Source organism: Brachypodium distachyon, chromosome 1 (genome assembly GCF_000005505.3).
Source record: "Brachypodium distachyon strain Bd21 chromosome 1, Brachypodium_distachyon_v3.0, whole genome shotgun sequence".
Lineage (NCBI taxonomy): Eukaryota > Viridiplantae > Streptophyta > Magnoliopsida > Poales > Poaceae > Brachypodium > Brachypodium distachyon.
In genome coordinates this window covers 21504861-21573502 of record NC_016131.3, presented here as the reverse complement: position 1 = coordinate 21573502, position 68642 = coordinate 21504861, and the positions used below count along the sequence as shown (strand labels likewise).

Sequence of the window (68642 nt, the reverse complement as noted above, 5' to 3'; positions counted from 1 at the left end):
CGGCTATCCAATTCACTGGCGATACATCATACATCTCATGAAGTCGATGTCGCGGCTACTATTTCCCTTGAGACGAATTTCGCTCAGAATTTTAATTTTTGAGTGGTGAGAACTCTCGGTTCATATGGACCATATGTGCAGAACAATTTTCCCTTTCCCTTTGAGACGAATTTCACTGGAGCCGAGGGACAGGGGAGTGTGGACGACACACACCACATGGCCCGGATTCTTGTGTTCTTCGATCCCTTTTCGACGTTGTTGTGTGGAGCTCACGAGTCAAGAGCATTTTCATATCGCGGTCACTGCTTTCTATTTTCTTCAGAAACCTTCACGGTGGATCATCTACTCAACTTTTTTTCCTCGCAATGGATTGATTTTGTAAAAATATAGACATGATATAAGTTCGTCGGTTCTCCCTTTTTAAGTTGATGGCTCTCCTTTTCGGTTATATTTGATGTTTCGAAGAGAGCATTGGGTGCAGGGATGAACGTCAACAGTGGTTCAAAAGAAGGTACTTCCACTTTTTCGCAAAGTTGACATATTTGATTTCGTTAAGACAAAGTTTTGATCTTTTGACCAACAATTACTTTATTCATATGTGTTTTCAAGACATGAATTTTCTATAAATAGATTCGTATTTAAAAGTTCCAGCTAATAATTGTGATTTCCTATCCTATAGTAAATTGCATAATACATATTAATAAAATTATTCTTGGTCAAAGTCTTGTCTTAATGAAACCAAATACGCCAAATCTTTGTGAAAATGAGTATATATTCTCTATTCCTTTTCTTTTCTTTCCTTCCTTACTCTACATTCAAACTTCAATGGCTTTCAAATTGAGCATCCAAACAAGGATCAAGTTTCTGTGTTGGATTTCTCTCAACGAGATCTCAGATCAAGATACTACACTAATATGTTTTACACTATCCGACCCATATTACTTGTCTCAAATTTGCCCAAATATGGATGTATATATTAATATATGTATAAAAGGGTCTACGTACATGTAATATTTTGACAAATAATTCCGGCCGGAGGGAGTAACATTTTTTTGTCCTGCCTGAACTGCTATTGTTGCCTTGCTTTATTACACATAAAAGCCATGCCTAAGCTAAGACACCTCCTCCTATATGGAGTAACACGAAGCAGGATGGTACGTGAAACACAAAGCACAACACTGTAACTCGTGAGCCAAAACAATTTTGATATGTTAGACATGACAAAAAAGTAGCGTCATCTTTTTTAACGATGTCTATAATATGAAATTTAGTTTTGAAGCTCTTGTTGCGAAAAAGTCAAGGTTGAAACTGATTCAAAAGATATTTTGTCTAGATAGATTTAATCCGTTTTGTTATTGTCTTATTTTTAGCTAGAGATAAGTCGATGTTGGATATTATTTGTGCTTTAAGATTCGAAAGGGATGATGAAAAACAAGAATAACATGAGGTCTAATACTCATACTACGTACAAAGGTTTTGATCTGACAATTTAAACAGAGGGCTAAGTACGCAATCGGCCTGAACATCGAAATTTCACTTTCGGCAACTGCCTCTCAGCTCTTTTTTTTAAGAGTATAAGGGCTCAGCCCCCGTTTTCATTAATCAAAACAAATAGTTCGCAGTTGTACTCTGTAGCTAGAGGTCCAAAACATAAAAACATAACAAGAACTTTAAACTTTTGCCGGGGCATTACAGAAACCAGCATAATAGAACGAACAAGCAGCTTGGCAGCAACATCTTCAGATAGCGCAGACATCCTGGATCCCACACCATACTTTGTAGGTTAGGCCGCGCTTCTCAAGTTGTTGTCGCCTTCCACACAGAATGTACCCGAGATACTTCAGAGGTGATGAGCGATAGCTTGGATGCTTCATCCCTCAGCTTATCCCGATCCCCCTCCTTTTGTAAATCAGCCCAGAAGTTCATCCAGTAGCAAACAGAAAACAGCAGGTTAGTAGGCGACTTAAGAACTATAACAGAGAAACAAGAAGCATTCCTACTCTTCCAAATGGTCCAGCACAAGGCGGCAACACCCACAGCAATTAGCCTGCATTGCCGTCCTCTGAACTGCAGTATCCAAATTGAAAGTAAATTTTCAACCGAGCTGGGACCATTGTTAATCCCGAAGGAACAACACATTATACTCCAACATACCTTAGTTGTAGCACATTCAAAAAGAAGATGATCTATACTCTCCTGGGCTCCACAAAACTCACAGTTTGTAGATCTATACTCTCCTGGGCTCCACAAAACTCACAGTTTGTAGGTCCTGTCCACCCCCTTTTATGCAAATTATCTCGGGTGAGAATGCTATTTTTACAAATTAACCACAAGAAAACCTACTTTTAGAGGCACCTTTATTTGCCAAAGTTGTACATAAGGAACCTCTACCTATCTATCCTTAAGTAAATTATACAAAGATTTAACTGAAAATTGACCGCTTTTGGTCAATTTCCAAACACATCTATCCTGTTCATCATTTAGCTGCACTTCAAAACACAACATTCTCAGTTGTGTCCACATTTCTAGATTTTCTTCTCTAAAAGATCTTCTAAAGCTAATACAATGCCAATCAGAGTTCAGCACCTCAGCCACTGAGATGAACTTCTTATTCACTAAGCCATATAATCTAGGAAATTGGAGGCACAAGGGGCGGTCACCAATCGAGTGATCCTCCCAGAAATAGGTTCTAACTCCATTACCAACCTTTTTCTTACAACAATTAATAAAGATATTTTTAACCTGCATTAAACCTTGCAAAAAATGAGACTGTCCACTTTGCAACTCACAAGTAGTTAACAAGTGTTTCAGTAACTCCCAAACCCCCTTATCCCTAGGCTGTCAAATCTCTGACCAGTTCACCGAGTGATATTTCTTTAGGCCCGCATTTTTAGAAGCCCATCAAACAGCCCAGGTTTTCCTAGAAACAGCCCGTAGAAACTTTAAGCCGCCCTCAAAAAAGGATAAAAAAAAACGTATGCTGAAGGCCACCACAGCCGAAAGCCTCCCCGCCGGCCTCTCATCCCAAACGCATATCCTCTCCCCGTCGGCCTCCGCATCCTCGCCGCAGCCTCTTCCTCGACCACGGCAAAACTCCGGTACTCCACCGACGCTGGACTCCTCTTGTGTAACCTCGTCTGTATTCTCAAACCTGCGAATCCCCGTCACCATGTCACCGGGAGCTTCATGTTCCGGCGTGCCGGCACCTCGCCTGCCGGCTGGCCGCCAGACCCTCCTCCTCCCGGCGACTCCCCTGTTCGTCTCAAACTGCGCCATTAATCGCCAAAACACTCGGTCGGTCTCTTCTTCTTCTGGTAAGGACCTATAGCAGTTTATTTTCCAAAGTAATCGGGGGTTGAACTGAATCCCCAGTAGGTGCCTAGCTGATTCTTCTCGGTTGTCTTTCTATAGGGAGAGCGATAGCGCTGAAGCGTTCCTTCGTTGTGTCCGGCGGAATTACTTGGGTTGATGGGGTTGAAGAAGAGCTCATGGAGCTACAAAAGTACGACTCTAATTACCATTGCATCGCGTTTAAGATTCTGTTGTCGCCTCTTTTATCATTTCATTAGGATTCAGCAACAGCTACAGGCATTGCTCTAGAGATAGATTCTGAATTTCCTCTGACCTTTTATTTCATAGTATCATGCTAGTTGGTACTCATCTTCATGTGACATCTGAGATTTAATCTAGAGTCTGTCGAATAGGAGCACTAAGTCAGTACACCATGCATTCTGTTTCTTATTTGATGATTCTGCAAACACCCTGAAACATTTAAAGGTCACACGAGCAAAGTTCAGTGAAGCTAAAGAAGAGGCCGCCTTTGAGGCGTGGAAAGGTCTATCCTCAACTTGCTGTACCAGAACACATTCCAAGACCTTCTTATGTGGGTGGAAAGAGACCGCAAGAACTACCTGCCATTCGCCAGATACACAATGCCGAAGGTATCACTGGAATGAAAGCTGCTTGCAAACTTGCTGCCCGTGTACTGGACTTTGCGGGAACATTGGTTAAGGTAAATATTCTCTTATAGATTACTAAAATACTTTCTTTTTCTCTATATCATCTTGAAACTCTGCAGTGTACACTTCATAATATATTAATTAATTGAATGTCATCTCAGCCATCAGTTACTACAAATGAAATCGACAGGGCAGTGCATCATATGATAGTTGAGGCTGGTGCTTATCCTTCTCCACTTGGCTATGGTGGATTTCCTAAAAGTATCTGCACATCAGTAAATGAGTGTGTCTGTCACGGAGTACCTGATTCAACACAGCTGCAGGTTCTGTAGAATGAAACTTGCCTCTTCCTTTCTATATCTGTACCATGCCTATTTACTGTGGGTTGAAAATGACCTTTCTAATGCAGAACGGTGACATCATAAATATTGATGTAAATGTGTTCCTGAATGTAAGTTCTATCTCTTAAAATTGTGCATATGCTTAGTTGGCATATTTGGCATAGAGTCGGATTTTGGTGATATCCACCCTTATGCAGTATATGTTTCACACCATTCTTTTCAGGGATACCATGGTGGAACTTCCAGAACATTTGTATGTGGAGAAGCGAGTGAATCCATCAAACATTTCCTGAAGGTAAGCTATTACTGACATGTGAGATATCAAGTGATTTGCACCAATATGACTTTTACAGTGATTAGTTGCCATGATAAGTTTGATCTTAGCCCACCTACGTGATATTTGTTTTATTTTTGAAATCTCTTAATTTTGAAGCGCTTGTTTTGGATTTGGGTCACAAAATTTCTTCTCCTCTCTTGTATTGATCAAACAATTATTCCCTACATGAGAACAGAAACAAATGATCTTTATTGGGTTCAGGCAGCTGAAGAATGCTTGGAGAGGGGTATTTCTGTCTGCCGGGATGGTGTGAATTACAGAAAAATTGGAAAGAAAATAAGGTATGTTGTTGCTCTTACCATGACAGAATGGTTATTACCTGTTAGTATATTCTTTCTTAAAGTTTAAAAAAGTGAAGTATGTGGCTATACCTATTTACTGGTCGACCAATGACAAGGAGAATAATTAGGATCTTCAGTGACTTGTTCTTACCTCATAAAGTACAGAATCCTTACTCAACTGTCTATTTTATCTTCACCATTCTTCTTCTATAAGAATACTGTTTGGCTGGACCATGGAGCCATGCTCCATTCGTCTTTGCCATCAGATGCTTCCTTGGGATGTGCTGCCAAGTGCCAAGTTCAGTTAAAAGAGGTGAAACTAATATCAAACAAAATCTTTTAATAATATTAACACCACACAAGAATACCGTGGCTGCATGCATTTCAGGACTGGGAAAGCACAAATCGAGAAACGGTGTTTTCCATTAAGAAATGATGTTCCAGAAGTTCATATGTTTAAACCAGCGTTCAACAGATTTGAGCCAAGATGACCACTCTAACAAACGGCCCTTGACACTGCGAAGAAAGAAAAGAAGGCTTTGGTGCAACTCTCCTAGACTGTTAACTGGATTGCTGATGACCCTCCTATCTATTGCGTAGCCTAGGCAATTTCCAAACAAGATGGTTCGCAATGTTTACCAATTTTTTTGGGTGAAAACGTAGGTTTCCACATGAAACTTATATATAATTCCAGAGACCAAACAGGCCCTTAAGTTGTATAGGGCGAACAGTTCAATGATGTAGTTCTCCCGGCAATGTATATACTGTATTATATTGCGTTGTTAGGTGGGTTGTTCATGTTCACATCCAGATCCTAGATACCGTTTGGAGCAGGCAATTTTTTTTTGTCAATTCCTCTGAGGTTTGGACAGTTTCTTGTGAAACTCGTGCAGAATTCCTACAACCCAAATAGGTAAATCTACTGTTTTATTGTTGTTTGTAGGCTAAGGCTTAAATTTATCTATCGAAAACTAATATGAAACTAAACTAACATTGATATTCTTAACAGTCAAATCATTTAGTTTTATTTTTGCCGTGCCATTGGAAGATTTCACATATCTTTTATTTTTGTTCAAATTATTTCAGTAACCTTGCATATTTTTATGGCTACCATGTCGTTGAGCGTTTTGTTGGGCATGGAATTGGAACTATGTTGCATTCTGAGCCACTTATCCTCCATCATGGTGAGTACTTATTAGCTATTTCCTTTCTCTTTTGACCTACCTTACTGTTTCTATTCATCCTATTGGGTAACAGTTTTTGCAATTTAGCACCTATGAAACACGGATACTGCTGTGAGCCGGCGTATCAGTATCAGGTACTGCATGGTTACAGGATACACCCGGATACTGCCTGATACGTATTTTGCCCATATCGGGTTAATTTTTTATCTAAAAATAGTAATAAAAAATATTGGATACGTGAGGGATACGTCCCGATACTTGTGGGATACGGGAAACCATACACCAGAAGAAGCCTATCGGCCATCAATCTACCCTACCCATCTTGCATAGACCTAGGTCTCCAGGCGCCACCACCGCCGGGCTCTCCCAGCTCCAGGTGGGATGGTTGATTGATTTCTTGACTTCTCTTCCCCGGTTCTCCCTTCTCTGTTCAGGTCAGCCATGGCAAGAAGAGTACCATCTTCAATTGGGAGCTAGAGCCCAAGCACTGCAGTGAACTGGGCAACAATTTGGCAATGCAATACAAGTTTTGGCTGCTTATCATATGATGAAAAATCTTTACTTTCTTTATTTTTTTTAATTATATATCTATATATAAACGTATCCCCGTATCTATGTTTTTCAAAAATTGACGTATCACGTATGGGTTCTTGCTCTGATATCCTTATGATTTTTGTCAGCTCCAGTTACTTGTTTAGATTTGTTTAAGCTGAAAATGTGTAGTATTATTAAGTAAAGCAGCTACATGCTATGTAATATTGATTGTGTAATACTTTATAGCCAGGAAGATAGGAAGACGCTGTTTAGTTTTCCAAGTGTTGTTATTGGATCTGCAGTTCATATAGTTGTTGCCAATGATTTATACAGCTATTGATTTAATATCCACTATTCATGTTGGGATGAACTGTTTTAAACTATATGAACTACTGAAATCTTTCTTTTGTAGCCAATGAAAATTCTGGTCGGATGGTCGAAGGTCAAACATTCACAATTGGTATGTAGTCACTCTGGCCTCTCCCTTACTGTTTATATGTTTCAAGCTCTACTTCCAAACAATTTGAAGTTTTCCTTTAGAATATGATTTATAGGAATTTTCAGTGATTTGATTATTATTGAAAAGTTTTTTTTTCCGGAAGATAGAAAGTTGCTATAAAGAAAGAGAATGTGATGGGTCCTTAAGTTTTGGCAATTAGGCATTGTATTTTAATCATAGGATCTCTTGGTATTTGTATCTTAAGTGGAAATGGAGGGCTCTTAACATTTCATGTCAAGTTTACTTTGATGGATTTTTTGCAGAACCTATACTTATAATGGACAAAGCAGAGTGTGTTACATGGGAAAATGGATGGACTACTGTCACCAATGATGGCAGCTGGGCCGCACAGTTTGAGCATACTGTACTGGTCACTAGGACAGGCGCAGAAATATTGACAAAACTTTGAGTTTACCTCTTGCTGATTGTAGTGAGAAGTTGTTGGGACATCTTTTTTTCAGAATGGGTTGGCTCACAAAGCAGCCTAGCATCCTAATCTGTACGATGGTGACCTGCGTATGTTTCTTCTTTTCTTACTGCCGTTCTTGACCATGATTTCTAAAACAAGTCACAGCACATTCTGTTATTCCTGTCAATAAATAAAGTGTTCATTTCATAACTTTGAGATCAATTGCAGGTCCACATGTGGGAAGCTTCCTGCCGAATGTAGCGACTGGGCGTGGAAGAGATGTGGGGACATAGCACTGTATTCCCTTGCCACCATTGTTGTTAGCCTTCTATGGTTCTGTTGGAGGCGGTTCGGTCTCCACGACTCATCATAGATGCATGTAGTTTCTAGAAGAACTGATGTATACTGTATGTGGTAGTAAGTTCAGTTTGTTGGAAGTAGATATTGGTTTAGAGATGAAATAGAAAATTTCTCTGAGTTGCCTGCCCATGTTTGCCCCTGTTTAATTTTAATCAGAAGTACCATTTCTTGGTTTTCAAATTCTAAAATTTATTTTATGCTGCCATAAACTAAACATTGGTTCTAGTTGCACTGGTCACCAGATGTTTGGCAGCAGTAACTTTTTTTTGCCCCGAATTGGCAGCAGTAACTTGGATGGCAAATCTACTTGGTTCCTTCAACACATCGCCATAACTGCAATAGCAGTGATAGCACAACAATTTCAACACTATCAGGCTATTGTAATTTTCTTTCTTTGCTGGAAAACTTGTCATTTATCGTCGGATACGTAACACGGAGGCATGGGAATTTGCTACTCTTACTATGCCTCCATGCACGAGAGCGTTTAAAGAGATGGGACCCTCCGCCCTCGGCGTCAACCTGTGGGATCTACCGTTAACATGCGGTTCGTTTAATGTCACCTGATTTGGCAGGCATCTGCAGACTGCAGTTTGCTCATTGTAACATCACATTGTCTGGTCTATTAAGGATTTCTACTGCAGTGCATATGCAAATGCTAAGCCGGGAAATGCAAAGATGTCCTTCGCATTCCCAGCATGATGTGTCCTCCCATGTTGATAACAATATGATTATTTGTATTCCTATTTCCTAGTCCTAGCGAGCACAAAATCTTTGCAGGTTTTCAATGTAAGCGACCTATATCCGTAAAATTCAAAGGAATGTTTTGAATTAGATGGGTACAAATTACTGCAGTACAAGAAACGCCTGAGGAATGAGGGCTTTGCACAGCTGTGGTGGTGTGAAGTGGAATTGTGAACGACTCTGATCTTACTGGAGGATTTGGTCCCACCACCCAGGTGGCTCACTGTCACTGTCACTGGCTAGCTGGATCCTTGTCCCTTCCCCACTGAAAGCCCAAAGCAAGATTACATAATGTACTGATTAATAAAAGGAGTAAATCACCAGATCAACCTCAGAAAGATGAGCTAACAACCAAGAAACAAACAGCACAGTCCAGAGATTCAATCACCAACCCCAACTCAAAATTTCCCAAATCCCAACTCATCCTTGCCTTTTCCCCCTCACACACGTTCAGTCGGTCGCACCAAACCGGCATCCTCCAGACTCCAGTTCCCCCCTAGGTAGTGTTCTATAGCTCCAGCGCACGAACTCCCACTCGAAATTCAGACAAAGGAATTCCCAGAGAAAGCGAGCAAGGAGCGCTCATCAAAAGCATCGCCAATCTCCTCTCTCAAAAGAGGCGAGGCGATCCAGGATATCACCAGGAGGAGGAAAGCGTGCTCCCGATGGGGAGTAGGAGCAGAGGAGGGAGAAGCAGCAGCGGCTTGCTCCTCCTCTCGCTCCACCTTCTCCTCGGCCTCCATTCCTCCCTGCGCTGTAAGCTCTCTCCTTCTGTCTTTCACGCGCGACTGTCTTGTTTAACTCTCCTTCTTCGTGTTGGGAATTGCAGGTTTCGTGTCGGCGGCGGGCGGGGGTGGCTCCGGCGAGCCGTACGTCGGCGTGACGATCGGCACGGCGGTGACAAACCTGCTGTCGCCGTCGGACCTCGCGGCGTTCCTCCGCGCGCAGCGCATCACCCGCGTGCGCCTCTACGACGCCGACCCGCGCCTGCTCTCGGCGCTGGCGTCCTCCGGCGCCCGCGCCATCGTCGGCGTCCCCAACGACGAGCTCCTCGCGCTTGGGTCCTCCCCGGCCACCGCCTCCGCCTGGGTCTCCCGGCGCGTGCTCCCTTTCGCCGGCGCCAACTCCAGCAGCCCGGGCCTCATCTCCGCCATCGCCGTGGGGGACGAGGTCCCCACCGCCCTCCCCTCCGCGCTCCCGGTCCTCCTCCCCGCCATCCAGTCCCTGGCGGCCGCGCTCGCCGCCGCCAACCTCTCCTCCATCCCCGTCTCCACACCGCTGCCTTTCTCCATCGTCCTCGACCCTTTCCCCCCTTCCCAGGCCTACTTCAACCAGTCCCTCGCGAAATCCTTCATCCTCCCGCTCCTCTCCCACCTCGCCAACACCTCGGCTCCCCTGATGCTCAACCTCTACCCCTACTACTCGCTGATGCAGAGCAGCGGCGTCGTCCCAGTCGACAACGCCATGTTCAAGCCGCTGCCGCCGTCGCTGGAGATGGTCGACCCCAACACGCTGCTCCACTACACCAACGTGTTCGACGCTATGCTCGACGCCGTGTACGTCGCCCTGAAGAACCTCAACGTGAGCGCGCCGGTGCCGGTGCTGGTCACCGAGACCGGCTGGCCGTCGTACGGGGACCGGAAGGAGGAGCCCTACGCCAGCAGGGACAACGCCAACACCTACAACTCCAATCTCATCAAGCACGTCGTCACCGACAAGCCCGGCACGCCCATGCGCCCCGGCGCGCAGGCCAGCGTGTACATCTACGAGCTCTTCAACGAGGACCTCCGCCCGGGCCCCGTGTCGGAGGCCAACTGGGGCCTCTTCCATGGCAACGGCACGCCGGTGTACCTGCTCCACGCGTCAGGGGCGGACGGGTTCTTGGGGAATGCCACGACGGACCGGACGTTCTGCATCGCGTCGGACGACGCGGACGAGAAGGCGGTGCAGGCGGCAATGGACTGGGCGTGCGGCCCCGGCCGGTCCGACTGCACGGCGATACAGCCCGGGGAGGGGTGCTACCAGCCCAACGACGTGCGGAGCCACGCGTCCTTCGCCTTCGATACCTATTACCAGTCGCAGGGCAAGGCCGGCGGCTCCTGCTACTTCCAGGGCGCAGGCATGGTCACCACTACAGATCCCAGTGAGTACTCTCACTTTCTTGCCTGTTAATACTGTCTCTTTCTGAATTTTCATTGCATATAGGTAACGCTGCTTGATCGATGGATTTTCCTTGCTAATTTTGTGAGCATCGGTTTTCTTGGGTCGGACAACCACTTGGACCACTCTCTCTATTTGGTCTTCCAATGGAATATTTGGTTGTGCGCAATTTTCTGCTCTTCCTTGCTTGCTTGGGATTGACTGGCAGTGATGCTTGTAGTCTGATGAGTACTTCTCATGCTCGTGAGTATTATTGAGTCATTGACAGGGAGCGAGGCTTAGACTAGCTTATTGGATAAGTGTATTCTGAAGAAATGCACTTCTGAATTATTTGACAAGTGACTACTTAGACTAGCTCGGAAGTTTGTTCACTTGTCCAGTAGTTTCCCGTGATCCTTTAGGTCTTTAAAAAGAAGAGCAACTGGTCCAACTGGTCCGGTGTTGATGATGCACAGTACCACAGCGTGGAGTTAGACGACCAAATCAGTGCAGTAGGTCGATGGGCCAGTGGAAACGCTTTTTTTTTCTGAAGATCTCAGCTGCGATTTTCAAGTAGGCGCGGCGCCATTGTCACGCCCTAAAAGTAGATGACATTCATGGAAAACCACTCGGAAAGTTATTTAGTTTTGTCTTCTCATCAGAGAGCATGCATGAAGTGCAATTATAGTTTTTATTCCGTTGATATGGTTAGGAGAAAGGTTGCTTTTCCTTGTAGGTAGGGTATGGCTAGTGCAGCAACCAAGTGCCATTTTCATGGAATCGGGTAGGAATAGTTAGTCCCATTAAAAGATGTGTTGGCAGTATCACTTTTGTAGGATTAGCTGATATAGGATTCCGGCAACTCACCCTTTGTGTGTTGCTGACAAGTGTGGCCCAGCTGTCAGTGACTTATTGCCGACATTTGGTACTCATAGTCATAGCGTGCTCTTTTTAATATGAAAAGTCCATGACCACACAAAATAGAGGAGACAGATGCTGAGCTGGATCTGGCTGTAGATTTGTTTGGTAGGCTCCCAAGTCAGAGTGCCCAGGGACTGGAGTGTGCTAGTCTGATTGGCAACATGAGCACCCCCATGACCATTTCTTCATAAAGAGAGTAGCGCCACAAGATTGCAAAAAGGAATCCCCTTTCTCGCATGTGAGCCGGAGCAAACGGCAAAGCTATGTTCACATCACATGCCAAGCATATATACATACACTACACACACCTCACCTCCGTCACATTCACCATCACCTTGAAACTCAGCGATGGAGCTAGAAGATAGAAACTATTGTCATTGTACTTACATAAATATCACCGCATTGAGGTTCTCTTCTCATTTTATTTTATTCTGCAAGGATAGGTTGTAGAAAAAAAAGGTTTTATTATTAGTGAGGGCAAGACTTTAGAATGTGTCATGTTTTTTCGAAAACAAATTCACAACTTTTGATATAGTACTGTCTGAAAACTTTTGATATAGTACAGTCATGGCTAATGGTGATATATAGGTCTTGCATACATAATGGCCTTTGGCATGCTTCAAAAGCTAAAGTTGAGATCTTAGATCTTTCTTAGTACCCATGATTGCGTATAGATATTCCTGCACACTGCATTTTAATGTGCGACCTACTTAGTTGAAGTTTGGGCATTGTTGGGTAGCAAAAGGGGATGCTCGGAATTCTGCCCTTTTGGGGAGCAATATCATAACTTGCTACCTTGGCATATCAATGGATCCCAAAGTCTTGTTATGAAATTTCTTGTTCCATAACATCTAAGTGCTGCATTGTGGCCCCTTTATAGTTCTCACTGTTTAGCTGCTTGTGTGTCCTATCACCAACAGTTGAAATATGGTTAAGAACTTTTTTAGTAATTCACAGTGCCTTGTTTAACTTTAATCATGGTCACCGTCATTATGGAGGTTTAAAAAGGTTATGCCTGTTCTAGCTACAGAGGAAGTTGTCGTCTGAATTCTGAGACACAATGGCCCTGCACCCCTGCCAGCATCATTTGGTGACCACCTGAGGCATTTTTACCATTTGGATTACAGTATCATGTCACGAGAATTGCATTAAGCTAATGCTGTGAAACTGAATCGCTGAACTCATTTGGCCAAGTAAACCTCTTTGAACATCGACTGTTGTCTTGAACCAAGTAAACCTCTTTGGCCAAGTACCTCTTTGAACATCGACTGTTGTCTTGAACCAAAGAAAAAAATTGATAATTGTTGTCCTGAACAAATTAAACTTCTATTATCTCAGAGAAGAAGTAATGGAAAAGATAAAGTGGATGCTGGAATTTTCGGATCTGGATGCCATCTAGACTTTCTAAAATTCGTAATGTGGTTCTAGGGTCAAGACAAAGTGTAATCCATGCAAGTGGCCCACTAGTGTATGTGGGGAGCATGTATTCTTTGTCTGGTATGGGAGTAGTATTATTACATGGACACATCACACATGGGTATGGTGCTCTCTCACTTTTCTTACCAGGTTGCTTTATTTACACACAACCTTGTTGCAAAGATAGCTAAGGTAGATAAACACTAAGTTTGAGCTCTGAGCATTTAGTGATTCTGTGTCTAATACTTATCCTCATATTAGTCTGCTGCAAGTACTGAATGAAAGCTCTGGATGTATTTGACCAACCTAGATGTTAGGACTTATGATATCTTCTCGCGTGGTCAATGGGGATGTTGTTGCAGACTGGCCCAGCCATTGATACAAGTTTTTCAGATTTGTGGAGTTAAGTTAACATTTAGGATTTCAGCATAGAAGAAAAAGAAAACATATGCACACTAATGCAAGGTTTCAGCACCGTCCGCCAGTGACATGATTGCCATGGCTTCCCCCATGGCATGTTGGGCTTGCACACACATTCTACGTACTAGTATACACTTCGGTAGACCAATTACTGCCTTTGCTGGTTCCCAGTGATTCTCTGAATGATACATTTGTATTCTTGTCTTATTTACAGGTGCAAGTAGCTGCTAACAAAACAATTGAATTTTCCTTCATCTTTGCTTTTACCACTGTTCATAAGTCACACAATCGTTTTACCCTCTCATCTGGAGCCAATTTGCACTGGTAGAATAGCTTGTTTTGTTCACATATTTGGCCATCTCTGATCATTGGTATTACATACAAATTGCCTCGAGGTAACAGAGAAGTTGACAGCAAATTGTGCATACGTTCATGTTCATGAGTTTGCTTAGCAAAGTATCACTTTCAAAATTATATTGAAGGTCTTTTCTGACTTCCTAACAAGTCGATACCTTTTTGTTCTACAGGTCATGATAGCTGCATCTTTCCTGGAAGGTACTTTACCAATCATGGTCCTTGATATTGCCAAATCGATTATTCATGCCACATAGAATAGGGATAAGGAAACAATTGTAGAAGCAGCCCATCATACTTTCTCTCGAAATCTACAATGCATAATGCATTGTGGACCTTCTCATTATCTCATATCTCATATACTGAAAAAGATTCAAAATGGACAAACAAGTAACAAGTAAGCATTGTTTAGGGGCCTTTGCTTTCAAGTATTTCAGTAGAAGATTTACTGAGACACCCTCAAACTTAAGAATTGTGAAATCCTGCTAGAGCTTGAAAATGTAACAACCAAATGCAGTTTCTATAGAATGTGGCAAACTTCTTAATTGCTGAGAAATTAGGAGGGTAGACTGTCTTCTCAATTTCAGACATTGTTTTAGTATTGAAGTATGAGATCAAATGCTTACTATCATAATACTCAGCATAACTAGACTTCTGCTAACGCTGGCTATTGTGATGCAGTAAGCTGTATAGCAACGCCACCAAATCTGACGGCGCAAACACAACCTCGTCGCAGACGAGTGATGCCGAAGGATCTGCAATATGGAGACTGAGGACAGGAAGGGGGGAAGGGTTTTTGTTGGTCTTCCGGTTTCTGTTGAGCGTGATGGTAGTTATCATGACAAATTCAAACTTATGGACATAAACAGGACATGGTAGCTGTAACATTTTTTTAGATGACATGTTAGACGAGAATGCAGCGGATGTATGTTTAGTGATTCTTTGTTAGATAAGCATCAATAAATATTATTCTCTCCCCAACTTCCAGAACTGGAATTTCCTCCAGCAAACGCTTCGCTTCGGGTAGAAGGTTTTGACCCACTGTTAACGGCGGACATCATCGATCCGAAAGTTAACTGGAATTTCCTCCAGACCGGTTTCTGTTTTATTGATTCTGATTTCATAACTGTGCAAACGCCAACAGTCAGGTGTAAACAAGGAGGCAAAGCGCCAGAAAAGGATTGAGAATCACGGACATCATCAAACAGATGAAACTGTAGGTAAATTCCATCATGGGCTGTGACGAGATAAATTCCATCATTCAGGGCATTGCAACACCTGATAGTCTTCCTCATTATCTTCTCCCCCCTGCACACGCTCAACGGGATCAGCCGGCTCTGCTTCCGGTTCTCGCACACTCACACTCTCAGTCATTTGGGAACGATGGTCAGAACCAGCCCGCGGTGGCAACTTGGCATCAGATCAACGGCGCCGGGGTCGTACGACGTGTGCTTCTTGACACAATACCGCGTCCCAATGCTTTCGGCACCGACGAGCTGGAACGATTTCAGCGTGTAGTCCCGCAGCTTGCACACGAACCGGTCCGACCGCGTCTGCATCCACGGAGCAGAAGCTATGTAGCCGTTGAACTCCCAGGCCTTCTCGTTCCAGAACCCATCGTAGGTCCAATCTTGCTTCCTCCCGTTGGAGGCAGAAGCGTCGAACCAGCCTGCGGGTAGAGGGAACGGCAAGTCGGCGTCGTCGTCCCAGCTCATGTCGCCGCCGAAGACGACGTTCGCCGCGGCGCCGCTCAGCGCCGAGACGGCGTGCTCCGCCTGCGCGTACCGCTCCCTGAAGTGCATCGTTGCTGGCGGGACGGGGCGCGCCAGCTGCGTCGTGGCGATGCGTATCGGCTTCTTCGTTGCCGTTGGTTCGGGATTGATGTCAGCCTCCAGGTAGCCTTTGCCTGTCGTCGTTTTGCTGAAGTTCGGGCACGCGTAGTTCTCAAGAGGGAGCCTGCTCAGCTGCATGCAAGCGACAACAGAGTTTGCAGATGTAAACTGGATGGGAAGGAGTATATTGGGTGAAAAACAGAGGATCCCCAAACAAGACTACCATCAAGCAGAAGTGAGGCTTCTCCTCCTCCGGGGGCACTGGGGAGCAGTGGTAGTCCTTCCACCATGGAAAGCTCTCGAAAATGGAGTGGATGTACGGCGTGATTTCCTGGGGCAGGTACATCCGTACATGTTATCCCAAACAACATCCGGTTAAGTGATCACGAGAAAAATTAAGCAGGCCGGCCAAGTGATAGCACCACATCAGGTACCTGGAAGAAGATTACATCCGGTGAATGATCTTGGACGAGTCCACCGATGACCTTCATCCTTCCGTAGACCTTAACGTCCTCGCGGGACCAAACGTTGTAACTCATGAACTTGATCTCTTCTTTCTCGCGGTCCTAACATGTTGACGTAAGCATAAGAGCTCTTTTATTCGTTCGGAAATAAACGCACAAAAGTGAAGAGGGTTGAACATGTATCTTGGAGCAGTACCATTTCCCTTGGAGATACCGTTCGGCTATCCTCTCTGGGCAGAGTGCCCGATCGTTTTGTATATCTAGGGGATACTTAAAGATCATCGTCGTATCGTATAAACTACGGAGTACAAAACTTGGGCCGAGTAGTTTATCGCGCTCCTAGTGTTCCACGCCGGCCGGGGTTTTGTCTTTCCCTGCTGTTTCGGCGTCTCCGCATTGTTGGATGCATCAGGTGCGCTTCTCCACTCCCTGTGGCTTTGCCGTTGATTCCAGCGGCGGCTCAGCCGCTTCTTCCTGCGCCTTTGTAGGTTGTCGATTGCAGTTTGCTGGTGGCGGATTTTTGTGGTCCTATCGAGATTTTGGGTCTTGCCGTCGTGGTATGCTATTTTTACCGGATCATGGTGGCGGCGCGCGTTGCCGCACCCGTCGGTTTCGACAATATAATGATAAGAAAAACACAATCCATGCATTGCCAGTTCCTACTACGCCAGAAGAGTAATTAGGCATAAACATTCTCAAAATTGGCAGTACAATCTCATAAAGCTATGATGGCTTGGCTAAATGTTCCATGTGTTCAAATGTTGGCTCCGAATCTGAATATATGTCAAGAAAATAAGTGTCACAGTCTTTCTAAAAAACATAGTCACATAAAGATAAAGATTACCAAAGAAGAAAAACTATCTTACAATAAGAAAAATGCTCTAAATCTGAAGTTATTGCACCATCAAAGCATGAATCTGGTGAACACTGACATCACACAGCTCACTACAGGTAAGAGTATCAACTACTTTTTCTTTGAACTAAATTAGTTACATCAATCTGATGGCACAGCCAATGATTTAAGCATTAGCAGTATAAGGAATACAGGCCTAGAACAACACACATGCGGTCAAGTAAAAGCAGCACATAGATTTAAGAGAACAACTCTCAAAATGGCAAAACTTAAAAATGGTTGGCTATAATCGACATTTCTAGGTGAGGAAACAGCTTCTGGGTACCCCAAAGATAACAATGACTTTATCATAAACTTTTCCCACAATCATCATCATATTGTGTGAAGAAACAAATAGACCAACTGCTAGCATGAAGCTATAATCGTAATCGCATTAATTTTTCACGTTATTGCAAAAAAGGCTCGGGCAGTTCACATCATTAAAGAGAGCAGTCACTAACAATGCGAAAGACCCATTAGAACATAATAATGAAATTTTAATATATGGAGACCTTTATCAGGTTTTGGCTTAAAGGCCGCCTCCTTATAGAGGCAGATATTTTTGTTCCTGATTGTGTATGTTCTAAGGCTCATCCAAACAGCCAACTATGACGGACTGGCAAAAGGTGCTTGATGCTTTGGTTGGTAGCTTGCAAGAGAAATGCCTCCAAGAGAAAGGCATTGGTAAGAAGCATATTAATAGGAGCAAGGGAAAACTAAAATGCAGGTCCACACAAGACGTATCTAGATTTAGAAGCAGCATCCAAATGTCTTGCAAAAAGAAAGAGTTGAAGAAAATAAAATGCTACAGCATAAAGGCTGAAACAGCTGGGAACTCAGATTACTACTAATGTGACAATGTGGTTAAAGAAAGCATTACCGAAGACCTTGGAGATGTGTTGCTCATTCAGACTACTGTCACTCATTGCACATTCTTTTGAGACCAGCCAGACTTGGTTCATGAGGAGTCCTAGTCATAGATTTGATGACCTAATTTCTTTGTATGAAATCCATTTCCTGACAAGAAATCCCACGTGTATCACTGTTAGTACTAACAAGATTTCAAGTATTCTACTGCATGTAGTACTTCTCGTTTGTTGCCAAGGATTTTTTTTTCCAGATTATTCGATACAATATATCCTTTGTTGTCTCTTTAACTAAACAGTTCGATAAGAAAATATCTTCCATGAATCTGGTAGAAATTTCATAACATGTAAAAGATATAGTACAATGTATCCTTTGTTGTCTCTTTAACTAACATGGAAAAGGTACAGTACAGAAGAATATCCTTTTCTGTCTCTTTAACTAAATGATTGAATAAGAAAATTTCTTCATTCAACAAGAATGCAATAAAATTCCAATTTTGCAACAATTTATTGTTGGCTATTAAGAAGGTAAAAGCATCACTTATCAGGATCATATGTCCTCAACAGGAGCAAGAAGGAAAGAAATATTATTAAATCAATGCATCAATTTCATTCACTATAGCAGTTCCCATATACAATACTTTATGTATAGTTATTAATTGTAAGTATTGCAATATACATATGTACTGGAGAAGCCTTAATGGCTCATTTTGTTCCAGTGCAGGCCCAGCTAAGCGTCAACCTAATTTGATCAGTCCGCTGCAATAATAGATGCATCTTGAACCACTCAAACTCTATATCATTGATCCTGGCCGCGAGGAGGCATCCAAGACAGACATTTTTTCTATTATACTACTGCATGTAAACTAAACAGTGCAACCATTGATACCATTCTTTTGGATGACACAACACATGATTATCACCAGTAAATATGTCAGCTGAATCCATAGAAGAGTGTCAGCAAACTGTAGCAGTCAGTTTACAACTTTATGATAGTAAGTACTCCAGAAACCAGAATATGTCAGCTGAATCCATACAAGAGTTACGCAAACCAGAATAGGAACTTAAAAAACACAGTTCGACCAGAGCAAATCAATTTTCAGGAAAAAATTCTTCTTACTGATTAATACCAGTGATAACAGAGTTGGACTGAGCAACTCTCACATCCTAATCAAACCCATGGAAGGAAGAGGATTGCATCGTCACAACGCTCGGTAGGTTTTCTTCGTAGCTCCAAACTGAACCAAACAAACAGACTCGTAGCTCCTGATAAAAAACACAAACACAACAACTACCATGATGACTGATCTATCTACATGTTTGACTCACCGGGTATTAGAACGACAGCGGGAATTTCGGCGACGGACCGAGGGGCACTCGGCGACGGGCAGCTGCGGGATGAGACGTCCGGCGGCGGGGCAGGAGCACCAGGCGTCCAGGCAACTGCGAGCCGGCAGCGGCGGGAGGGCGTTGGGGAAGGCAGGAGAAGGGCGGTGGCGAGGGGGAGGTGAGAAGGCAGCCAGGGAGAGGAGGCGACGCGTAGGGGGAGGAGGCGTTTTCCTTCTTTTTTTTCTTGCTTCCCCTGCGTTGAGCCGTGGACTGGGAGATGATCGCTTCGTCGGCCTAGCTTGGTGCAGGCAGCCCACGTGGCCCGATTAATGTGAGGCCGTTGATTTTTCTCTGGGAGCAGCTGCTCTATAGGACAAAAGCCCACAAACAGACGGTCAGATTTTGCCCAAGTGCTAGATCCAACGGCCGAGATTGCTGGTGGCGTGAGAGGGCTGGAGAGGGGCTCAGTTTTACTGTCCTAAATTCCCCGTTACTGTTGATTTGATCGGTTCTAAATTCTAATGGTGCTTCCATGCTCTTGGGTACTTTGCTGGTAGAGCAATTACTGCCTTTGCTGGTTCCCAGTGATTCTCTGAATGATAAATTTGTACTCTTGTGTTATTTACGGGTGCAACTAGTTGCTATAGCTTCATCTTTGGAGGCGTAATTCGGTATGACCCCCCCCCCCTCGACGTAAGTCATCGGGTTTCCAGGGGCCCGCGACTTAAGTCAGGCCCTTGTAGGTATAGCCCGCCGTAAGCCCATATCCATGTTAGGTTCGTTGCATAGGAAACAAAAATTTCCTACGGGAAGTGCGGAAGAAAACCCAAGAATATATATACTAGATGTATGTAACGAGAGGGATCATCAACACCATACCCTCGTAGACCGCTAAGCGTTACGATCACGAGATCGTTGTTGGTGTAGTGGAACTTTCAATGAGATCAATCTCAGTGCCGAACAGACAGCACCTCCTTGGTATCCACACGTTCAGCTTCACGTTGTCTCCTCCTTCCTCGATCCAGCAAGCGAGAGGGAGAGGTAGACGAGATCCCGGCAGCACGACGGCGTGGTGACTATGGTGAATATTCTCACGGGCAGGGCTACGCCGTGCGCGTGAGAAGAGGAGGAGAGGAGGGCTCAGGGGAGAGAGATCCAACTGAAAGCTTGTGGTGTCTCTCTCCCTTGCCCCCCCTTCTATTTATATAGGGGTAGAGGAGGCGTGGCCGGCCAGGACTATCCCATGGCCAGAACTCTCCGGCGGCCAGGACTCTCATGCGGCCAGGACTCTCCCGCGGCCAGGACTCTCCTCCTGGCCGCATGGGCCCTGTGGGCTAGCCCCTCGGCCCATTAAGGCCAGGGTGCTCCCTCACAGGCCCATTTAGCCCAGGGATAGGTGGGCCTCAAGGTGGAACCCTCCGGATCCCTCCGGAACCTTCTAGAAGCTTCCCGGTCAAAACCGGGAAATATTCCAAACTTTTCAGAACCCTGAAAACAACTTTCCATATATAAATCTTTATCTCCGGAACATTCCGGAGCTCCTCGTTGCGTCTAGGATCCCATCCAAGACTCCGAATCATAATTCGATATCATCATCATTTATCTCATCTAACCCAAGCAACATGAAACGTTAAGTGTGTGACCCTACGGGTTCGAGAACATGTGGACATGATCAAATATCAATAACCAATAGCGGGACCTGGATGTCCATAATAGTTCCCACATATTCCACGAAGATCTCATCGGTTGAACCACTATGTCGAGGATTCAATTAATCCAGTATCCAATTCTCTTTGTCTCGCGATATATTACTTGCCCGAGATTTGATCGTCGGTATCGCCATACCTAGTTTAATCTCGTTACCGGCAAGTTCTCTTTACTCGTTCCGTAATATAATACCCCCGCAACTAAACACATTAGTCGCATGCTTGCAAGCTCATTAGGATGTTATATTACCGAGAGGGCCCAGAGATATCTCTCCGTCACAAGGAGTGACAAATCCCAGTCTTGATCCATACAACCCAACAAGCACCTTCTTGGATACCTGAAAAACACCTTTATGATCACCCAGTTACGAGATGACGGTTGATGCCCACAAAGTATTCTTCCGGTACTAGGGAGTGGCATGATCTCATGGTCTAAAGAAATAATACTTGACATAATAAAACATAAGCAACTTAAACTTAAGTGACACGATCAAAAGCTATGTTTAGGTTTGGGTCTGTCCATCACATCATTCTCCTAATGATATGATCTCGTTATTAAATGACAACACATGTCTATGGTTAGGAAACCTTAACCATCTTTAATCAACGAGCTAATCTAGTAGAGGCGTATTAGGGACACGGTATTTGTTTATTTATCCACACATGTATTTGAGTTTCCAATCAATACAATTATAGCATGGGCAATAAACATTTATCAAGAACAATGAAATATGATAATAACAAATTTATTATTGCCTCTAGGGCATATTTCCAACAATCCAAGCCCTGTATAACCCCGTAGTCGCGTACGTATTCGTCTAAGGCGTTGAGGTAACCCGCCCGCGAATGTAAATAGGAAAAAAGAAAAGAAAAGGAAAACAAAAACAGAATCGGTCGGATCAATGCCACAAATCGCGCACGTGATACATTCTCGGCTGGCAGTTTCCAAAAAAATCATGCAGCGGCCGCCATCTGCGATTCTGTCCGGCGGAAGTGACCCGACACCACCTCTCCATCATTTTACATAGATCTCCGTGCAAACTCCGGTGACCGGACATATATCTCTACGGAGTGGTCTCGTTCGACCAACCCTGTCGTGGTTCCCGCCTCCTCCGTTCGTCCGAATGTAATTGCCGTGCTTTCATGCTATTGGCATCCACGCCAACCTCATGTAGGTTAGTCGAGCCAGCGCTATAGTTTAGCTCTGCCACCCCGGTAGCCACCTATACATTCTGGCTTTTTCATGATCAATAACATCGCAAGTTCATGTGGTTGTGCAGTGCTGAGGTATGGAGGAAGACAACGGATACGCGGGTGGGGCTTCTAGTTCGGATAATGAATCTGCGTCGTCTAGTCCTAGGAACGGGCCCTTTGGTGGTGAAGGAACCGACGACGAAAATGTGAGGCTTGAGCACCAAGTAGGTGTTGATCATGAGCAGGCCGATCCTACTGATTCGGACTACTTGAGCGGTGTAAGTTGTATACCTCGTTTCCTATTCATACCTGAAGCGATGAAATGCAAGGAACGTGACGCCAAGTTATGACGCGTATGGTTTCATTTCTTTTTTCAGTCCATGATGGGCTCCGGCGATGAATATGAATACATTGGGGATTCGGACATTGACATGGGGCATGAAGAAGACCCTGAAGAATCGGAGGTTATTACGGGGGTCCTACTCGGGAAGCACGAGTGAGGTACGTTGATCAGCTGTTACATGATGAAATGAAATCGAGACTTATATATGTGTTTCACATTGTGTAGTTGCAAGACCATCCTCGGGATGAAGAAGCGGAAGACTGCAGTTTTAACATGAACATTGATCTTGACGAAGATCGGCGTGGTAGATACCGTCAGATAATGGAGATGTTTTTCTATTCGGAAAATGCTGCTTACAGTTTCTACAACAACTATGCGAAAGAAAATGGATTCAGCATAAGAAGAGACAAGGTGAAACGAACCAAGAATGCTTCCGGACAAGTACACTTAAGGCGTTTTGTCTGTTCGAGGGAAGGCAAACGTCATAAGAGGTACTTTGCCAACCTGGGAGGCCGCTCGCAAAGGCTAAGGGCTGAATCTCGATGCAACTGCAAAGCGCATCTCGTTGTGAAGCTTGACCGTTAGCGTGGGGTTTGGGTTGTTGCAAGGTTCGACTACCGCCACAACCATATATTGGCCAAAGCGGATGAAGTCCCATTTCTTCGGTCGCATAGGAAGATCAAAGATTTTCAGAAAGCAGAAATTTTAGCATTGGGAGCTGCTAGGGTCAGAAAGCACATGATCATGAGTAACTTCATAAGCAAATACGGGAGATACAACGAAGTGGGATTCGTGAGACGGGACCTGTATAACATGTGTGCCAGAGAGAAGAGAAAGCTGATTGAGAAGGGTGACGCGTCCACCTCACTCGGCATTATGCTCAGCAGGAGGGACAATGATCCTGATTTTTTTTTCGAGTACCAGGCAGATGAGAAGGGACGTCTGCGAAGCATGTTCTGGTGTGATTCGCAGTCACGTTAGGACTATCAGGATTTCAGCGACGTCGTTGTGTTTGACAGTACCTACAAGATGAACCGGTATGGCATGCCATTCATTACCTTTGTTGGTCTGAACAATCACCGTAAGACCACAGTTTTTGGGTGCGCCATCGTTTCAGACGAGACTGAAGAAACGTACGTATGGCTGCTCCAAACATTCTTGAGAGCCATGTGTCAGAAGAAACCGAAGGTTGTGATCACTGATGGTGACGCTTCTATGATCAGAGCTATTGGGGCCGTCCTCATAGGCGTATGGCACCGTCTATGTTCTTGGCACATAGAGAAAAACATGAAGAAGCACGTTAGTTTCAAATTAACAAAAGAGTTCCGGTCTCTCTTATACTACACCACTTCAGAATACACATTCGAAGACAAGTGGAACGCGTTTGTTTAGAAATGGCGGACAAATAGAACAGAACCATGGCTGAGGAGGATGTACAGGAAAAAAAAAGACTGTGGGCTGCCTCCTATCTCTCGGGAGGATTTTTTCTAGGTAGGAAAAGCAATCAGAGAAGTGAAATTCTGAACTCATGCCTCCACCTTCACCTTTACTTCGGAATGACTCTCGTCGATTTGATCATGCACTATGAGAACGCAATTGTTCGTATCCGCGAGGCAGAGGCAAGTGATGACTGCAGCTGTTCTCAGACACTAGCTGTGGCAGTTACAAACTGTAAGGCGATCGAGGTGGCTGCTTCACGTGTGTTCACTCCAGCAAACTTTTATATGGTGCAGAAAGATCTCAAGAATATTGGCGGCCTACAAGTGTTTGATGTACACGACGGAGATCCTCGCCGTTTCATCGTAGGATAGAAAAACAACAACAGGTACAGGTTCGCCGTGGACTACGCACCTGGAAGTTCCGAAGAAACTATCAAGTGCAGCTGTCGTAGGATGCCTCATAAGTGTCTCCCTTGTAAGCATATTCTCTACATACTAAAGGTATTGAAAATGGAAGAAATTCGTCACTGTTGTGTTCTTCCACGCTTCTCGAAAAGGGCCAGGCATGGCGTGCCCGCGAGGCGAAACAACGATTTGTTTGCATGGGGATGGTTCGGAGCAGGGGAGCGGAAACGATATAGCGAGCTTAGCGTATTAGGTTCGGAGGCTTTCCACGTCACGTGCAATGATCGGGTCCTGTTCGGTGAGATGAAAGGATTCTTCAAGAACCAGACGCATCAAATAATCTTGAAATATATGTCCATTGTTAATCAATATATACAGTTGAAAACAACACTGCTCATCGTCGTACGTAAACATCATATAATAATACCTTTTTAGCACCACCTTTCGTACGTTTCTTTCATGGCTGAACAGTGAAAGGGGATTGGAGCACAATCGAAACGTTACGCTTTCCAAGAATTTCAGTCTTCGCCACCGACTTGCACTTGGCATTTGGACTTCCGGAGTCCTCGGACGGAACAGATTTTTTTTGGAAACCAGGCTTCAGGCAGGCCGACCTCAAGCATCTATCCACGGAACCAATAGTGACGACTCGGGTGACGTAGCAGTGTTTGCCTCAATGACGGCAGGGTGTGATGGTGTCCTGAAACCGAGCACTCAACTCCAGCCTTGCACTTGGTTTCACCTGCGCCGGCTGGTACTGTTTGTTGAGGCCTACTGCATTTTTGTTCTGCTAGAACTTGTTACTACGGCTGGTGATCACCCTGGATCTGCTACTTGATGCTTGTTGGTGCAATAAATGGACAAAAAACGAGCTTCAAGCCAGGAGGGCGCGCCACGGCCCCTAGTTCCTCACTATAGGAGGCTCGCGCGGCATATTTCCAGCGCGGCTTGGCCCACTGGCCCAGATCCCGAACAACGATCGCAGGGACCTGATTCCGAGCTGCCTGGCGCTCGGGACTAGAAAATCATGTCCCCATTTCTCGGTTCTTTATAGCATCTCCTCAAGATACTCCGTGATCTGTTCAAAAAAGAAGTTAAGTTAAATTATGGCCTTACCTAGTTCGTTCGTCCTGAACAGGCAATTTAGCTCAGTGGTGATCACTAAATACATCTACCAAACACTACCAAGACCAATGCCCATCAGATGAAAACATTGCAGATCACCGGTCAGCTGTATAAAGTAACAATTAATAAAGCGACTACTTTGCCCATCATGAAAATATATACTCCCTCTGTCGAAATATGACGTGTATCTAGACGTTTTTTAAGAATAGATACATTCATATTTGGATAAATTTGAGTTAATAATTTAGAATGAGAGGGAGTACTTTGCATTATTGAGTTCAGTTTATTCCACTGACTCGATTCCAGTTTTGAGAAACTCCCGCAACAACTATTTGACGAGAGAAAGAAAATTAAAGGGAGGAGATGGGGTGTGGTACATTTGGTATGCGCCGGCGGAGCTTGCTCCCCTCTCCCGCGGCGGGCGGCGGCGGCCTGAAAGAGCTCCGTCGGGGCGGGGACGGAGGAGCTAGGGAAGCGGTTACCAGCGGGCGCGCGGGGTAGAAATCGTCTGACTGTGTCTAAAAAAAAAAGAATTTGTACGAGATGTACTTGCTTTTCAATATACTTTGTCATGTTACTACACACATCAATTGGATACCCTTAGATCTAAAAAATAGCTGGCCCAAATAAATTTTGGGCACTGTAGAAGAACTCTACTATTAACTAGCTGAGGTGTGGCTAGACTGAATATGTTTGTAGTGACTTTTCCTTCTCTCACGATTAAGCACCACAATCAATGATCAACATAATTTATACTATAAGTATGAACGTTCATGATGTTTTTCCCTGTTATTCCAATAATCAGGATTTCTTTTATGTGTATGCTTGGATTTGTGCTGGCTGAGCAACCAAGTGTTTGTCGTTGGATCAACCCCGTGCTTGAACCATCATGGACCTACCGATTGTTTGAGCGGGCCGTTTTGCGAAAAAGGATCACGTGCCATGTTTTGATTGGGATTATTATTTTTTATTCCTATTCTACTCCATATTTTTTAGATCAAAAGGGCTTAGCCCCGTTCCATTCATCATTATGATAAACGAAACATAGTTGTTCATCTGCCTCACCAGAAAGCGCAGGAGTGAAGAAGTTAGCCTTCACTTTTTGTTGGGTCCTCTTCCTAAGGTGACAATTATGGACTCATGGTTATATGTGTATGTATTTCTATTTGAATATCTTATGTTTTCCTATATGTAGATTTGAACCGTTATAATCTGGACCAAGAATGATTGGTTGTGGAGAAATTAGCCTAATAGATAACTATATATTTGTTGATCAAAATCATGATAAAAAAATGAAATACATTAGAAATTCTGGAACAATGCGAGTACTGAACTTGTATAGAGTACGTCTTAACATAAAATACTTCCCCCTGTTTGCCATACAACTTCTGAAATCCTGGAATTTAAATATAGAAGGTCATTCTCTCCTCCCACCAATTTCCCATCTCAAACCAACCAATATGTTAGGTTTTTTAGTAGCTAATGCATGCAGAGGGGTCCATGTAAACTTAACATATTAAAATGAGAACTTTCATAAGCTAGCATGTATGGTCAAAAGTAACAAAATCCAAAATATTCAAAATAATCCGCACGTACTGTACCATTTTTCAAAAGGCAAAATAGTTCAATGATTCAAAAGAACATTTCAATAGTTCGGTGACTAAATTGGACAACCAGCACAAGTTAGATGACAAATTGTAAATTTTGTTCTTAAGAATAGAGAAAAACATCCCGAGGCATCGCTTTTTTAGGCACGCACAATTATTTAATTCGGACATCTACTGCAAAAGTGTTAATTAGCTAAGTTTTATTCAAATAATTATGGATACGAAGAAGAGAGAGCGAGGATAAAACAACTTTTCACAGAAAAGTCCCTAGTCTAAACAAGAGTCAATGAATTTTTTTTAAGGGTGTGCCAACATCACAGGCACCTAATTTTGAGCAAAAGACTTAAATCTCAGTCAATAGTATTAGAGCCGTTAGATTAGCATCTGGACGCCATCTGTACCTTTTTCTTTCCAGTGTCCATCCTGAATCTTGAAGCACGATCAAGATCCAGTGGCCGAGCAATCAACTTATCCGAAGCAAAAAATCAGACGACTTAGTTAAGAAAAAAATCTTTTTTAAAGGTCCGAAAGCTAACACAACATCGAACATGTAATACTCTTGGGTGTAGCTCATAAAAGGGAGAACATATAATTGACTCTTCGCGAGGGGAAAAAAGTGGCTACAGACGTATCATCCATCGAGTTAGTCATATTAGGGAGTAACGTAAACTAGTACTTTAATAGTGGATAATTACATAATTTGTCGTAACATAACAACCTTATTTATTGTCTCATAAAATCATTTTATTTTAAGAAATGTGATGTGATCGTAACATATCTATTTATCACAAATGTCTCTCCGCATTTAATAACACAAAATTGTTTAATTGACGCTTATGTTACCACACCTAAGTACTCCCACCGTGGGTAATCTCGGTCATCTTTGCGTGAGATGGTGAGCACTAGCCCGAAGAGATGGCTGGGCAGAACCGGCAGAACCCTCCCTTCGGCACCGAAGTACGTGAGACCCGGAATGGCTTCTGTTCCGACCATCTCTATGCTGCTGTCCAGCTCGAAGTCCCTGAGCTTGCACAACCGGTCCGGACTCTTCCGCTCCAGGTTGCGTCCACTCAGCATCGGGTTCGCGACCACGTCGTACGTCCACCCATCTTCTCCTCGCAGCTCGAGCCAGGCGTCTACCACACGTCCTTGCTGACCCTCGATTGGGAAGGGCCCGTCGAGGTCTTCGTCCCAGTTCATGTCGCCGGCGAGCACGAAGTTGCCGTCGTAGGACTTGTCCTGGTAATTGAGGAATTCCTCAGCCATTTCGAGTCGGCCCATGGACCGAGCGTCTGAGTGGGTCGGCCCAGGGAGGCGGCACGTCCCCACGTGAAGCCTCTGGTCGGTCCATATCGGTTGGTAGACGCGGCCCTCGACGCCGTTGTTAGCTACAGCGTCAGTGTATCTGTGCTTCCAGTCGAGTCGGGTTGACAGCAAACCTCCAGCCCGTTTTCGATGCTCGAACATTAGTCGTGGCGAGAAGTCATCAGCTCCGTACCCTCGTGCATGCAGCTTAATCAGCTGCGGCAGTTTATTGTTAGAAATATTCAACCAGTACTCACCCAGTTTATTGTCACAACGACGAGGATTTAGAACCGAAAGGAGTATTGGTAGTCCTGATCTACGGAGTGACAGCGCTGCATAAATTGTATAGATACCAGAACACAGAAACAGTTCTCCCCCATGCTCCGGAGGGACGTGAATGCCCTGTACTGTCTCCACCACGGAGTCCTCTCAAGGATTTTGTTGGTATATAGCTCGGGACCTCCTAGATGCGCAAATGACATGCTCCCTCCATCCAACAACAAAAAATGTCTCAATTTTGTTAAAATTTAGATGTATCTAGACATGACTTAATGTATAGATGCATTTAAATTTGGTCAAAATTAAGACATCTTTTGATGGACGGAGGAAATAGTACTATGGATTGACAAGAAAATGGACTAGAAAGATCAAACGCTAGAAAACGCATCGCCTGTGCGCGTAGCGATGGCGCGCTACGAGATCAGAAATGGACTGCATCCTCCGATACACCACGACGTGCTCATTAGACCAGACATCGTTTAGCTTGATCTTCACATCTTTTCTTTTTAAACGGTAGTGTTATATTAATCAGAAGCCAGAGTTTTACAATCACGCTCCAGGGAGCGAAGCACACAGGGAGGGACAATATCCCTCAAAACACCACCTCCTGACGAGCCTAAACCGAACTGCGCCATCTCATGCGCAACTACATTATTGGAGCGGCTTGTGAACTTGAACTGAATGCCAGGATCGAAGAGGATAAGGTGCTTGATTTCCTGAACGACTGGCCGAAGAGAGGATCTCGTAACTGAAACCTCATTCAGAACTGTGACAAGGTTTTGGCAATCACTTTCAACAACCAGAGGCAGAGAGGTGAGGGCTCTGGCAAATTTTACTCCTTCCAAGCACGCCACACCTTCCGCCGTTTCCGCCGATTGACAATTGACGATAGAGTTCCAGCCCGAAGCTAAGACTGAACCCCTTTCATCCCGGATGACCGCGCCCCAGGTTGCAACTCCAGAAGTCGGCAAGAAGCTAGCATCGATGTTTAATTTTGCCCAGCCTGTATCAGGTGGTAACCAAGCACTCTTTGTGGGCTCAACCATAAGAGATGGTTTGGAGCCAGGAGCAAAAACAGGTGCTTTACCTTTAATGTCAGGCACCGGGGTCTTGTTCTTGATCGACAGCATGGCATCGGCATAGTAAAGAGGAATTGAGCCGACGCAGAAATAGAAGCATCCCCCTTACTGAATATTATGTCATATCGTAGGTGCCAAGATCTCCACCAAAGAAACATGAGCATATAGCTCTGCAATCCTCATTTACTTTGCTCAGGGTCAGCAGGACCCAGTCGTGCCCCGTCCTTAGAAGTTCTGAATCGGGGGGAAGACGCCAGTTCACACGCACTGCCTCCCTCAAGGCCCTTGCTTTTCTGCAGTTCATCACTGCATGGAAATCATCCTCACATTCAGTGGAGCATATAGCGCAGAGAGGAGAAACTTTCTTGAAGCGATGGTGCCTATTGATCTGAACCGCAAGCGAATTCGAAGCCAGCCTCCAAGTAAACACCTTGACTTTCGGAGGGGCGTTATTGTTCCAGATCAAGGTTTCCAAAGCGCGCGCTGACCATCAGGATGCGACCTACTGCTTGTTTCCGACAAATTAAATTTCAGATTCAGACCGAGGCGACAGGCACTCTGGACTGAAAAAATCTCAGATTTCTCATAGTGCCAGGCTAGAACATCCTCACAAGGAATATGTGGTATCCTAAGCTTTAAGATCTCCTCTACATCAAACGGATAGAACACATCTCTAATTAGCGGAATATTCCACTGACCTTCATCAGGCAAAATAAGTTCAGACACACGTTTCACCCTTGATCTGGTGTTAGGTCGTGCCACATGCAAGTTACCTCGTGGCAGCCAGTTTTCCCTCCAAATCTGAACCGTAGCACCATCTCCAATTCTCCATATCAGACCCTGCTTTAGCAAATCAAGTCCATGGGATATACCTTGCCAGCATGGAGAAGAGTTTCTGATAAACGCCGTGTCCCAAAGATTGCCGGCTGGGAAATACTTGCCCTTTATAACTCTAGCACATAAGGAGTCAGGTACTGTGAGGAGGCGCCAAGCCTCGCGAGCAACAAGTGCCTGGTTGAAAATCCGAAGATCCCGAATGAAGGGAAAATGTCTTAGAGGCAATAATATTGTAGAGAATTCGAGGTGGACCTAACACACTACGAGAGGGCCTATTCACCTATACCAACTACTTTGGTGTAGTTGATTAGTCACTTTTTATTTCTACTTATTTAGTGCAAGCTTCCGGGCGGCAGATCCACTCACGTTAAAGCAAGTCTTGAATCCGGGCGGCTATGCCACTCACGTTGAAACAAGACCGTTGTGATTCCGGGCGAATCCGCTCACGTTAAATCACAACTTATATGCACTAAGTACTTAGAAATAACAAGGCCTAACCGGGAGACTTATATGAACAAAGTAGTACTATATTGCTTTAGGAATATTAGTACAAGAGAGAGCATACACACCTTACACTTGCTCACACCTTGTTCTCCACCTTCTTCACTTCTTTTTTTCTCTACTACACAAGGTGTGAGGCAAGGGCCTCTATTTATAGGACTACATGGCCATTGGATCTTTGACATGTGTCAAAATCTTAGCCATTGATACAAAATATCTAAAGCCTTCCACACACTTCTACATAAATATCTAGATACTACAAGGTTTCCTATTTATTTATTTTAAACTCCTATTCTAGAATATTCCAAAGCTTCTTCATGCATATCTAAACACTAGAAGGTTCCCTCTTTTATTTATTTTATATTCTAGAGTATTCCATAGTAATGTCTTCTTTCTTGTAATATTGAGAACACTCTAGAAGCTTGCATTGTATTCTCCAATAAATATTGTATTATTATATTCTCAAGTTTGTAATTGATGTTTATATTTCTATGCTATAATTGCAATGGTTCTTGAATGTGAGATTCGGAGGAAAACTCATTTGCATGTGTGAAAACATAAACCCTAATTTAAAGGTCCCTAGTCACGCCTCTTTGACTAGTTTATATATAATTGATGATTCTGTTTTTCTGATCATGAGCATATGATGCTGGTTATATATGAGAGCACATTGTTGGTTGAACAATGGTGTTGGATTGACCCAACTAATAATATACCGAGAGATCACATCGATTACTTGTTATCGGTATTATTGTTATTGTTGTAATTATCATTATCTTTAGACCATGAGAATATCGTATGATATTTATATCGGAAGGATACTTTGGTGTTACCTATTGTTTCCCGTAATAGGGTTATCATGACGGTGATTTCCGGGTACTCTGGAAAGTATGAATTGACTCGATAGTTCAAGATTGGGATTTGCTCCTCTATCGGTGGAGAGATACACTTAGGGCCCACTCAGTACGATGATATCTATCACCGTCTGGCCAGACACAAGAATGATATGATCATTGAGATATCGGAGTACGGAACGAGTTAAAAGTACAAAACCGGTAACGGGGATAACTAGGTACAAGTGAAACAAGGGTTGGTTCACGGCCGTACCGGAAGTCTCATCCCAGGTTTTGTAAACGTATCGCGAAGCAAAGAAAAATGGTGTTTAGTAACAAATGGTTCGCTCGAAAGTCATGCAGGAGGGGTCTAAGCCTGTTGATCAAACACTTGGAGTCCAATTGATCAAACACTTAGAGTCCAATTGGTCGGAAATCCTTAATATTAGTTGGGTTCTTCTTCTTTGGAATTAGAACAATCGTCGTATCATTAACTCCTGCCGGCATGACCCCTGTCCTGAAAAATTCTCTAACTGCGATACAAATATCTTGTTTGAGTGCAGCACATTGGCGTTGATAGAATCTTGCCGGCATACCGTCCGGCCCAGGAGCTTTCCAAGGCCCAATCTGGAAATGTGCAGTGCTGATTTCATCATCTGAAAACTCTTTACAGAGATCAATGTTCATCTCGTCAGTAATCTGCCTGGTGAACTGGTCTGTAACAGCAAACGGGGCGACCGAGTTATCACGGGTATATAAGTTCTGAAAAAAGGCAGACGACAACTCCTCCATCTCCTGGACATCAACAGTAAAGGATCCATCCGAACGACAGAGAGTTGCAATCTTATTCTTCTTTGCCCTCCAAGTCGCCTTGCGATGAAAAAGCAGTATTTCGGTCCCTGACTTCAACCAACCGATGCGGGCGCGTTGATTCCAGTAACGCTCTTCTAATTCCAGGAGCTCGTCCATACGGCAGGCCAGGGAAAAAGTCTGTTTCTGATCTGCTACAGTACTACCGCACGGGCGTTAGCAAGTTTCTTGCGAGTTTTCTTAATTTGTTTCGGAATCGAACCCAGATACTTATTGTTCCACAAATGCATATGCTGCAGGACACCAGTTGCAATGGCAGACACCTCCCCGAGCTGTGGAGGGTGTTCCTTCCGATCTACTAGTACGTGGTATATGGAGGGAGGAGCTCCCTTGGCCGGTCGCGTCGCGGGTGTATTATAGGAGTATTGCCCAGTCATGATGCTTCGGCGACGGGCATATGAACCGGTGGATGCATGGCAGTAAATAGGCCACAATTCCAAAGCGTTTTCTTGGTCATGAATTTACAGAATTCCTTGGGAGCTCTGCGGCGAACGATTTACATCGAGTCAACGCGCGTTGACGGCAGGAAGGAGAACCGCACGACAGCACGAGGGAAAGAGGCATGCGTCAATCCTGAAATCCTGCTCGAGAGATCCAGGCATACGGATAGGAGTACCAACGAGTACGTTCGTGCTTCCAACGCTCATACGTGTACCGTCTTTTATTTGCCTGAGCAAGATTAAGATTAATAGTACAGTCAGCAGTTGATTAATAGCCCATGCCATGTCGTTTATAACCAACGGAATACCCAACATTTTCTTTTTTCCGATATGGTGAGCTTCCCGGTTTTGCACACATCATGTTATTGCAACGTTATGTCATCACAGTACACAAATCATGGGTCATATAAAGTCGAAACAAAAATAAACAAACAAAGCAAGAATCCTGAACACGTATATGCATAATGAAGTTTAGCAGCAGGTCGCTAGCCAACGTGGTTAGAGATATCCCGTGCGACAGTCTTCATCCTGGTGCACACATAACCCGAAAGCTCCCGTTTGTCACATGGAGGAGGAAGGACCAAAAACAGATCAATGCGGTGGTCATGTAGATAACCTGCAAAAGGTGGACAACTCTGGAGTAATAGTTAGCTATAAGGATGTATTACTGTACTAATACATGACCCACGTGTCATTCTCACATGAAGAGTAGGAGCACGTGCTACAGCCGGCGGTTAGCTAACAACCCGTTTCTCTCCTCTCTCTCCTCCTCTTTTCCTTCCTAACTCAACAAAAATATAGTATTTAAAACTTTACGGTCTGCCCACGACATGCAACAGTTGGATATCACTACTGCCCTCGCTCTTAGTTGTGCAAGACAAGGTGGGAGAATCATCATTTGCTCTCTTATCCTATCTTGGACTTCGTGCATGTGATATATGTTAATCTACATACAATCTTGCTTTCCCTTCATTTAAATTTTTCACATCATCAAAAAATTCTACGTGCCAACTTCTCCAACAAATATCTTATATTGAGTTTTTTCTAGAAAAAAATGTGAGTTGTGTCTTACAAACTACTCCCTCCGTTCCATAAATTAGGGTGTATATTTTTTTTTGACCGAGCCTTTGACCAACATTTAGTCTATTAATATATAACTTTTTGTGAAATAAAATTGATATTATTGGATTCATATTCAAAAGTACTTGTTTATGATTATATTTATATCGCATAAGTCACACATTGATGGAGTAATCTTTGGTCAAACGCTTGATCAAAGGAAATAATGTAGGCCTTAATTTGAGAAACTGAGGAAGTAAAAGAGAAGGAGTATATATCATACATGTACTCAAACAGTTGTCCAATGAGAGGGGAGAGAAAGTATATGGTTGCTCTCTCATTTTATCTTGAATCTATGCATGCGTTCTATGTTAACGTACCTACTACAACAGAGGTGGGCCTAGTTCAATCCAAAGGTATCCAATTGAATGCCAATTAGTTTGCTAATACTTTTTCGTTCCAAAATAAGTGACCGTGGGTTTGTATAGTCACTTATTTTGGGACGGAGAAAATAGTTAGTTATATATATGACATAGTATATATTTAAAGGGGGAATAAAAATAAGTCAAAATGACGGTGTAATCAAGCAACTTAACAAAAAAGACCAGCTAAACCCAACTCTTGGCTGCCTCCTTCCTCGAACTAATGGCCTAATTCTCAATTGAACCTAATTTATATGCCCAAAAATTCTAGGCCCGCCCCTTGAACACGTATGTTACCATTATTGGATATGTTTTCAGGGTGTGCACGCAATGGAGTGACATCACTCTTCTCTTAACAATGGCAGAGATGATTGCTGATGTGGAAGCATTCTCTTAACTAAGAGATGATCTCTTCACGTGAAGGAGAAGACATTTTTTTCTCATTGTACTAGATTTTACCTTGTCTTCGCATTATGTAATTAATTTAGTCGCTTAAACAGTTGATGCAAGATAAAATAGCAAGAGATAACATGTTATATAACATGTTTTATTGTCTTTCAAAATATCTTCCGCATGATCCCTAAACAGGGTCCCTATCCCGTTTTAAGGGCCAGAAGAAGAAAAGCGTTTTTCACAGAGCTTCTACTCAGGTCCCTATTCTACGGAAGCCCCCCGAAGAACACCCCAAGCCCCCAATCCCTGAGCTCCGCAGGGGAGCCCCTGTTCTCTTTTCCCCCTGCCACGTCAGCTTTCTTGCTCCCGCGCGCGTGCACTTCACTGGACGGCACCACTCCGCACCGCCGGCCCATCCGCCACCACCGTGCAGCCTCGCCGCCCCTTCCCCCGCGCCCCCCTCAGCCTTGCCCCGCAGCCCCGTGCCCGCCTAGGTCTACACGTCGTCGGTCCCATGGCTGCCGCCGCCCTCTGTGTCCCATGGCCGCCGCTGCCTGAGGCCGAGCCGCGCCGCGCCTCGCTCTGCGCGCCGCCGGTCCGCCTGGCCCCGCGCCCGCCTTCCCCTGCGCCCCCGCGGCCTTGTCCCGCCACCCCGCGCCGCCGGTCCCATGGCCGGCGCTGCCTGAGGCCGAGCCGCGTCGAGCCTCGCTCTGCGCACCGCCGGTCCGCCTGGCCCCGTGCCCGCGTCGAGCCCAGAGCCATGGCGCCGTCCGCCGCCTTTGTCTCCGGCCTGCCGCGCCGTCCACCACCTCTGTCTCCGGCCTGCCGCGCCACCTCTCCGGGTCACCCTATCCGCGCCACCACGCTGCACCAGTGCCGAGTCGCCGAGCCGCCCCTCTGCTCCGGCCCGGCCAGGCAGTTCCGACGATGGATTTTGGATTTTTTGGAGAAGAAGGCAGAAAAAAAAGAAAAGTTAAAATAAAAGGGAAGTCTCACTAACGAGTATGGTCCACATCTCATAAAGGAAATAGGGGTCGTGGGACAGGAGCACCGAAGATGTTTGTATTTTTTAGGATACTAAAATTTGAGTAGAGCCCCCAAATATTGTTTAGGAGCCATGTTTTAGGAGCTACTGCTGAAAATACTATGAGGGTTTGTTTGGATGTAGGTATTCAACTGAGTAATTGAATTGGGATGGAAATGCCAAATCTGTGTGGTATTGGAATTGGCCTCCAATGCCAATTCTGATGTTTGGATATGCATGGTATTGGTTGTTGGAATTAAAGGGTAGGATCCAATTCCAAATCATGTTTGGATGTATAGACTATGGAATTGATAATTTTGTTGAGTTTGGACGGTATACAATTGTCTACATGTATGGATTTTTTTTATAATACTGAAATGTTTATATATTAATTGTCACACATAACAACATAAAAAATATTTAGAAAAAGGCTGGGCGGCTGCTAGTCTGTACGGTTATGAAGCAAAATCAGGTTGCTCCTCAAACAAGTCAAGTAGATGTTTCCTCATTGCAGACTCCAGAACATGACATTAATACATAGCAAAATACAAGTCAGGTAGATGTGGCTCCTCAAACAAGTCTTTTACAGAAACATAACACTACTGGATAGTTCATAAATAACGAAATACATGGTAGTTCAGAACATGAACCATACATGATAGTTTGAACATGATAGCATCCATCAAGCCAAGCTCAAGAGCCATGCCTTCCTCAAGGTCATGGGAAGCTCCATGAGTGATTCAAACAAGCGCTCACTAAGACTCAGCCTTTCGTAAGTTTTTAGCATATCACATTCCGCCAAATCTAGTATAATCTGAAGTGCTGCAAGGATTTCAGTTGAAGGAGTAACCTTTGGCAAAGTAAGTGGATCGATTGTCTTCAAAACTTCTTCAACTTCTGCCTTCATGTCTCCCATCATGCACAAAATAGCATCCCCAGTGCGTAGCCTCTTCTGGTTCTGGGGTATGTCTGGAGATTCTTCAAGAACTTTTGTGTCTTCTTCTTGAACACACTCAGCTGCTGTCTTGGCACCTTCACCGGTTGCATGGTCTTTTGAATAGATGGTGCTGATTTGGTCCCAATTCATCACTACCTTGGTCTTGTGGCTACCTGCTGCCTTGTTAGCCTACACAATACACACATACATTACATTAGAATGGTGCAGTGAACTTACGAAAGGAAAATTTTACCGATATGTACCTCCACATATTTAGACCACACATCCTCACTGTCGATTGACAGCTTGTTATTCTCCCAATCCCAGCCAAAGCCACTATGAGCTAGTATCTTGCTAATGATCTCATAATGCTTGTCAAAAGTTTTGCATCTTACTGTTATGTTGTCCTTTGTAATGTCGACCCCACATGTATCCTTTACATGCCTAATGCAAGCATTGTATACATGCGGCTTCCAACCATTTTGAGCATGATCACCATTGTTGTGATGCTCAACAAGGACAGCCAACAATGCCGTGTCCATGTCAGGAGTCCATGTAAGATAACCCCTACTTCCTTTCTTTCCGTTTGCTTCAGCCATGCTTCTATATAAGTGAAATAAATAAATGGATGGGCATAAAATTAAGGATGTATAGAGCAGTATGATAAGCAGCATATATATTAATTTCAAGATGATGCATGTACACAAAAGACACCATCACGGTCAGCTATGCTATCACATAAAAGTCACCATCAGCAAGCCACCACACAAAAGTTGGGCACCATCACCGAGCTAGCACAAAAAAGGTCACCTTTAGCTAGCTATCTACTACATCACTAGTTAGCTACTCCATCTCTAGTTCTGCATGCCTCACAAGGTACTCGGCATACATGTCATTTGCAACAGTGACTTGCACAGTTCTAATTACCATAGAATCATCTACAGGTTCAACTGGCATAGCTGCTAGTTCAGCATCGACTTCAGGCAGCAATAAGTTATCCCTCACATGCTTCCTATCCCTTATAAAGTTGTGTAACACACAACAAGCATTAATAATTCGAATCTGTAATAATATTAGTTAGTAGTCAGCATTTGCTATCTAGAAATAATTTGGTTACGACCATATGGACATTTGTTACCTGGTCCTTTATGTCAAAAAAAAATTGAGTACGTAGGATGGCCCATTTTTTCTTCCACAAGCCAAAAGTTCTCTCTACAACATTTCTAGCACGAGAATGACGCAAGTTATACAACTCTTTGGCTGTGTGGGGTTGTTGTTGACTTGAAACCCACTCTTTCAAGTGGTATCGAGTGGATTGGAATGGAGATAGAAATCCAGGTCCATTGGTGTAGCCAGCATCAACTAAGTAGAATTTTCCTATTGTCAAGGAAATAAGTTAGCTAGCAACCAATGATGAGAAATAAAATGCCAAGTGAAAGAGTCGTACCCTTAGGTACAACAAATGTATCTTGGCGATTAGGTCTCATAGCATCACGCAACACTCTCGAATCTAAAGTTGAGCCCTCCCAGCCAGGCAGAACATAGAGAATTTTCATGTTCCAATCAACCACACCTAGCATGTTAGTGGTGATAGATTGCTTTCTATTCCTATACCTCCCTTGGTTAGCAACATCAACCATAACATCCACATGACACCCATCTAGTGCTCCAAGTGCATTGCCAAACCACTTCCATTTGTAATCATTGGGAGGGGGGATTGAAGGATCGGGAAGCTTGATGAACTCATTAGTTAGAGATAGGATGGCTGATAACACAGTAGAGAAGTGCCTGCTGATAGTCTCTAAAGACCGCTTGTAGGTGACACACAGCAATCTCATTTTAAGACCATGTCCAACAACTAGTAAGAACATGGCAACCTTTTTTTCTACAGTCACATATATGCTATCTTTGAGACCACACTTCTCACGCAACAAAGTGCAAAGATCATGGAAGTTTCTTTTGGTTAAGCGCAGCTCATCATAGCAGGTTACATCGGACCCATCGTACATTTCTTTCAGTAGATATTTCCTAAGACCACGCCTATGCTCATAATCATCAAAGCATCCTAAATTCCTTGGTGCCCTCTGCATACTAAGATAAGCTAGAGATAGACATGACATCTCAAAATAAGCCTTTGTCAACAATATCCTCTTTCTCTTTCTTCTTTTGTTCTCTTCAGTAATATAAGCAACCAAGTCTAGTTCAGACATGGTGCAGCTACAATGCACACGCCATTTGTGAATTAATTTTTCAGAGAGTAGTTATTCAGACATGGTGCAGCTACAAAATCATACCACACTAGGCATACATCAAATTGGGAGCAGAAAATAGGAAGATCATACCTCCAATAAGCCTCATGTGGTACCACTTCTTCAGGGAATTCTGCAATTGAAACAGATCTGAAGATTAGCCCCCAAAAAAATGTTGATTTCGGCTGCAGCTAAGAGGGGGATTGGGGAGGATTCGATGGAGCAGAGGAGGGCCAGAGAGAGGACATCTTGGGGAGATGCAGAGGTGGGCTAGGAGGAGTCAGCCGCCCGCCGTAATTCCACCTCTCGTCGCACCTTTCTGCTGCTACCCGTCGACCTAGGGTTGGAGGAGGCAGCTGGAGTGGAGGGACGACTAAGGGAGGATAAGGACTAGGAGGAGGAAGGCCTGAGAGGAGGAAGAATGGGGAGGAGGACGGTGGGGGAGGGGCGTACCTACGTCGTCGCCGCCACCGGGGCGAGTGGCTCCGTGCTCTTCTCCTCCTCTCCTCTCCTCCCTCGCTCGCTCTGTCTCTTGTTCTATTCGAACCGGTACGCGGGAGCCAATTCCAACCAAAACCGAGTGAAACCTCTCGGTATCGCGGGAAAGTAAGTGGAGGCGCGCGGGAGGAGACTCGGAATTGGTTTGGAATGCCGCACGCGAATGCCAGGAACATCCAAACGCTGAAATTCGGCTCTTCAAATTCCGGATGGGCAATTCCAGGCTCCAATTCTTACATCCAAACACAGTGTAAGTGATATGGAAGATACAACAAAAAACGGTCTTCTCGACCATTGTATATACCCTTAGTATCACTACTGTGCAGGGCTTCTTTGGACTGCGGGAATTCTTTTTCTTTTCAAGTGAATGTGGACGAAGACACAGCGGACTTGAAAGCCCTCCTTGAAAACATGTCGTCGTGTAAGCACAGCACGAGAAGCTCACAGGTGGCGGTCATCTTGTTTAGATTATGTCAATGTTTATTTTAAGGATTTGTTACTCGAGTTGTATAGAACCTACAGAAAAAGGGTTTTGCTATGTCCAAATGCTCAATTTTAAATTACACATCAGTCGTTTGTTTAGCTGTAGGATCTAGTTTGTGCTTTAAAATTTGGAACTTACGACGGATGTCACCCATATGTTAAAACATGGTTTATATGACATGAAACCATGAAGTAATTTTGATAACGAATCTAACAATACTAATTTCATGTCATATAAATCTTACATTGACATAGTAATTTATGATCAGTTTCAATAAAAACTAATATGTCAATTTTTAAGGAATGGACGAAGTCCTTCTAATACGGTTGACTGAGATTTGAAATCAATCCACTAAAGGACCGCCACACTGGAAAAGATAAACGGGTGCTAACGCTGGCCGTCTGAATGCGTTGCACCGACCCAACGTTCAGTACCAGCCCAGGCCAACCTGAAGTCCTGAACTGACCACCCGTTGTTTCCTCGGTGCGATCCGCCCATCCTGGACGCAAACCGGTCGGCCCACGCCCCCCGCAGGCAGCAGGAAGGACACTCGATCGCAACGACGAGGAAGAAGCGCGTCGGCGGGCGGTGGCGTTCTAGCTGTAGCGCCGTACTAGTAAAAACGAAAGGCTCGCGCGATTGGCCACGACACGCTACCCTGTCCTGCGCGCGGTTTGATGGTCTAGTGACAGCTGAAATTCCACCCCCTAATATGCAGCGCGCACGAAGACGTTTCATCGCATCAGGGACGTTGCACGCAGACTTCGTGGACGTAAACTCTTTTAAACGGACACGATGGCATGTGCGAGCTGTGACCCTGTTTGTGCCGGACTTTCAGCAACGGCGCCTCAGTTTTTTCCGAAAGAGCCGAAGCCATGCCAGCCACCGGCCGCGTCTTTTCGTGCCATCGAATCGTGTAACTAACTTCTTTTTCCGGAAAACAAGTTGTTTTTTCTTCACTCAGGATTGTTTTTTTTAATAGAAAACTGTCACTCAGGATTGTTGCACGCCGAATCAATCAAATTCTAAAACGAACACTTTGAACTTGTCAGATACATCTTTGCCTGTCTTCATTCGGCAATAGACATGCGTGTCAAGGGCCGTAGATCATCACAAACAAATCACGCTTGGTAACCACAAATAAACATCATTCGGCCATTGATTCCACGTATATTGTTAAGGAATCCATGGTTTCTCCAAGAAAATAAACAACTGGATCGATTAATCTTAGTAACTATACATGACATTGTAAATTATGAGATAGCTCACCGTGTTTGCCACGTGGTTAACTATACATGACATATTGTTGTCGGGATACCAATCTTGCCGACCTTAATTAGAAAAATTTAGTGGATACAATACGTTTCACACACACGCTCTTGATCAACCTGTTTCTAAAACCTAAGAAAAAACTACTGGTGTCTCAGCTAATTAGTCTTTTTAGCAAATTAGAATCGGTTTTGCTATTTCTTAAGCGACCGACAAATAACTATTTCTTAGTCGATGCTAACAATCTTTTGATTCAATCATCGAGATTCGTGTAAGATTAGTGTAGGTCCGATGGATAAAAAAAATCTTGATTGGATGGCAACGATTGTTGACTGAAAAATAACTATTTCTTATGCGACTGAAAAATAGACACTCCCAATTAGAATAGAGAGGTACATGTACTCCCTCCTTTCAAGTTTGTTAGACCTATCTAAACAAATCCACGGCAGTTAATTCGGGACGGAGGGAGTAGAATAACCAAGAAATACCTAAGCGTTATGCTAAGTATACATTGCCGGAATTATTATTTTTTAGATAGTTAAATAGGAAACTTGCTATGTACGAATAAAGTACGTAACTTTTAAATTGAATACATAATCAATATGTTAAAAAGACAAACATAAAAATTTAAATCATAATAAATGTTACTCTTTCTGATACATATTATTTGTCGCAACTTTGTCTATAATTGACCAGCCACAATCGTATTTGAACAAAATTGTGACAAGTAACATAGATAGAGGAAGTATTCTATTGAACAAATCTAGCCGTGCAATGTGCATGTGCCATCCCGTTAGTCACCTGTATGAGTGTAAATATGGCATAAAATTCCATATATAAGATGCCCATCCAGTTAGTCATCTGTATAAGTCAAAATGTGGCATAAAATTATATACACACCAAAAGAGAGGAGTATCACTGCCATATATCAGATGCCCATCCAGTTAGTCCTGAAATGAGCGTCTACCAATTTAATTCCTGCCTCAGCAGCAACAGCTGTCCTGCAAAACAGAGGTGCCGGCCGACACCCCACGGGCGGAGACACTGCCAAAAACCCACACGCACCCGGCACCACTACCTCCCCTTGCATTGCATTGCACACTCCCATTTCCACGAATCCCCTTTCTTCTCCTTTCCGCCTCCTCGACCGAAAATCATTCCCCGTTCTCGCAAAAAGCGCACCCGTCCCACTCGCAAGTCACATCTCTCTTTTCCCCATCTAGTTCCATCTCCGCAAGTAAAAAGAAAGCTCCGAGGTGCAGCCAGCCCGTAGCACAATGGCGGCGAGCGGTGCCAGCGCCGTCGCTCTCCTTGTCTTCCTCCCGCTCCTCTCCGTCCTGGTCGGCGGCGAAGACCCATACCGGTTCTTCACCTGGAACGTGACCTACGGCGACATCTTCCCGCTCGGCGTCAAGCAGCAGGTCCGTCCGGTGCATTCTGGATTCTACCCTCTGCTAGCACTTGCTCTGCTTTTTCCTCTGTAATAAATTTCAGATAGTGTAGCACATTGCGTTGATTATAGAGTTACCATTGCTTGCTTACCGTGCGGTGAAAACATGGTGAATGAAATGGGGGTGTTGCAGGGGATACTGATCAATGGCCAGTTCCCGGGGCCGCAGATAGACGCCGTCACCAACGACAACCTCGTCGTCAATGTTTACAACAACCTCAACGAGCCATTCCTCCTCTCCTGGTACACACCTCCAAAGTCCATGAGTCCGTGCATCTCGTTTTCGTCTTCTCCTCTTTGCACGTACCACTTCCTTTGCAGTTAGTAGTAATTCGTCTGCAGCTATCGTTTTAATAGTATCGTAACGCGTCATGTAAATCAATCAACCATGACTTAAACTGTCTCAACACCTTTTTAGATGTTCTTTTTGCAACAAAGCAACCAGGCAATTCGATCTGTTTTGGACAAGAGAGTGAATGAATGCTGTGGCTGTTGAAAGCTTGGCCAGTTGCAGTGGTCTGACCGAGTGAGTGAGCTTGCCATAGTGTACCTACCGCTCCTTTAAGACGGACATAATGTAGCACTATTAAAGTGGCTAATCCACATTTCGTGATCGACACAATCCATCAAGCCATTACATCTATTGTTAATTCCCTAATCTAGTACGCCTGTGATTTTGGCCTGGCGCTGGTCCACGCAGCGGACCAACATGCCCCATGGGCCAGGGGTCAGCCGGGTGTGAAGCATGTTATTATATCCACGGCAAATCCTCAAGCAGCGTAGAAGTGGCTCCTCGTTTTGTCGGTGAGACGGTTCAGTGGCAAATCAAGTGATCACTTTACCCAATAAGGGAGGGGCGGCTGTATTTGGTTCGTTCCGGAGTGGAGACTGTGGAGTACTCCTCCTCCTCCTACTACTACTACTACACCTGTCATTAGTCATTACAAGTAGGCCCTGTTAAACTGTACGCAAGTCAACTTGGCATTTTTGTGATGGATGCATGAGATTTTCCAAAAACAAAAGGCTTTGTAGGAACAGAAGAGCCGCCAATGGCATTGCAGCTTGACACAATGGCACGGATCGCAGGCACATCGGACAACGATTCCATGCGCAGCTAGAGCTCTGATCTAGGCAAAGGCACACATCAGTCCGGGGTCGGGAGCCGGGAGGGAATATAATGCGCGAGGGCAGGTACACCGCATCTCGTGATCTAAGCGTGATCACGGGGTGGGGTGGGTGGTTACCACGAGACGAAGCCCCTGGATCGGACATTCGGACTCACGCGCGCGTCGGTGACCCGCGCCATGTGCGCTTCCCGCGTGGGGGTTGAGAGACTTGAGAGTGGGAGCCAGCCGGGCAAAGCCACGTACTAGTACTACTGCCGATTTCGGTCTGTAGCGGACTGCAGCAGATTCGGCGCGGCCGTGTCCTGCTTCTGCCCAAAAGTTATGACGACGCCTCACGGGCCCTCCTGTAGTCCTGTGTTTAAGCTAGTGAACTCTCGAAAGCTGGCACCAGGGAAAAAAATTGGCACTACCTGCACCAGCAGGCAGCACATTGCTGGTTTTTTGCATCGTAAGCGTCTCGCCTCCGTGTCAGGTCGTAACACGATGCACTGCGGGGCGTGCGGGCAGACATAGCTTTGCACTGCCGCTACGTTACCAAGGCAAGGAGAGCTGAAGCGATGATTGTGTCGTTAGGCCCTGATCATCAACGGGATAACATGCGAGTTTGATACAGAGATGAGCCTTTTATGATGATTTTTAGCCAATCTTATCCAAAAAAATAAAATGATGTAAAGCCAGCTCCTTCTGGGTTTTTTCCGTTCAAAAGCTTCGTCCTTGCACCGACGCATGTGCATGGTCACTTACGTTAAACCAGTCTGAGAGCGACAACCGTTCCCTCACTTGCACATATCGCTCGGCGGGGTGGAATACTTGGCGGGCCCAGCCCCATGCATGCCAGCTTTCGAGAGACGTAAACGTGCCAACCGTTCCTCACTGCGTGTAGCAGTAGCACACAGAATTGCGGTGTGCGCGCAAGTTGCTTGGCTGGCTTCGTTGCAATATTTCACTGTAATCTCACCTCCTAGCAAAGCACATTGGGGGTGCACGTGACAAGTGGGGCACGGACAAGAGAACGTGCCATGCGTCCTTGTGACCACGGTTACGGGGCCGCCGCCCGGCCCAGTCGGTACCTCGACGGAGCGGTCCAACCAACACTTTGTGCTCAGCAGCCCCGTGAACAGTTTGACCATGGCAAAAGTGCATTTTTGTGCATGGTGGAGTGGATGCAAATATGCAATGGCCGGATCACAATTAACGAGGGGGCTATGGCTTGAAATAGATTGGATAGAAAACACATAGTTTCTCCGTGGAGTAGATCGTACTACTATGTAACTGATGTCGATGCAGAGGCCGGGGATCACTTCCTCTTTCCGAAAAAAAAAACTATGTAACTGATGATGGATGATCATGCTTATATACGTGTGCGATGGATGGGTGCAATGCAGGAACGGGGTGCAGCAGCGGCGGAACTCGTTCGAGGACGGTGTGGCCGGCACGACGTGCCCGATCCCGCCGGGCCGCAACTTCACCTACATCCTGCAGGTCAAGGACCAGATCGGCACCTACTTCTACTTCCCCTCCCTCGCCTTCCACAAGGCCGCCGGGGGCTTCGGCGGCATCCGCGTCCTCAGCCGCCCCATGATCCCCGTCCCCTTCCCGCCGCCCGCCGCCGACTTCACCGCCCTCATCGGCGACTGGTACAAGACCAACCACACCGTACGTAAGCTTACTTGCTTACCTTAGCGCCGTGGACTCAGTATTTTTGCAAAATTCAGAGTAAACTAGTTTATAGGTGCACCAGGTCGGCTCTCTGAACCAACAACGAAATGTGTTCTTGTGTGCAGGATTTGAGGTACATTCTTGACAGCGGCAAGACTCTTGGTTTCCCTGACGGCTTGCTCATCAACGGTCGCGGTTGGAACGGGTACACCTTCACCGTCCAGCCTGGTATAACCAATCGAACAGTATATATATAAATGTCCCAACAATTTCAGCCTCGGAGTTAATTGGCCAATGGCCATAGTATAGTCCAAATGATGAAAAACCCCATGATGGCGCAATGTGCAGGTAAGACGTACCGTTTCAGGATCACCAACGTCGGCCTGGCGACCTCCCTGAACATCAGGTTCCAGGGGCACACGATGAAGCTGGTGGAGGTGGAGGGGTCTCACACCCTGCAGAGCATCTACTCTTCCCTGGACGTGCACCTGGGGCAGTCCTACTCGGTGCTCGTCACGGCGGACCAGCCTGGTTTCGACTACCCCATCGTCGTCTCCACGCGCTTCACCAGCAAGATCATATCCACAACCGCCGTCTTGCACTACACCAACTCCGCCGGCAAGGCTCCCGGACCTCTGCCAGGAGGCCCCACCACCCAGATCGACTGGTCTCTCAATCAGGCACGCTCTGTCAGGTAGGATAAAAAACATGCTCATCTGTCATTTCAGATCGTTCCAGCTTCCTACAATTCAGACTAGTGTCATCTGCAACAATGTGAATATGTGATCGACATGGCTGACTTGCATGCTTGGCCAGGTGGAACCTGACGGCGAGCGGGCCAAGGCCAAACCCACAGGGCTCCTACCACTACGGCCAGGTGCCGACTACCAAGACCATCAGGCTGGCCAACTCGGCTGCCATTATCAACGGGAAGCAGAGGTACGCCGTAAACGGCGTGTCATTCGTGAACGCGGACACGCCGCTAAAGATTGCCGACTACTACAAGATCCCCGGCGTGTTCTCGGTGGGCACGATCTCCGACAGCCCGACATCTGGTGGAGCATACCTTAAGACGTCGGTCATGGGGGCTGACTACAGAGGTTACGTCGAGATTGTGTTCGAGAACTCCGAGAATGAAGTGCAGTCTTGGCACATCGACGGCTATGCCTTCTGGGTTGTCGGGTATGTGTGCCACATTGGTGTCAAGGATATGGAATCATTGTCTGTTTTGGTGGATTTTCTTTTGGTGATCTTATGAATGGGTCTAATTAAACTTGGGTGTAGAATGAATGGAGGACAATGGTCATCAGCAAGCAGGCAGATCTACAACCTGAGGGATGCTGTTTCAAGGTATACTCTTCAGGTATGTATACTGTGCTTTCTTCTGAAAATGCTTGACACCAACAAAGGTTGAATTGTGTTCCATTTTTTAACACACTAAGAATTGTGTGACATTTTTTTACTTGTGCGTTTCCATCAGGTTTACCCCAATGCATGGACTGCAATCTACATGCCACTGGACAACGTAGGCATGTGGAACGTGAGATCAGAGAACTGGGCAAGGCAGTACCTGGGACAGCAGTTCTACCTTCGTGTCTGGACGCCGTCGACGTCGTGGCGCGATGAGTTCCCCATCCCCAAGAACGCCCTCCTGTGCGGCCGAGCTGCCGGCCGCCGGACAAGACCGCTCTAACTTAACCGGCATAGCGAAGTCCCAAGTCTGTCATAAGAGGATGACACCTTGGTGGCTTGGTCTGAGCAAGGCACACAAAATTTACCCTGAAAGAAAGGCTCGCAAAGAAGAGTAGTGACCTAAAGGCGCACAGATTGCGGTTTACATCTCAACTTTTAGTGTCAGCTTGATTCCTTCTGCAATTGTTTTGGTGGTGGGTATAATTAGTCATGTAGCAGCATCTTGGCTGGCGTTGTTTCGATCCTTATTGAAATAAATTGTATGCTTTGTCATGCCTTTGGTTTCTTGAGAACTTATCTCGCTATCAGATTGGTTAGCGATCGCTGCTCAACTGATTACGGACTACGTCTAGCAACACGTTTGACCGAGACCAAGTGGCATACTTGTGTTTGAGGAGCGAATGAGTGAAGCAGCCTTCCTCCATTCGTCATTTTTCCCTTTCGTTTGTTAAAAGAAAGGGAATTTTTTGTGGTAGATTTTACTACTCATATGAGTAGTATTGTTGGATCATATCAATCAGACCAATAACTTGCGGATTATGAGTTATAAATTCTATACCAATGAAAACTTTTCTCGAATACAAATGCAGCGATATAATTTTTGTAGCATGTAACTAACTTATCATTAATCTATTATTGATCAAAATCAAACCTCGAAATGGATGACCCGTTATTTTAAGAAACAAATGGAGTATAAAGTAATATATAGAATTTAGCCACAGAGAGTGGATAACCATGCCGGTTCCTATAAAAATCCTACTCACTCCTTTCAGGCAATACAGGACTTTATATGAAAAATTTATCTACTATTAAACTAGTAGTGTGAGGTTATTGTGATGCAAAAAACATATTATCAGATCCATATTGAAAAATATTTTATAATGATATAATTTTTATACATATATATTGAATATTTACTCAGATTTTTTAATAAGATGTTCTAGCTCCACCTTAAATCAAACTTCTTGAGACCTGACTAAGTTTATAAAAAATATCTATATATAATGATGGATTTAATAAAATTATTTTTGAGTTGTAATTTGTAAATGTTGATAGATTTTTTTTATAAACTTTGTCTAACTTTAGAAAGTTTGACTTAAAGCGAAGCCAAAACATCTCATAGAAAATGGATAAAGTGTTTACGTAATACGACAACAAAAGTTTGGATAAAAATCTTTGTTTGTTTCATATGTTTGGAAGGTGAGAGAGTATGATCCAACAGTATAACCCGTTAGCGTGCCGGTATGGTCTGTTTTCACCGCAGACGCCAAGGACCAAACTCCGCTGCGAAATCCCTTTTTCTTCTGAAAACAAAAATCAAAACCCGAGGCTTCCTTGTCTTTGTCCACAGTCGTTGCCGTATGCCTCCTCTTCCGTCGGCTCTGTGCCCCTCCCCCTGCGTCACTGGCAAGTAGGCCTCTCTCCATGGACAAGCTGCTGCCGCCGCCTCCACCTGCTCCCCCTGCATCGTCGACGTCGCTCGTGTCGCGGGCGCGCACGGCGATCCACTCCGCCGCCGCCCGCGCCGAGCGTGTTCTCACCGACATCAAGGCCGACCTCCGAGGTACGCTGGTGCCGCGCCCTGATCCTTTCCCACCCCTCCCGCCTCCACCTCTGCTCGGTACCTCGGGGGCCTGAATCTGACAAGCTCCGGTGTGGATTCGCTCGTGGCGCGTGCAGATGCGGACGGATCCGGCGGGCACAGGGCGCCGTCCCCTAGGACCTCGATGGATCGGCAGGCCGACGCGGGCGCTTCCGCCACGGAGCAGTCGCCGGACGTGAAGCCTCCGCTTGATGAGGTACGGGCTCTTGTCATTATCGCCGAATTGGCCGCTGCTTCCTGTGTGGGGAGTCGTTCAGTCGGATGCTCGAGCAGTCATGCTGAGGTGAGGCTTCGAGAGGCCCTGTGTGGTGCTTAGTTCGTCGTGTTAGGGTGGTGTTCTGTGAATTGGTTAATCAGTTAATATGTGTTGGAGCTGTAGATGTTATTTGAGGCTGTTATGCTGTTCTAACTTCCAAGTGTGCGTTATTCTGTTTAGATTTTTAGTTAGACAGCTATGGGTGATAGAAAAGATCAGACCTTGCGGCTAGTAGTAGTAGCAGCTATTCCATGCGCTGTTTGGCTGGCCTTTTGCGACTGCTCCATGGTGTGGACACTTGGTTAAACTTATATTGAGGTTTCTCATGATCCTTTTCTCTTGAGGTGTTTTGTGATGGTAGACCTTGTCGTTAGTTGCCAAGAACCCGGATCGCTCGGGTCGAGGAACGGGGTCGCGGGTCGGGGGTCGCTACCTCTGGGACAAACTGAAGAAGAACTACCTTGGTGTATCGACCCGTGCGACCCCGATCTCGAATTGGGTCGACCGACCCCGGGTCGCGGGACGCGGCACCAACCCGCGTTCCAGGCTTCTATGCGTTTGCCCTGCTTGGAATCACCAGCACTCGGTGTTTAACTCAAGTTTTTCTATCATGCTTGCGAGGTACTGACGCCGGTACCTCTTCATACCGAAGAAAGTACTCCGTCCGTCCTGAAATAAGTGACGTGGATTTGCATAAGAATCTATACAAATCCACGTCACTTATTTGGGACGGAGGGAGTACATGTATTGTTCTCACTATGCCACTGTCTACCTAGTCACTACACCTCTGCAATCAACATGACCGCCGGCAATCCGGCATCCCTCTCCTCCCTCGTCTTCTCCCTACCTCCATCCAATCTCGGCGCACATAGCCTCGGTCACGGCAGACTCTCCAATCCCCTCTCTCTCACAGTGGGCTTCAACAAAAGTCAGAACTCTCATTTCTACATCATTGTCTTATTCCACACATTAACCGTGCTCCACAAACCCCTAGTCTCAGGATCGATTTTGATCCATCCGGTTTTCGTTGATACTGGCCTGGCCTTTGATCTCCATGGATGAGACTTGATCCAAATTGTCTCCTCAGTAATTTCTCCAATTTCATCAGTGAGTTACTCAAATAATGTAGTTTTCTTAATGGGAATCAAATAAATTACTTCAGAAAGCAACAGGCGAGACTTGATCATTCCAAATGCTAGTTGCATCTTGCAAACAGAAAGAAGGGGCGCTGCTTATGCACATGCAGAGGCTGCAGGTACAGCGGTGCGTGAGCCGTTGTACCTATTCGGACACGGAGAACGGCAACCGTGCAAGGCAACTCGTTGGTACCTCTGATCGCTCAATCGAAATGGGAAGATACCAAGCGTTTCCCACCGCCGGATGTGAATATTGTGGAAGATTGGAGTGCTTTCCATGCACGGTAGAAAAACTTCTTTAACTTTGTACATGCTTGTTCTGCGACTTTTTCTGCATTTCTCCTTTGAATAGAATGAGCAGAGCTCCTGCCATGCATTTAGAAATATTGGAGTTAAGCTTGACTTGTTTTAGTTGGTAGAATGGGACTAAGAAGTCCTTCCACCCCTAAGGATTTCCATAACTGATAGTGATGGGTATGGAGGTTTATGTCCTCGTGGATTGGAATAAAGAACGAGGGTGGTGTAAGACTGATGTGTATGCTTCTACAACTGACACTCGCTCTTTAATCCACTTGGAGGCCTCTCTCTTCATGCTTGCCTGTCCATTTTGTGATGTTTCTCAGTATAAATTAAATCTATTATATAAATAGGGCAATAAGCCACCACGTTCATCCACATATGCTAAAAATATATGCACCTTTGATCTTAATCATAACGGCTATGATTTAAAAGATATAAAAGTTACAATTATAGTCACATACGACCAGTCATGTAATTAATATACTTCGTCTCAACAACACATGTACAAGAGACAAAATGAAATGAGCAGACAAATAAAAATCGAAGAGAAGAGTTGGCATCGTTAATTGGGCACGTCACATATAGATGTGCTCAAGAATAGAAAGAAATAAATACAACCTCTATACTACCATAATGAAGGCCAAGAAAAAAGGAAATTACTCTCTGTTAGAATCAGGTATCAATGCGTGAAGAACTTTCTTCCGGCTCTCACAGGTGAGCATCCCTTTATTCTTAGCTTAGTAACTATTTTTTTTAACTTCTTAAGCCAACACATCTTTCCTAAGTCAAGTCGAGCTACAAGGTAGGTTTGGGATTGTTTGGTGAATAAGCACCTAAGCTATGTTAATATTAAGCGAAATATGTAAGCCGTTCGTTTTTGGTGTGGTTGTTTAGATCATAAGTATTAAAGTATATACATATTTATCTCTAGACAAAAGGATATATGAAGTATAGTCCCAACAGAAAACTAAGTGTAGGTATGTTCCAGCTATAAAAAAAAGATATACAATGGGATTAATTAAGGCTCTTTAAAAGAGAGAAAAGAAATAAGCTGCAACACATTCATACAATTTAGCTAGGTTGTCTGCATTGTTTGATCGTGGTACTAGAATATAACGCTCTAGATGAATCTGATTGTTTAAAAAAAAAATCTGTCACATACAACTCTTATTGGGTAGATAAAGAGCACTCCCTTCGTTCCCAATTAATTGGCGCCGGCCATTCTGCAAAACAAAAAAAACCTATTAATTTACGAAATCAACCTGCAGTACACATTTTCAATTGAACATGGACTGCACGTTGATTTCGAAAAACTACAGTGGGTTTTCTTTGCAAAAGTTCTGGTAGAACGTGGACTGCAGGTCGATTTCGGGAAATAGCAAGGGTTTTTTTTGCGAAATTTCCAGTGCCAATTAATTAGGAACAGAGGGAGTACATATCTTATCAGGTGGATAAAGAATGCAGGTATAGTTTACATACGAAATTCGAAATTAAAATGAGAAGGAAATCAACAATTTGATTTTCACATGAATTATATATGAAGTAAAAAAAGGAGCTAAATTTTGGAATAAAATTTAAATGAAAATTACATGTTGGATTTATTTATGAAGTTACCTCTAGAAATACAATATGGAATAAACAATAAAATAAATTTGCAGCTGGATTGATATATGGAATTCAACCTAAAACTGAAATGAAGAACATAAATTAAACTGATGGAAATTTGATTTTCAAATAATGGATGACCAATGTTAATGCAAGAAGCCTCGGATGTACCAGCATGCATAGAATGCTTAGATGTATAAACACACATGTCTTGGATAGTAAAAGAAGGAAGTTGACATGAGTAGATCAAAGGTGAGCATAGTCATGCATGAATCGATGTTCACTGGCAGCATTCACGATGAGTAGGGTTGCAAGCAGTCCGAGCGGGCTTATGTGGGCTGCCACTTGCACCCTACAAGTGGAAGCAATAGAGAAGTGGTTGATTGAAAATAATCAAAATTTATGAGGACCGAGTAGATCGCACACATGATATTGGGCAAGAAAAATCGTGGATGGATGCAGATGTGATGTGTGCAAGTAGTATATCACACGACGAAAGTGAAAACACAAATGTAGAAGTTCTAGCTGCACAAAAGCTCGCGTCACCTTGCTAATTAGATGTTAAAACAGGTGCATCCTTCCATTATCACATAATCTGCAAACAATTATTTTTACAGGTCCCTGAAGTAATCCCCTCCTCAAATGAGAATGGCTTGAACAATGGCTTGAACATAGAACTTGGGTCATCTACTTCAAGTAACCTGACCTTTCCTCCAGCTGCAATAGTTAAACAGTTGATTGCAGGCATTGAGTAAGTTTGTGTTCCATCTACCTACCTTATTTCGGAATGTTCTTTGTGCATTCTAGACTTCCCAAGATCTTTTTGTTTATATGACTTTTCACTTTTATATGACTTGAGAATTATAAATGTGTTTTGTGTTCTCTAGAAATGGAAAAAAATTCAAGTCAATGAATGATATGAAGTTTAATGGTGACCAATATCTGAAAGAGAAGGGGAGCTTGAGCTTGTCTGTTGTTAAGTCACTTGTTCGCCGTGAAAAAGAGGACAGATCTAGTTCAGAATTTTTTGGCGACAACGAAACAAAATCTTTGATGTACTTGTTGTTCAGATTAGGTATGTTCCATGATGTGCTGAGTTGTTCTTGTTTGTATTACTATTTTTGGCAATTCTAGTTTTGAATTATAATACATAACTATCTTTTCAGAAGAAGAGTTTCCTGATAATGATAGTCGATGTAGCCCAGAATTACTTCATTCAGCATCTTTGTCCAGGGATATCCATGGTGCACCACCTGGAAGTTTTGTTCATCAGTTAGGAGAGATTATTGGCAGCATTAGTTCCGTGCACAAGATGGCATTCTTTTGGCAATCCGTGGTTGCTGAGGTAAGCGTGTTGCTGATATGTTGCCCATATAGACTTAGTTAGGACATGATCCCTTGAAATTCATGTATTGCCAATACAAAATTGTTGGGAGACGTAAGTTCCTTAATCATTACATGTCACATGAAAGTAATTTGGGTTGGAAGAGAACAAAAGAAGCAACAATTGAAGTTATTAGGGTTGTATAACTAAACTAAATGTACGCACCATATTTGATTCTTTTGTTATACATGCAGTTGAAGAAACTGTGGTCTGATGGGCAACCGGTGCCACGAATGTCACTGAATGCTGCTCCAGACTTGAACTGTTGTTTACTATATCAGGAAATACAAGTTATAAATTGCTGCATTGCTAGGAAAAAGCGAAGAAAAGCAGCTAAGGAGTCACTTGATTCCTTGAGAAAACGGGAATGTATTAATAACTCAGATCCTATGTGTTCAAATGGAGAGTCCTGTGACAATGGGATGTATGCAAGCAATAGCAGTGGTGATTTTGTTCTTCGGCTTGGTGCTGACTGTGCATCTGAGAACTTAACATTGTTAGAAACTGGTGAGCCTGTATATTCTCCGACTCTGCAGGTAAGCTGTTGTGTTGATTGTTAGTTCATCCTTTATGATGATTTCTTTCAACATCCTAAACACTAGCACAACATATATGTTCAGGAAGGCCCCATTATGACAGCAGAGCTTATAAAAGAAACAGAGGAACTTGTCTTACGGACAGGAAGGTATGTGCTACCATACTGACACTGCTAGATGTCACTATTCAGTACTGATATAAGTTTTTCATAACCGTCTTGACTCTTAATTAAGTATCAATAGTTGCCTCCTACTGATACCAACATGTTCTTTGTTGAAATGTGCAATATAATTCTGTATAACCAGTTCTTAACTTTTTGAGCAATAATTGTGACACTGATTGTATATATGTTCTCAGTGTTGGTGCTGGCTGTTCTCAGCTTTTATCAGATATGCAGGCTTTCAAGGCAAGTTTAGAGCTGCACTTCTCACTGGCTGCTAGGCTGTTGGATTGAGCTTCCTAAACAAGAATTTTCTTTTGATAACAGGCAGCAAACCCTGGATGTGTCTTGGAAGATTTCATTAGATGGCACTCTCCACCTGATTGGTCTGAAGACTCTGCAGCAAGCAATACAACAGTAGAGGAAGGCTCATCTAGACGTGGTCGGCTAAGTGATAGAATGCGAACAAAAGGTAACAATTCTGTCCCTTCCTGCCCTGTACATGCTCACTTAGTTGTCATCTGTAACATAGGCGTGTTTTACATTTTGATGTATTGTGCTTAACTAGAAGGAAATTTGTGGAAGGAATTGTGGGATGCAGCAAAACCTATACCTGCTGTTGAACAAACTCCTATATATGATGAAGATTTAGCTGTGTGAGTACAAAATATTGTGATGAATCTCTATGCTGCATCTATTGAATTATTATTGAGCAATCTAATCTTGCAGGGAAAGCATATTTGATGCCCTGGAAGTCATTGAACCAGCAAAACTGTTTCAGCAGCTACTCTCAGTCATTGTAAGTTGAATGTTGCTTTTTTTAGTCTGAGTGATTTTTTTTCCTATTTTCTCAATGTAAATGTCAATTACTTACTACGTGCTGCTTCAGCTTTCTGTATGCTTCCTAGCAGCAGAATCAGTGCTACCAGCAGACAGCAACTTATCAAAATTATTCTTCGACTGTAAAGACTATATTATTAGCATTTACGGAGATGACATGTCAAAAGAAAAGCTAGATGAGATGTACAAGGTACTTGCTTTTGTTCATCGATCCGATGGTTATGTTACTGCACGGTATCAACATATACTGATGCCTTGCCAGGTTTATGAGACGATGGAAGCCATTGTAAGCCACCCTGAAGAAGCTCTTCAGATCACGGAGCAACCTGATGAAAAGTCTGCCGAGAATAAAAACCGCTTCAAGCTCAAGCTCAACTTTACCGGCAAAGATGGCCAGTCGCTGTGGAAGCGTGCAGCAAAGGACGTGAAGAAAACTTCACCAAAAGATGAGAAAAAATCACCAGAAGAAAAGAACGCCAATTTTTTCTCAAACCTTCGCGACAAAAAGGTTTCCATATTTTCAAAGAAGACTGTAAAAGAGACAGAGGTGCCACCGCCACCACCTTCGTCGGCGTTGGGGTCATTTGATGAGAGTGACTGGATGATTCTATAGTAGGGAGGGAGCCCTGGATTTTGTTTTCCTTTTGTACAACTTGGTAGAGATGTACCCTAAGCTGTAAATACTGATCCAATTCATTGAACATGTCACAATAAGCTTTAAAGGATAATTATTTGGCAAAATTTACGGTGACCAGTATACTCACAAGACAAAATGAAGAAAATATATGAATAGTGCAATACTCGAGTTTGGACTTTGGACCCATGCATTGCAACAGCGAAGAGCAGCAACTGCAAAAGTCAAACGCTGTTGACCCGACTCTTGGTACGAGATAATGAGAGGGTTTCCTGCGTGCATGGTCGGCAGGTAAGGAAATACTCCTACTCCATGCGAAGGTGCCTCCGTCGAAGGCACACACACTGATATGACGCAGAAGCAGTACGCCAAGCAGGTGGCTAGAAGAAGCCTTCAATGCTGCACGCACACTGATGAGTTGCTAGCTACTACCAGTCGCCGCTAGCCAATGCATTGGACCGGCCGGCGACGGTCGATCGGATGCCACTAGCCATGATCCAGCAAGTGAATGCTTGTGCGGATGATTGGAGCTAGCGCGTCTCCGTTTCCTGCATGCAAAAAGTCTAAACCCATGTGTGCGCCCATTGCTGCTGGATGATCTGACGCCGGCAGCGTCTTAAGTTGTCACCCACAGTATCGTCTCCATCAACCAACTGCGTACATTCATTCATGCTTGTCGATCGATGGACTTCGTCAACTCGAGATCGAGATGCCATCCGATCCGGCCATTAATGCTGCGGTGAACTACTTCACAACATCATGTGCACCGACGATGTAAAAGATCATTTTCCGCATGAGCGGAAGATGACTATGCTGTGCAATGAATTAAGCGTTCTAGCTGATTGCCCCGTTGGAACTTGTTGAAGCAAAGTAGAGCTGCCGTAACTAGCTAGAGAGAACGTAACTGGAGTATTTATATGGCCGGTCGACAAGCCGTCTGATCACCTGTAATATTGACCCGATCGATGGCCAAAGAGCAAGAACAATATCAACCTATACAAAAACAGAAATCGTATAAAATTTTAGACTTAGAAATTGCACATTTTCAGGAGAGAGGCGTCTGAATTACCGCATTTATCTGCGCGTTCTGATAGTTTTCAGATAGTACCTCTATGGTGCTAGTACTAGCATTCTCTACTCGCACATGGCGCTGCAGCAGTAAGCAGGAACGTTGACGAGCAAAAGAACACCGTTGATACCCTTAATGCTGCCCTTACTTATCACCTGCCCCACGCGGCAACCCACAACCAAGTGGATCCCTTAGCACACAGGAATTAATAGGCTTCACTCCATGCCATCAACCTTCAGCCCACAGCGCGATCAGCTTCCTATATAAACACACGGATTTCCCCTCCCAGTGCAAACCACGCATACAGATAAGCAAGCAAACAAGAAGTGATCTATTGCGCAGAGAGTCGGGGAAGAACAAAGATGTACTGATCATTAGCTAGCCGCTAGCGGTTGCTGATTGTTCCCAACCTTTGTCCCGAACGGTAATGGCTGTCCCCCTCAAGAAACCTCTCTGTGTTCTCCTCCTTGCCTTCCTCTTCTTAAGGTGCTTGGTTCATGCTCACCACGATGACGACTACGGGCCAAGAGGATTCGGTCATGGGCCAAGAGGGTATGGCCATGGCCCCAAATTTGGACGTGGGCCATTTGGTCGTGATTGTCGCTTCGGTAGGTGCCGCGGTGATGGTGGCGGCTTTGGAGGTGGAGGTGGAGGAGGTCTTGGTGGAGGTGGTGGAGATGACGGCGGTATCGGTGAAGGTGGAGGAGGTGGGCTCGGTGGAGGTGGCGGGGGTGGTTTAGGAGGAGGCGGTGGTCTTGGTGGAGGTGGCGGAGGTGGGCTTGGTGGAGGTGGAGGAGGAGGCGGGCTCGGTGGTGGAGGAGGAGGTGGGTTAGGAGGAGGCAGTGGACTAGGGGGAGGAGGTGGCAAAGGTGGTGGCTTTGGTGCTGGAGGTGGTGCTGGAGGCGGTCTTGGAGGTGGTGGTGGCTTTGGTGGTGGAGGCGGAAGCGGTGGCGGGCTTGGTGGTGGAGCTGGTAAAGGTGTAGGCTTTGGAGCTGGTGGTGGTGTCGGTGGTGGAGCTGGAGGAGGAGTGGGCTTTGGTGGTGGTGGAGGCGGTGGAATGGGTGGAGGTGGTGGCCTTGGAGGCGGCGGAGGCAAAGGCGGAGGCTTTGGAGCGGGTGGTGGCATGGGAGGTGGATCTGGTGGAGGCGGAGGTCTTGGTGGTGGTGGAGGAGGTGGAATGGGTGGAGGTGGTGGCCTTGGAGGCGGCGGTGGCAAAGGTGGAGGCGGCGGCCTTGGTGGCGGTGCGGGCAGCGGCATGGGTGGTGGTGGAGGAGGTGGAATGGGTGGAGGTGGTGGTCTTGGAGGTGGCGGTGGCGGTGGCAAAGGTGGAGGTTTTGGAGCTGGTGGTGGGGTCGGTGGAGGCAGCGGCCTTGGTGGTGGTGGGGGCATGGGTGGTGGTGGAGGAGGTGGGATGGGCGGTGGGTTTGGTAGTGGTGCTGGAGGAGGGCTAGGGCATGGTAGCGGTAGCAGTGGTGGTCTTGGTGGTGGGCGCGGCCTCGGTGGGGGCAGTGGATCCGGCGGGGGTGTTGGAGGAGGACTCGGACATGGCGGAGGGCTTGGACACGGTGTTGGCCTTGGTGGAGGCGGCGGCGGTGGCATTGGCATCGGCATTGGAGTGGGCATTGGTGTTGGCATGGGAGCAGGAACTGGGGGCGGCGCCGGTGCTGGTGGTGGCGGTGGACATTAATATTTTGACAAAATATGCAAGAAGAGTCGATCATTGATGTATTGTATGCGTATATGGGTCCTCCCCATAACCGTTGAGTGTTATTGTATTACATACAGACAATTTAATTGTCAAGATTAATGTGATGGAGTAAGTCTATCTGTCGTTCCAGAAATGTGACTAATTTGCATACCTAAAGGGCATGAGCTTGATGTGGTTAAACTACTTGTAATAAACATTGATGTAAAAATGATGATTAATATTACATTTTTTTTTGCCAAACCTCGACAAGAAGGCAGGGGTTCCTGCAGTGCATTAAAAAAGAATATAATGGTTCCGTTTATAAGGAAAACCGAGCCGAAAACCGAATGACGTGACCGACCTGGCCACCCACGCACACTCAACACACACTACGGAAAGAAGATTACCGCCGAGAGTGCACGCAGAAGTCATCGTCATCACACAAACACTTCTCTGAGCTGGCGAGTCCAATTTTCCCCACAAACGCCTAAGAACGGGGACTGTACCTCTGCAGGCACGCAAGCACATTGCATTTTCAAGTGTATGATTTGACAATCATTTTCTTTTACCCAATGATCATCACGTTCGTTTAGAATTTGATGATCTGGTAGATGAGCTATCTTAGTTTAAACTCTGCGCACAATTGGACAATACGGTTCCTCTGACAAAAATTGGATCGACTTTGCTGCAATCTATTCAAGTCCGGCTTTATTTTCTGGAGCTGGAATTTGCATTCTTTGGCTCTGCGCTTTGGGGGTCAGTTGACTGCAGGATCGGGACGAATCGCCTCGCGCAGCCGCGAGCTAGAGAGGAACCGTCAACAGTTGTCACGCAAAATTCCGTCCGTTTCATCATCCTCCGTGCTTGTCACGCTGGACCAACGGACCGATCCGGCCGAGGTTCACATGTGACGTGACGCACCGGCGGTTCCTTCCAGAGCACACTTCCCCGATGACGACGGCCAGACCAGGTTCCCGCCATTTCGTCTCCCCCGGACCGATCTTAAAACCCCCCACAATCCAACGCCCCCAAATTCCCCAAATCAGTCCCGACTCCTGAGTCCTGACCAGCAAACCACCCACCCCTCCTCGTCTCCTCTCGTCGCGCCGCCGCCGCCGCCGCAGCGCCATGCCTCGCCGAAAAGGGAATGCATCTGGTAAGTCGGCCGAACTTCCCCCCACCGCCTCCGGCCCCGTACCCTAACCCTAACCCCCTCTCCCCGATCGCAGCCTCTGGCAGCCGTCAGCGCCGCCGGCCCGACTCTGACTCTGACGGCGACGAGAGCGTCCCCTCCTCCGATGACACCTCCGACTTCGAGTTCGTCGCCGATTTGGAGGAGGCGGCGGATGACGCCGATGATTTTGTCTCCGATGAGGAGGACGTCGCGCCCGCGCCCGCGCCCGCACCTGCGCTGGCGGTTCCTAGGTATGTGTACGTGCCGCCACCCCCGGGGCAGCCAGCGCGGAGGCGCAGAGCGAAGGCGAGGGGCAGGAAGAAGGGGAAGGCTGCCGATAACAGGCCGCCTCTGCCATGGGAGGAGTGGGAGGAGGCTAATGAGCAGTGGCTCGACGAACGCATCGAGACAGCGGACTTGGAGGAGGCAGACGCCTCCCATGCGCCGGCGGCGCTGCCGGCCGTTCCCACGGCGGAGCCTCCCCCGGAGGTGCTGCTCCAACTGCTGCGCTTCCAGAAAGAGTGGCTTGCGTGGGCGCTGGCGCAGGAAGCATCGGTCTCGCGCGGCGGCATCCTCGCCGACGAGATGGGGATGGGGAAGACCATCCAGGGTATCGCGCTCGTCCTCACCGCGCGCCAGCTCCGCCACCCGGGCTCGGGCCCATCCTCGCCTCCCTCGCTTTCACTGGGCCTACCGATCCAGCGGGTTGGCTGCACCCTGGTGATCTGCCCCGTGGTGGCCGTCATCCAGTGGGCGCAGGAGATCGAGCGGCACACGGCCAAAGGCAGCGCTCGTGTGCTGCTGTACTATGGTGCCCGACGGGGCTCTCAGAAGTATGATTTTGACACCTATGACTTCGTGGTCACCACATACTCTACCATTGAGGCAGACTACCGGAAGCACATCATGCCACTCAAAATTCGGTGTGAATACTGCGATAAGCTGTTTTACCCCAACAAGATGAAGGTGCACCTGACATATTACTGTGGACCTGATGCCCTGCGCACTGAGAAGCAGGCGAAGCAAATGAGCAAGAAGTGGGCTGACAAGAAAGGGAAGGGGAAGAGAAGTGGTTCTAAGAGAAAAATTAGTGCCCAGGAGGAGGAGGAAGATAATGAGGAACTGGGGGAATCAGAAAGACAATCTAGGGGCCGATCGCCTTTACACTCGGTGCGGTGGGAGCGGATTATCTTGGATGAGGTGATTCTGTGCTCATAATCTTAAATTTCTAATGTTCCAAGCAATACAATTAAGCACATATAGATATTGATTCTCAGTAAGTAAATGATAACAGTATGCTTTAAAAAATGCCATGGTTAGTTGTACTACATACCAGCATTTGGCTGTTTAATGTTCTTAGGATGCAGCCCTGTTTTCTTCCTTTCTAGAAAATTCAGACCGCATTGGTCAAACGAGGCAAAAGTGCATCCTGCGCATGACGGAAATGATGAAAGAGGAGTTATGTGACAATGTTTCATTGACTATTATATCAGTGTGCAATGCAGAATATGTTATACTGTTTTAGCTGATACGCTAGAAGTTCTTGTAGCTTTATCTTTATCTTTACTATAGTAAGAGCTCTTTTATCTAGTATTCTTGACCAAACAGTGTTGTACATCTGGTTTTCAATGTTCTAATCTTTTGGTCCTGACACGTGCAATAATCAACACTTTCCATTATACTATTATATATATTTGCAAAAATTGAGTTAGCGTATTATAAGTTGACTTGTCACATTGCATTGTATTGTATCAGATTGCAAGCATTGAGTATTTTCTGCTAAATCTAAATATATTTATTAATAGTTGACACACCAATAACCATTTTGATATTGTGAAGCAAGAAAACTGAACATGCAGTTATGCAAAAGCTGCAAGGTTTCATATCTCTGTATTGACATCCAATTTCAGGTCTTATCAAGCAGACACGTTTTTAGTACTCCCTCTGTCCAACAAAAGATGCCTCAAGTTTGTCAAAATTTGGATGTATCTAGACATGACTTAGGGTATAGATGCATTCAAATTTGGTCAAAGTTGAGACATCCTTTGTTGGACGGAGGGAGTAATTGTTATTGACTTAATGTTTTGGTTCATCATGATACCGTTTGATGAATTTTGAAGGATTTAGACCAATCTGTATACTTGGGAAACAATGCTGTGTTCACTCCACAGTATTCTCGTTGTCTTTTAGATGAGTATCTCAAATCTTGTTAGTAGTATTTTTCTGGCATTTAATTGAACAATTATGCTCCTGGTTATTTTTTGAAAGATGATTCACTCCTTCCATGGCTTTCCCGCAGGCTCACTTCATAAAAGATAGACGATGCAATACTGCAAGGGCTGTTTTTGCTTTGGAGTCAGAATACAAGTGGGCTCTGAGTGGAACACCATTGCAGAATCGCGTTGGAGAACTTTACTCACTGGTCTGCAACTAACATCTGAAGATTCTTACCGATTTTCATTTACTTCATGCCTTCTTACGTTTTTTCAGATTCGCTTCTTGCAAGTCTTCCCCTACTCAAACTATTTCTGCAAGGACTGTGACTGTAAGATACTAGATACCAAGTAAGATCAGATTCTACTAATTCTACTACTTTCTGTAAAGTTCTTCCCTCTTGGTTTTACCAGGATATCTGTCTGCAATAGTACTATTTACTTCCAACCATCATTGCTGAGTTCACGCTCAATGCTAGTATTTTAGAATTTATCACCATAGAAATAATCCCATTAAATGGGTCGCCATAGAGATGGTAGGAACGGTTTGCAGTTTAAATAAACAAGATTTTATCAACTAAGTCATCAGTAAGGAGAGCAAATTTCAAAGACCTACATTTCTTTTGTCAAAACTATGGCGTACGTACACTTGTAAGTAACAATCCAACAGAACAACACTTTTTAGAATAGCTTACCACATATGCCATGTGGTCAACAGAACACTTTGTAGCTTGTAACATTCACAAAGCTAAACCTGTAATCTTTTAAAATGGTGCAGATCTATAGCGCAAACTAGTCAGCTACACATCACTGTCCTGTTCAGCTGGTGTGTTCCAGATCTGTGGTTCTGAGCTACAGGGCCCATGGTCAGACATATATGGTATCATGATGCCATTTTTATGTGTACGAGTTGTGGGACAGAGGGCCACATTGGTCATAACTGTTGCAGGTTAGAAGTGTAATTCTGTAAAATGTTACATGCTACAAACTGTGGTTTTGGGTTAGTTTTGACAGTAAATTTTCCTTGGTCTGAGCGTAAACAAGGTTCATGTTGCGCCTTATTTTTAGATCTGCACTGTATGACACAGGTTATGAGTTTCTGCTGTTCCCATTATTTTTTCTTTCTTCATTTGGATTGAGGACCCCTAATCTCTTGCAGTATGAAGAAGCAATGCGACTGTGGTCACTCGTCTGTTAGGCACTTTTGCTGGTGGAATAAGGTCAGTTACAGGGTTTACCGGTTTAGTATGTCACGTTAGTTTTACTTTTTTTTTTGTTTATGGCATTAGCATATGCTGATACAAAGCTAACTAAGTTTTAACAGTTCATAGCAAGACCAATACTATATGGGGGTCCTGAGGGCCGAAGAGCCATGATTCTTTTGAAGGAAAAAGTCTTGAAGGGCATAGTGTTAAGGCGGACGAAAAAAGGCCGAGCTGCAGATCTTGCTCTTCCGCCGAAGATTGTAAGGCCCATAAGAACTTATATAAGTATCCGGACAAACATCACAATGAAAACTCCATGGGAACCACGTCTAGAAGTTATAAAAATTCTAAAAATACAATATGTTAAGAGGGTGTTTTTTTAGAAATATGCAAAATTTCATGTTCAAACTCATTTCATTATGGAGGTATTATGTAAAAAACAATTTCAGCAATGAATATTATCATCTACTATTTGCTAGCCTCTGTCCAAAATATAAGACATATTTTATTTTGTCAAGACAAGCCTTTGACCAATATTTATGCCATTAATATATTATGTATTCGATACAAACTCTTAATCATGTGGAGGTACTTTTGAATATGAATCTATTGGCACCAATTTTATGTCACATAAGTTATATAGTAATTGTTGGTAAAAAAACACTTGCCTTAAGTAAACAAAATACGTCTTATATTTTGGAACTGAGGGAGTACTGTTTATCACTGAATCTTGTCTTCCATTGCTTCCAAATCAATTTTAGTTTGAACCTGAAATTTTACATGTTAATAATAGATATCCACCCATTCAAGATACTGTTCATTTTGAAGAAAAAAATAGAACTTTTAAATATGATTTTTGTATGGTTTTTACCGGTTTCAACTGGATATTTTCTCAACATTTAAGCCCACCCCTCCCCCTCCGCCTCTGTACTACTTGCAAGTTTTTTTAATTTTTACATGATAGGTGACATTGAGGCGGGACTCATTTGATAGAAATGAAATGGAGTTTTATGAAGCCTTATATACTCAAAGCTGCACACAGTTTGATTCGTGAGTTCTCCTTTCCTACTTATGTAGTGATACATATGAATCATTTGGCATTTGTCATATCGTTACTATTGCTGGTTCTGCAAAAGTTGGAAAACCAGTTCCGGGGACCTTTTTACTAGCTTCTCATGGCTTTAATTTTAAGCATTCACTAAGAGCCACTGCTCTACGTTAGAGTTCATCCATTTGTTTCATTTGGTTGGATTTAGTTCACACCAATGCCTCTGGACTGGAGGTATAGTACAACTTACAATACAAGCAAGGTGCATTGTAAAAAGACTCTGCTCTTGGTTTAATAGTTCCATTAATTTTCGATGGAGCAGGGTTTTTGTAATCATCGAATGCACTTTATTAAGTAGATTATCAAGTTGCTCTATTCTTTTTCCTCTTTTGAAAGACTCCTGGTTTTTCTGCTTGTAGCTTATCCAGTTGCTCTGTTCTTTTTCCTCTTTTGAAAGAAAGAACCCAGGTTTTCTGCTTAGTCCCTTAATGCTGTATTTCACAGGTATGTTGATGCTGGAACGCTGCTAAACAACTATGCTCATATTTTTGATCTCCTCACAAGGTTGAGACAGGTGAGTTCTTATTCCCTGGATATCCATAGAATGCCTTGTGTCTCTTTTGTACTCACTTGTAACCTATCTTACTATGCCACTTGATTTCAACAGAATTGCACTCTTAATTATTTCTCTTTGTTGACGTAACATATTTGTTCCATCATAATTGTAGGCCGTCGATCATCCATACCTTGTAGCATTTTCTAAGTCAGCCGAACTTCGTGAAGGATACAAAAACGAAGGAAATCAGACCATGGAAAGCCAATGTGGTATATGTCATGATATGGCAGAAGATGTGGTGGTTAGTAGATTGACCCTAAAAACTTAGTTAAGCTCGTGTGTTGTTTTCCACTGGTTATAAGCTGACTTTCACACAATTTGCTGTAGGTTACCTCTTGTGATCATGTATTCTGCAAGACTTGTTTGATAGACTACTCCGCAACTTTGGGGAATGTTTCATGTCCATCTTGTTCAAAACCCCTTACTGTTGACCTAACAACGAAAAGCTCAAAAGGAAAGGTCCCTGCAAATTTGAAGGGAGGCAAACGCTCAGGAATATTAGGGAGACTACAAAACCTTGCAGATTTTAAGACAAGTACAAAAATTGATGCTTTGGTAAGTCAGACAACTTGGTTAACATTTTTTTATGCACTTATATTTTTTTTCCATGTAGATGAATTTTCTGTCCACAAACGCGAGACATATTCCATGTAATTTCCCATTTTCTTGTGTTCTGAAACATAGCGACAGTAAGTTTAGAAAACTGTTCTTTTCTCCGGGAGGTGCCCTCTTTCAGTTTTCAGTTAAAGCTGGTAGATATTCTCATAGGGGCGAACCTCATCAGTGTAAAGAGGTGCCACACCATTCAAAAACTAGCAGTCAATGGTGAAGGCTTCTTATTAGCTTATTCATGTATTGCCGTTGTATTTCAAATTGACGCTATCCAACCTCTCTCCAAAAGTGCTGCTGCCATGAAACTAGATGCAATTATAAGCCTTTTGGTATGGAACATTCGTTTAAAAGAGGTCCAGGAGGAGTGGTGAAATGGTTCTGTGAGCCTTTTGGTTTGGAACATTCATTTAAAAGAGGTCTAGGGGGAGTGTTGAAATGGTTCTGACAAGTCTATTGTAAATCTGGGTGCAAAGGCATTTGTAAGTCAATGATCCAGTAACCACGAAGCAGAGTAAGAGCAACCTTGAGTATTACCGTTACGTCAAGAGTGGATGAGGAAAATATTTCTTTATACTCATTTTTCTTTTATTGCAGAGAGAAGAAATAAGAAACATGATTGAGCATGATGGTTCCTCAAAAGGGATTGTTTTTAGCCAGTTCACATCGTTCTTGGATCTGATAGAATTCTCTCTACAGAAGGTAAAGTATTGGGAAACTTCTACTGATATTAACATTGCACCCTTGTTTAGCGGCAATTGAAATAATTTATAAGATGATTTCAGTCTGGCGTCAAGTGCGTGCAACTTAATGGGAAAATGAACATGTCTGAGAAGGGGAGAGCTATAGACACCTTCATAAATGACCCAGATTGCAGGATTTTCCTAATGAGCCTGAAAGCTGGAGGAGTAGCTCTGAATCTTACTGTAGCATCTCATGTAAGTGCATCCGCCTCCTTATGTCCACTTTTTAGAGAGCAATAATCCCTGTCCTTTCTCAGCCGTCAGAAGAGGAAAAATCAAGTTCATGTGCTGATATATATTACCTGCTGAATAGGTTTTCTTGATGGACCCTTGGTGGAATCCAGCAGTTGAGAGCCAAGCCCAGGATCGGATCCACCGAATCGGACAATTCAAGCCTATCAGGTGGAGTAGCGGCACTAAAATTGATTTCCTGTGCTTGTACGATTGGACACATTTTGTCCCGCGAATTACACTGCCCCCTTTCTCTACTTGATATGCCATTTGACCCTGCTCACAGAAGCGTGAGGTTTGTGATCAAGGACACTGTTGAAGAGCGCATCCTGCAACTGCAAGATAAGAAGCGACTTGTGTTCGAAGGGTAAGCTCTTCCCTTCCAGTTTCTCTAACGCATGATCCTATATACTAAACTACCATCCTCCGGTGGATGAATCTGTCTGAATACCATATTCGTCGCCTGTTTGCAGCACCGTTGGTGACTCCCCGGAGGCCATGTCTAAGCTTACAGAGGCTGACCTGAAGTTCCTGTTCCAGAACTGACCGTCCCATGTATGACCGGCGCCTCACAGGAAGGTCTTCATCCATCCAAGAACCTTGGCTGCGCACCGGCTTCTGAGGCGCTCGTGTTGCATACTACTTCGCATGGCCGTTTTGACCATCTTAGCCAGGACGCCGGGGTGCATCATCCTGGACCCCTAGTTACCGTACACATATACCTAACTCTAGTCTACATGCTAGTGAATGTATGGAACAACATCCTGAATCGAGCCTTCTCGTTTGGTAAAAGAGTTATTGGTCTTGTGTACCCGCGTGGCAGGAGGCAAGCAGCAAGCTTACTACACGAGATGCAAATCGCAAAAGCGAAACACGGGCGCTTGTTTGGCTCTGACGCCAGTGGGCCTTGCTTTGGCTGCCGACGTCGAGAGCGGCGGCCGCAGCCTAGGCAGGCAGGCCCACGGCACAAGCCGGTACGTGGTGACGCCTTCTTTGGTTGCGGAGAGTGGCCGGAGGCGTCAGTGCCCTGGAAGCCTGGACCATCTATACAAGCAAAGGCACCATCGGCTGCTTCTTTTGCCTTATCGGGCGACTATCCCTGCTCTCTTTTCTCGCACGAGGTTTACTCTCTTTGCGCATGACTCTGCGCGCATAAGCTAAAAGCCCATATATGCTTTGGCACTTGGCAGCTGAATCTGCCCGGTGGATCTGAGGACGCCAGTGGCCAGAGCAGACCGCCATGGCCTTTTTCTGTCTCCACCGGCTACTCTGATGGTTCATACAGGCCCTTGTCGTCAGTCAACCGATTCTACAGTCGGTCTTGCGGAGACCCGTCCGTCTAGATTGGTAAGTATAACGGGGTAGGCAGTGCCGAGCCTAATCATCGCTGTGGTTGGCCGTGGAGCGGAAACGGTCGGTTCGAAGCTAAGATTGGGTTGTCTTGTGGACAAAAATTACATTACTTCCTCCGTCTCAGAGTAATTCCTCTGAATTCTTGTTTCAAATTTTTCCAAATATGAATATATCTATTGCTAAAAACGTCTAAATATTTATCAAATATGGAGTATTTTGACAAGAATTATCATGAGACGGAGTTAGTAGCTAGCGAGAAAACGGCAGGGCGGCAGCGGCAGGTTCGATGGGTCATGGCACGCACAAACACGCACGCGCGCATTTGGTTGAATGGATTCTAGGATAGCTATTTTAGTATAATCCGTAGAAATTATGTTTGAAATCGTTAGGAAGTGGTTTCCTAACACAATCTTTTTGGCTCCCGAGTTAAAGGGAGCTCTATATTTCAAACAACATGAAAATCATATTTTAAAGTTTAAAGAAAAGCTGATTTTTCCGGTGTAAATATAGATGTATACTACATATGTGTACACTTTCGTCGAAAGATGCATTGATTCGTGATATATGTAAAAAGTACAAATATGTGGAGTAGTACATTTGAAATATGTGGATTTGTTTTTCTTTATCATAGTGAAAAATTGCAGATACGTAGTATACGCTCATATGTACATGTTTATTTTTTTCATGATTTTTTGAAATCCGAAAATGTGATTTTCGTGTTGTTTGAAATGTGGA

At 44.6% G+C, this 68642-nt stretch overlaps 7 protein-coding genes and 1 long non-coding RNA gene across 12 annotated transcripts; 6 read left to right on the top strand and 2 right to left on the bottom strand.

The window, feature by feature from the left end:
- The first annotated feature begins 2962 nt into the window (after positions 1 to 2962).
- LOC100827963 (methionine aminopeptidase 1B, chloroplastic) lies at positions 2963 to 8101 on the top strand. 3 transcript variants are annotated; one of them, XM_024461006.1, is made up of 12 exons: positions 2971 to 3314; positions 3412 to 3502; positions 3778 to 4012; positions 4121 to 4282; positions 4369 to 4410; positions 4524 to 4595; positions 4839 to 4918; positions 6005 to 6102; positions 6176 to 6236; positions 6537 to 7096; positions 7399 to 7651; positions 7773 to 8101. In XM_024461006.1, the coding sequence occupies exons 1-9, from the start codon at positions 2978 to 2980 to the stop codon at positions 6187 to 6189; spliced, it is 1131 nt and encodes a 376-aa protein (XP_024316774.1). In that variant the 5' UTR covers positions 2971 to 2977; the 3' UTR covers positions 6190 to 6236; positions 6537 to 7096; positions 7399 to 7651; positions 7773 to 8101. The 3 variants fall into 3 exon arrangements, with proteins under 3 accessions (XP_003563041.2, XP_010237847.1, XP_024316774.1); XM_003562993.4 differs by lacking the exon at positions 6176 to 6236 and having other exon boundaries at positions 2963 to 3314; positions 7049 to 7096; XM_010239545.3 differs by lacking the exons at positions 6005 to 6102; positions 6176 to 6236; positions 6537 to 7096; positions 7399 to 7651; positions 7773 to 8101 and adding an exon at positions 5307 to 5828 and having other exon boundaries at positions 2970 to 3314.
- Positions 8102 to 8954: 853 nt separating this feature from the next.
- Positions 8955 to 14900, top strand: LOC100827650 (glucan endo-1,3-beta-glucosidase 1). The gene is made up of 4 exons (XM_003562992.4): positions 8955 to 9401; positions 9475 to 10788; positions 14069 to 14096; positions 14577 to 14900. The coding sequence occupies exons 1-4, from the start codon at positions 9311 to 9313 to the stop codon at positions 14758 to 14760; spliced, it is 1617 nt and encodes a 538-aa protein (XP_003563040.1). The 5' UTR covers positions 8955 to 9310; the 3' UTR covers positions 14761 to 14900.
- Positions 14681 to 16435, bottom strand: LOC100840872. Its single transcript, XM_003560116.3, has 4 exons — positions 16388 to 16435; positions 16162 to 16293; positions 15951 to 16058; positions 14681 to 15859 (listed from the first exon to the last, which is right to left on the bottom strand). Exons 1-4 carry the CDS (start codon positions 16388 to 16390, stop codon positions 15266 to 15268), a joined length of 837 nt encoding a protein of 278 aa, XP_003560164.2. The 5' UTR covers positions 16391 to 16435; the 3' UTR covers positions 14681 to 15265.
- Positions 16436 to 37148: 20713 nt separating this feature from the next.
- On the bottom strand, positions 37149 to 37431 carry LOC100840267. Its single transcript, XR_732389.2, has 2 exons — positions 37340 to 37431; positions 37149 to 37265 (listed from the first exon to the last, which is right to left on the bottom strand). It is a non-coding gene; the product is annotated as an uncharacterized LOC100840267 (long non-coding RNA).
- Positions 37432 to 42608: 5177 nt separating this feature from the next.
- LOC100827042 (L-ascorbate oxidase homolog) lies at positions 42609 to 47838 on the top strand. The gene is made up of 8 exons (XM_003562990.4): positions 42609 to 42997; positions 43160 to 43269; positions 45539 to 45809; positions 45938 to 46040; positions 46161 to 46506; positions 46629 to 46994; positions 47097 to 47175; positions 47293 to 47838. Exons 1-8 carry the CDS (start codon positions 42854 to 42856, stop codon positions 47503 to 47505), a joined length of 1632 nt encoding a protein of 543 aa, XP_003563038.1. The 5' UTR covers positions 42609 to 42853; the 3' UTR covers positions 47506 to 47838.
- Positions 47839 to 48832: 994 nt separating this feature from the next.
- LOC100839652 (rab3 GTPase-activating protein catalytic subunit) lies at positions 48833 to 56082 on the top strand. Of its 3 annotated transcripts, none has more exons than XM_010239510.3 (13): positions 48833 to 49068; positions 49185 to 49390; positions 53022 to 53155; positions 53292 to 53479; positions 53571 to 53749; positions 53983 to 54324; positions 54409 to 54473; positions 54683 to 54731; positions 54813 to 54957; positions 55054 to 55141; positions 55215 to 55284; positions 55375 to 55515; positions 55588 to 56082. In XM_010239510.3, the coding sequence occupies exons 1-13, from the start codon at positions 48930 to 48932 to the stop codon at positions 55936 to 55938; spliced, it is 2097 nt and encodes a 698-aa protein (XP_010237812.1). In that variant the 5' UTR covers positions 48833 to 48929; the 3' UTR covers positions 55939 to 56082. The 3 variants fall into 3 exon arrangements, with proteins under 3 accessions (XP_010237812.1, XP_010237821.1, XP_014752707.1); XM_010239519.3 differs by having other exon boundaries at positions 48834 to 49068; positions 49185 to 49303; XM_014897221.2 differs by lacking the exons at positions 48833 to 49068; positions 49185 to 49390 and adding an exon at positions 49430 to 50783.
- Positions 56083 to 58415: 2333 nt separating this feature from the next.
- On the top strand, positions 58416 to 58848 carry LOC112269856 (glycine-rich protein 23-like). The gene is made up of 2 exons (XM_024457245.1): positions 58416 to 58695; positions 58814 to 58848. The coding sequence occupies exons 1-2, from the start codon at positions 58416 to 58418 to the stop codon at positions 58846 to 58848; spliced, it is 315 nt and encodes a 104-aa protein (XP_024313013.1).
- Positions 58849 to 59717: 869 nt separating this feature from the next.
- On the top strand, positions 59718 to 67365 carry LOC100826734 (DNA repair protein RAD16). The gene is made up of 15 exons (XM_014897467.2): positions 59718 to 59871; positions 59945 to 61089; positions 62189 to 62311; positions 62380 to 62453; positions 63262 to 63322; positions 63427 to 63567; positions 64272 to 64357; positions 64860 to 64929; positions 65084 to 65212; positions 65299 to 65526; positions 66178 to 66282; positions 66366 to 66518; positions 66637 to 66725; positions 66841 to 66921; positions 67028 to 67365. The coding sequence occupies exons 1-15, from the start codon at positions 59844 to 59846 to the stop codon at positions 67098 to 67100; spliced, it is 2586 nt and encodes an 861-aa protein (XP_014752953.1). The 5' UTR covers positions 59718 to 59843; the 3' UTR covers positions 67101 to 67365.
- Positions 67366 to 68642: the final 1277 nt, after the last annotated feature.

Excerpts from the sequence above, each read along its gene's own strand:
- LOC100827042 (XM_003562990.4), top strand. The coding sequence starts at position 42,854 with ATGGCGGCGAGCGGTGCCAGCGCCGTCGCTCTCCTTGTCTTCCTCCCG. Across the intron at positions 45,810-45,937 it reads GGTACAAGACCAACCACACC|GATTTGAGGTACATTCTTGA; the intron begins GTACGTAAGCTT and ends TCTTGTGTGCAG. Across the intron at positions 46,507-46,628 it reads AATCAGGCACGCTCTGTCAG|GTGGAACCTGACGGCGAGCG; the intron begins GTAGGATAAAAA and ends ATGCTTGGCCAG.
- LOC100827963 (XM_003562993.4), top strand. The coding sequence starts at position 2,978 with ATGCTGAAGGCCACCACAGCCGAAAGCCTCCCCGCCGGCCTCTCATCC. Across the intron at positions 4,596-4,838 it reads CCATCAAACATTTCCTGAAG|GCAGCTGAAGAATGCTTGGA; the intron begins GTAAGCTATTAC and ends TATTGGGTTCAG. Across the intron at positions 7,097-7,398 it reads AGGTCAAACATTCACAATTG|AACCTATACTTATAATGGAC; the intron begins GTATGTAGTCAC and ends GATTTTTTGCAG.
- LOC100840872 (XM_003560116.3), bottom strand. Across the intron at positions 16,059-16,161 it reads CGGATGTAATCTTCTTCCAG|GAAATCACGCCGTACATCCA; the intron begins GTACCTGATGTG and ends TACCTGCCCCAG. Across the intron at positions 15,860-15,950 it reads AGCCTCACTTCTGCTTGATG|CTGAGCAGGCTCCCTCTTGA; the intron begins GTAGTCTTGTTT and ends GCTTGCATGCAG.
- LOC100826734 (XM_014897467.2), top strand. The coding sequence starts at position 59,844 with ATGCCTCGCCGAAAAGGGAATGCATCTG. Across the intron at positions 59,872-59,944 it reads CCGAAAAGGGAATGCATCTG|CCTCTGGCAGCCGTCAGCGC; the intron begins GTAAGTCGGCCG and ends CCCCGATCGCAG. Across the intron at positions 62,312-62,379 it reads TTGGAGAACTTTACTCACTG|ATTCGCTTCTTGCAAGTCTT; the intron begins GTCTGCAACTAA and ends ACGTTTTTTCAG.
- LOC100827650 (XM_003562992.4), top strand. The coding sequence starts at position 9,311 with ATGGGGAGTAGGAGCAGAGGAGGGAGAAGCAGCAGCGGCTTGCTCCTC. Across the intron at positions 10,789-14,068 it reads GGTCACCACTACAGATCCCA|GTCATGATAGCTGCATCTTT; the intron begins GTGAGTACTCTC and ends TTTGTTCTACAG. Across the intron at positions 14,097-14,576 it reads AGCTGCATCTTTCCTGGAAG|TAAGCTGTATAGCAACGCCA; the intron begins GTACTTTACCAA and ends ATTGTGATGCAG.
- LOC112269856 (XM_024457245.1), top strand. The coding sequence starts at position 58,416 with ATGGGTGGTGGTGGAGGAGGTGGGATGGGCGGTGGGTTTGGTAGTGGT. Across the intron at positions 58,696-58,813 it reads TGGGGGCGGCGCCGGTGCTG|ACAATTTAATTGTCAAGATT; the intron begins GTGGTGGCGGTG and ends TATTACATACAG.
- LOC100839652 (XM_010239510.3), top strand. The coding sequence starts at position 48,930 with ATGGACAAGCTGCTGCCGCCGCCTCCACCTGCTCCCCCTGCATCGTCG. Across the intron at positions 53,750-53,982 it reads GGCAATCCGTGGTTGCTGAG|TTGAAGAAACTGTGGTCTGA; the intron begins GTAAGCGTGTTG and ends TTATACATGCAG. Across the intron at positions 55,516-55,587 it reads AGCTAGATGAGATGTACAAG|GTTTATGAGACGATGGAAGC; the intron begins GTACTTGCTTTT and ends ATGCCTTGCCAG.